The sequence below is a fragment of the Fringilla coelebs genome (genome assembly GCF_963513975.1).
Source record: "Fringilla coelebs genome assembly, chromosome: 3".
NCBI classification, from domain to species: Eukaryota; Metazoa; Chordata; class Aves; order Passeriformes; family Fringillidae; genus Fringilla; species Fringilla coelebs.
In genome coordinates, this window is record NC_140030.1 from 56,323,523 (window position 1) to 56,382,718 (window position 59,196).

The 59,196-nt window shown below is 38.9% G+C and overlaps 3 protein-coding genes across 5 annotated transcripts; all 3 read right to left on the minus strand.

Annotated features, from left to right (window-relative positions):
- Window positions 1–533: 533 nt before the first annotated feature.
- STX7 (syntaxin 7) lies at window positions 534–31,822 on the minus strand. 3 transcript variants are annotated; one of them, XM_084202470.1, is made up of 11 exons: window positions 31,771–31,784; window positions 28,327–28,554; window positions 25,145–25,285; window positions 11,072–11,141; window positions 9,451–9,541; window positions 7,692–7,829; window positions 7,004–7,056; window positions 6,255–6,345; window positions 5,512–5,584; window positions 4,457–4,539; window positions 534–1,942 (listed from the first exon to the last, which is right to left on the minus strand). In XM_084202470.1, the coding sequence occupies exons 3-11, from the start codon at window positions 25,224–25,226 to the stop codon at window positions 1,850–1,852; spliced, it is 774 nt and encodes a 257-aa protein (XP_084058596.1). In that variant the 5' UTR covers window positions 25,227–25,285; window positions 28,327–28,554; window positions 31,771–31,784; the 3' UTR covers window positions 534–1,849. The 3 variants fall into 3 exon arrangements, with proteins under 3 accessions (XP_084058596.1, XP_084058595.1, XP_084058597.1); XM_084202469.1 differs by lacking the exon at window positions 28,327–28,554 and having other exon boundaries at window positions 31,771–31,822; XM_084202471.1 differs by lacking the exons at window positions 28,327–28,554; window positions 31,771–31,784 and adding an exon at window positions 31,162–31,327.
- A 14,739-nt stretch (window positions 31,823–46,561) lies between these two features.
- Window positions 46,562–49,050, minus strand: LOC311151916 (trace amine-associated receptor 2-like; the record flags this gene model as incomplete). Its single annotated transcript, XM_084202629.1, is given in 5 exon segments — window positions 46,562–46,582; window positions 46,586–46,647; window positions 46,650–47,012; window positions 47,015–47,065; window positions 49,047–49,050. Coding segments are annotated over 5 exon segments (501 nt in total).
- Window positions 49,051–53,428: 4,378 nt separating this feature from the next.
- TAAR1 (trace amine associated receptor 1) lies at window positions 53,429–54,430 on the minus strand (the record flags this gene model as incomplete). Its single annotated transcript, XM_084201743.1, has 1 exon — window positions 53,429–54,430. The coding sequence occupies one exon, from the start codon at window positions 54,428–54,430 to the stop codon at window positions 53,429–53,431; it is 1,002 nt and encodes a 333-aa protein (XP_084057869.1).
- Between the last annotated feature and the right edge of the window lie 4,766 nt (window positions 54,431–59,196).

Sequence of the window (59,196 nt, forward strand, 5' to 3'; positions counted from 1 at the left end):
ATCTGTCATGAGTCAGAGGTGAAGTTCTGCTGCCAAAAAACTGTTTTCATTCCTCAGCATGTCAATGGAATCAGTCACTGACAGAGACAGATATGAATTATTGCAACAGGGAAAAGATTCTCCTGGGCAAATATGATTAGGTCATCCTTCTGTGCCTGTTTGCAGTAGCGCAGAGAGTTTGTCAAACAGTAAAGCCAGGAAATTTCCAAAGTCAGTTTTAGACAGTTCATTGGCAAGAAAGCTACCCTGCTAAATGTTGACTGCTGTTCTAGTTTAGACTGGTGTAGTCTGAAACCAAAAATCCCAGGGCATTAGCATCACTAGCTGGGAATGCAAGATCCAGGAGTATTTTCATTAACAATGTTAAGCACAGTACAGGAAGAGAGATTCCCTGGGGCCACCTCACCAGCTGAGCTAAAATTCTCTGGAGTTGTTCAGAGAAGTTTCAATGATTCACATAAAGGCAAAGACAACAGCTGTACTTTTAAAGATGGATTCTGAAAAAACAAGCAACTACTAGAAAAGTGCACTCTTTAAAAGACCTTTATTTTGGTTGCATGGTTACAATTCATTTATGCTTACATTTAGATTCTTCCCAAATAATATTTCATAGCTCACCATATACACAGTGTATTCTCTATCATTCTGGTTTGGAAGAACTTTATAAAATACAGATTAAGTGACTTTTTTATCTGTACACTTTTCAGATTAGTTCATCAAGATTAAGTAAAAAGGCAAATAGATTAATTGGCAAAAAAAGTGGTTTTACATTTTTAATATATTAGTACAAAATGGCACAAAAGGAAAAAAGGTCATTTTAAAGGCTATTAGCATCAAACTTTTTAAATGCCTTCAGTCAGTTCAACTGATTTTAACTTAATTTCAAATACCAGTGTTGAACTAGGAATTGAACTTGGAATCTTCTTTTCTTAAGCTGTGTGAAAGACATCACATACAACTTTGCACCTGCTCATGGAAACTAAATCACAGCAGTTTCAGAACAGTGACATTCAAGTGCAGCTAGGAAGTTGGGAATTTCTATTCTTCCCCAGTAAGTCTATGAAGCCACAGACTAGAGCATATTTTCATCTAACCAAATTCACTCGTGCACACTTCAGATGCAAAGATATCAGATGTGTGCAATAAAAGAGTATTTCTTAATGCAAGGACTGGAACAAAAAATTCACATAACTACATCATTCAACCTCCCTACCTTTCCAGGAGACTTCCAGACATAACCATACTTGATGCCAGATATAGAGATAAATGGAACATTTAAAAGATTTCAAGCAAACTGAAGGCTTAATTCACAGGCTTCAGGTATAAAAGAGAGATCACATCAACTTCAGCAACCTATGTTTTATGCTTGAATCACCCATATCAAATGGGTAGGTGAATGTGATGGAAGGAAAAGAGAGAAGAAATATATTTCTAACTTAAAAATAAATTCTGAGATGTGAATTCGTTGCCTCAAGCAACAATTCAGGAGTTTGTTTTGGCAGCAACATTTAGCAATACCCCAAAATATAATTACCCACCCTGTCAACACAAGTTATCATTACTCTGATTAGCCCCCTAAACCTTAAGATGTTTCATGTTTAAGTTAACGGAACAGTTTATGATCTTGACTGTTATTTTCCTGGTAAGACAGCACCCACATCTGAGAGGCCAGGCAGCTACACTGATGGCAGTACTGAGAACATTATTTCTCAGGTTGAAACAAAATGTTTTATAAAAAAAGTAAGTGTGATGAAGTACAGAACCACTATTTTACTCAGCTTCACAATGAGCAAACCATGACTATGAATTTCCTAATTCAAATACAAATTACAAAGCTTTCTCCAGAGACTTATCTTACACTTAACCATATGATGACTCCAAGAAGCAATGCTCCAACAGTAAGTATAATAATGAGTATGCACATCTTCTTTCGAGATCTTTGCTGGCAAAAGAGAAAAAAAAACCAGTTGATTGAAAACTATACCACATCAGAACATCAGACAACTATTCAGATGCTTTTATGATCCTACTGCTTGTGCATTCTAACTAAATTGTGTTCTTACATATAAAGATAGTCAAGACATCTAAAGATGCTTAAGGAAGAAAAAAATCTATCTACATTACTTTATGGCTATACTATTCAACAGAATGATTTCAGTGGTATTTCCTGGTACACATAATAAATTAATTAAAGAAAGCACAGTAATGTAATGAATGGATGTAATCAGAACTCTGGGGAAAGTAACATGGGCACAGGTGACAGCATAGAGAGGAAAATGGACAATCAGTTGCACAACAGAGAAAGAAGAAACAGTCTGCTAGGAAAAAAAAAAGACAATGTATATACAGAAGGGAACAATGGACTACAATTTTGGGCTGCTGTGTATCTATTTACAGTTATTTTAAAGGTGTTTTTGCCAAGTTTCTTAGGTAGAACTTGCTCTTAAAGAAAACAAACAAAAAAATCTAAAGAGACATGACTAAAGACCCACTTAAATAGATGTCATTACAGTAAAGTCCAAATTACGAGCATGTTGAGAACTTTCACATTTCCCATATAGGTCTATAACTTGAGATAACCAAAGCACTCAAGAGCAGCAGCAGTCTTTCATCCTTTACCTGAAGGGTATAGAATCTGAAGGTTTCCTTCAGAGGATGGAAGAAAATTACCAAATAGGTTTCTAAGGCTTTTGCTAATAGCCAAGGAATAACAACTCAGACCTTGGGATTCTAGGCCATAGTCCCAGAAGTAAAGCCAGTCTGTGCTGTACTGGGAAAAAGTTCTTCTGCCTGGGTGGTTTTGATGTTTTGGGGTTTTTAAATTTTTCTCTCTGAAGAACAACATCTGTGGCAATTCTTCATGGAGGCTGTCAGTTCTCTGACAAGTAATAGCCAGACCACCACATTTCATAACAATTCTCTTCTAGTTTTATTGTCTCATTGCCACTTCTCCCACCATCAGGCTAAGATTTCCTCATTTCATTGTTTTATTTGCTAGAATTCAATCAGCTTGCTGGAGTATCTTCCTCCTCTGTCCATTATCTCTTTACACTCACAATCTCTTCCTTCTGCATCTTGCTGACCCTCCTCTTACCAGAAATGCATTGAAGTCAAACATTTCCCCTGTAATACTACTTAAGCAAGGCATGGCTAACTTATTTCAACATAAAATTGATCATCCTTTCTACAAGTGCTGAAGCAGCCTGGCTTTCCCCATATTGCTCTGCTGTATGAATGCACTCCACAGGGCAGATGAGTGATACAGAGCTCATCAAACCACAAACAGGAGCTGTAGGAGTATCAACAGCCTTGTCCCTCCCAGCACACCTGGGCCTCTAACACTTCCTTGAGAGGGTTAGGCCAGATACAATAATTGCTGAAATTTTTCAGCACCTTGGAACAAGGATAAGTTTTCAAGCAAAGGAAATCAAATCCAAAGAAACCACACAGTCCTTTCATCCAAACACAGAGCAACTCTGCAGTGTTTGGTGCCTCCTGCAAGACCCACTGAACAGAAGCTTGTCAAGTCTTGACAACCTTCCTCTGAGATCAGAAGGCCCTTTCCTCCTCAAAATAAATCATGAAGCTTTTCATTTTCAATTTCAACTAGAAAACTTATACCTTACACTGAAATTTTTGGCTGCTATTATTTTTTTTCCTGAATTTTTAAAGTATCAAAATAGGAATCATCAAACATACTTAATGTGACAATTAGTCCCACTGAGAATACAGTTCAAGGATGCACCCTCTCCTACTTCTGAAATCAACAGGCAGTCTTTCTGTCACCCATTTACTGCCCTAGCTACTACAAACACACGTAAGAGGATTTTTAAAAGAAAGTCTAAGGATTAACTCTAACTTAAAGGGGAAGATTAATTACTAATACGATTATTTCTAATAAGTTCCAAAAATATTATAAAGAAATGGCATTTAAAGGTAATAAAGGTCTTTTCAAAAAAGTCTGACAGTTTGAAAAATGTTTTTAGCATCAAAGTATCAAGTTAAAAAAGCTGGATATATACAGCATCGGGAAGATTTTAGACAGCAAAAATTGGTACTAACTGGCCACATCTTCCTGACTATCTTCCCTACTCCTCCAGTGATCTCCAAAGGCTTGCTCTCCCATATACAGGGACCTTTAACTTTTTGAATTATAAAAGTAGGAGTCTCCGTGTAATGTTTTTTTGTTGGTTTTGGGATTTTTGTTTGTTTTAAGTAAAGGTGTAACTCCAGGTGGTCTCAGAATCTCTGAAGATACTGAAACAGTCTGGCTGGAAACAGCCTCACAGGAAACACAAAGCTTTCAGAAGTCACTCACTTATTTTATATTGACCTAGAAATACCATTGTAGTCTAACATAAACCTTTAAGTCTTCAAGCCTTGACGAACTTGCTAGGCAAAATCTGAAAGTGTAAGTCAGGACTACTGCAGGACAGTTTCACACAACTGGCATTACCTGGTAGTTCGCTGCTCTTGACAGCTGCTGGTTTGCTTGCTGCACATGTACATCTGCATTTTCCACATTGGCTTCTATGCTGTCTTTGTTTTGAAAAGAAAGATGTCAAATTTTGTTAAGTCATAACCCAGACAAAGGCTTGGAATGCTGAAATATACTTGAGAGCATATAAACAGCTGCCCCAAAATGCTGGTGTCTTCATCAGTACTCATCAGCGTACTTTGTATTATGAAAGCTTGATCCATCCTACACTTATGCCTGAGCTCATTCCAGAACTGCCCAGGCAATAATTGGCTGAATTCATGTCAGGTAACAGCTCTCCTGTTCTGCATGCAGGGCTAAAACTTCGATACCAACCAAGGCAGAAGTTTTCAGTACTTCTAGCGTTTTTTTTTTCATTTTTAAATTACCTTTTATTTGCTACTGACTACTCTCTGCTCAGATTAAAAGAAGTCCTAAGGTTTATGAAACAGAGGCAATGAACCAAACAATACCCAAGAGGCATGATTCTAGTTTGCTGTTCTATCATATTGACACAGATCGCATTTTTTTCAGTAGAAAAACATGAACCCATTATGGGTCAAGGTGATTTAAAAAAGCCCTGAAAATATATTCTGGACATAGACAAGAGCATGGCTTAGCAGTTGACACAGAAAATGGATTCTCCAATCACATTTTGTGAAAATAATAAATCTGTTTGCATGAAAGGCAAAGCATGACTCTCTGCTGAATCTGCACACTTAGATCCAGCTTTTTAACAAATACAGTAAAATGTCCCACATAAACTCCAATTTTATGTACAAACAGTTCTAAAAACTACTTTAAAGACATTTTAACACATGAAAAATTACATGTTTTCAACTAGATTTTAAGCACACTTTCTTACTGTGTTCCCAGTCATCTCAGCCAGTCTACCCATTATTAGGTTGCATCTGATTTGCTTGAGCTTTGATAGTGACATTAGAGGAATTTTTTGAGCAAAAGGAAGTTCTACACTGCAGCTTGCCAGAGAAAGTGAATAAAAAAGAATCAGGTAATATTTGAATTGGACTTACCTATCACATCACCTTGTTCATGAATCATCATTCCTAGATCTTTGAAAATTTCATTGATGTCCATAATATCAGCCTGCAAAATGAAATCATTAATGTACATCACACATTTTAGCATCTATGTGCATTATTTAGATAGAAATACTGTTCTTTCTCCTCAAGGATGTGCATCCATGACTCCTTATACTACAGGATGAAAAAAAAAATCCTTAATGTGCTTATTTTGAAAGTTTTTCTCGTACTTTGAGACCAAGTTTATGAAGGCCTTACTTACAAGAGTTTCAATGAAATGGAAAATCCCTGTATTTCAAGAAATGTTCAAAAAAATCCAATCCACTTAAAAATGAGCATTGTGAACAATACATTGGGAAGATGTGTGACATTTATATTCACTACATTTATATTCGGTACATTTATATTCACTGTTTAAAATAGTTCTAGAATATGACCATATTGGGAAAAAATGGTATGCATCTTTTCTTGTGATCACATGACCACTCTTATTCCACAGCAGAACCACTGAAGTTAAACATAGTATATCAAAACATGGCCTTCATACAGTAGATTTCAAATGTTCATTTCACATCTAAAGGTAATGTTTGCAGTTTTGAAGGGAAAAACCATACCCACAGACAAATCCAAACTGCTCAAGGTTCATGCCACCAATTAATGCTCATGCTCCTTTAAAAATGCTATTTCTTTGGAACATCAAAAGCATGTTCTGCTGTAAAACCACTTGTACTTACTTCAAGCTGCCTAATGGAAGATTCCCTCTCCTCGATAAGACGGAGGTCATCTTCTGTAATTTCTTCATCTTGCACTTGTGCTTGTGGTTGACTATCACGAAAAAAACCCAAAATCCATTCAGAATTGAACAAACACAATGAGAAATTATTCAGAAGGATAAAACTACAGTTAAGTACATAGCACATTTTACATTATCAGTCAGTAAAATGCATGGTTTTACCCTTGTCTGTACCTAGCTGACAGAAATGGTATAACCATCACAGCTGTGGTGTAGCAGAGCTGCTGGAGCAGTGCTGCACAGAGCAGGGGACTGACTGGAAATTCTATGAATACAAGGTCAAAGTTCCTTCTGAATTATCAATTGCAGAGTTTACATCTATCTGAGCAACAAAAAAGAATCTGAGACTAAGAAACAGAGAATATTCTTGAAGAATAGGGAAGTAATGGGAGTTCCCAGTAAACACTGGGCCGTTATCATAAAAGCTTTACTTTATTCAAGTTGGAGTCTTCTTCCCTAAGTTTGGGTCCCAGAAAACCCAAATGCAGCTTAGGGGAGCTTAAGGACATGTCTGCAGCTGAAGCATCAGGAAAAAAGGAGGGACATTATGTGAACTGCTTCTTTTTCTCCCCATGTATGCCATCAAAGTATTTTCTTTATGCTAAAGATCAAAAAAATTCATGGTCAGCTTGCTTCCCTGCAGGCCGTTCATTATTCTGAGGATAAGGCATATTAAGTGATTCTACCTACCTGTCCCAAGAGACAAGTGTTCCTTCTTTGTAGTTATCTTCTGGAGCCCCACCCTACATGATCAGTGTTTAAAAATATAAATAAAACATTATAGCCCTGAAAAGAGCACTGGCAGCATTTCTATAAGGAGTCAATACTGGGAAGTTTCTGGTAAGTCAAACTGAAACACGATTCAACATGTTCTCTCTGATTTTGCTTTATGCATGCATAAGACTGAAATACAAGCAAAAACATTCAAGCTCAGTAACTGCCTGCTACAACTTACAAGTATAGAATGTGTATTGGCACAGAGTGAAAAGGCAAAATTCATATACTGACAAGGAAAATCTGAAGCTACTCAGCACTTCTCCACCTTAATACTCCACTGAAATCTGGCAAGTTATTCTTCCCCAAAGGAAAAAATCTGTTGATACGTAAAGGTAGAGCAAAAGCATTTCAAAATCTACTACAAGTTGCTTTTGCAAGATTACAGCATGAACACAGGGGCAGTTCATTCCTTTTTGTGACAAAGGAAAGGAAAAAGTAACAGTTGTCCAGGTAGGTTATTTCAACTTAATGCAGCCTTGACTATAAAACCATATAACACATGTTCTGCAGCATTTAGACTCAGCTATAAGCTAAGTAGCAAATCTGACACAGAACACCAAACACCAATAAAGAATATAGTGGCACATTTTCTGATACTTACAGACACCCTTGAGCTGGCTCTTACTCTGGCTACAAAGTCTTTTTCCTTCTCAGCAGCTTGCCTTTGGAGTCTTTGGAAATTTGTTAGTGCTGTGGTGAACTCTCCCACAAGACGATCTTTCTGTATTTTTCTTTGACGCTGTAGGAGAAAAAGTTTTACCAAGTCAAATGAGCTCAGGCTTTTCAAGGCTTTACTATTTCCAGTCTGCTAAATACCAAGGCACATATATCCTTTCTTCTAAATTGGTGTAAGGGAAGGCTGTCAACAACAAAACCATTTGCAATTCCATGGACAAGCCTTCTTTCATTCTGGGATAATATAACCACACAAATTAAGGCATTTAAAGAAGAAATCAATGTATTTATTTTCATTTAACAACTGGAAATGAGCAGTGATAAGAAAGCTACCTTCCTTATTATCCACTGATTGTAAAATCTTCTGCTTTGTTGTGAAATATTTTGGCACCAGGAATGCTAAAATATGCAGAGGTGACTGAATAGAGGGGAGAAAGGGTGCAGAAAAGAAAGGACAGAGCACTTCATATGTATTTTATATAAATGCTGGAAATACATATTGACCCCAGCAGTGGGTTCACATACTCCCTTAAATGCTTTAGAACAGATCCAGAAATACTTGTTCTAACCTTTCAGGTTTGGTTTTTTTTAAGATGCAGTGAGGGGAAGGGGAATATTGGGCACTCAGGAGAGCCTCCACCATATTTTCCTAAATGAATGCATTCATCAACCCTTACAATTTTCTGAAAGGTTGTCATTTGCCATTCATGAATCTGTTATTTATGCATTTCATTAAGAAATAGCTTTTATCAAAGGGTGAAATTAAACTGTAAAACATTTCACTGTGAACTTTTCAACTCCAAGATAAGCAAACAGAAAAAACATAACAAACCAAAGATACTTTGGCTGAACTAGAGGTTCTATACCAAGATCAAGTTCTAACACTGTTGTTAGAAGTTTACAGCTTGACAGGATGAGCACACATGGATCATGGCCTGCCATTTGAACTCTGTGTTTCAAGACCATTCACTTTTCCAAAGGCTCCTTACTAACTACCCACAGACAGGATAGTTGTTTAAGTGACAATAACCTGAATCCATGTTTTCTAGGATCCTGTTCTTCCCTTATTTAAGTGACAGATTTTGCTAGGATAAGAAACCCCAGGAGGGAAGACAGGAGTGTGCTAACCACAACAGCCACTTCACAGGTTTCTGACGGAAAGATTTTACACACACCTCAGAAAGAAGGCTGATTAAGTAACAGCTCCTGTCTAGTCCTTTTGAGAAAGGAAAAGCCTGTGACACGACATAGTATATGCTGATCTGAGTGATGCAGAACAGACATACTGTGATAATCAAATTATTCAGACAGTGAATGAACAGTGTTTTGGCACACAATTCCTTGACCCTGGAAGCAGTCAGAGTGCTGGCAGGGTCAGATGCAGCATCACTGCAATGGATTACAAAGTGTCCAGCTACCTGAAAAAGCAGAAAGGCACAGCACATTGCCTTGATTCCCACTACTTCAGTCATACTACTTCATTCCTGATACATAAAAACAAGTTTGGGACAAGTCTGGACGGCAACAAAATATTCTTACATTTTAGTGTATTCCTGCATTGTGCAAATGTGTTGACTAACTAACTAAACAGTGCTTTGAAAACAGGAATAAAGAACTGAAGTGGCTCAAATACTTTACGTGAGCCAACATATTAGTCAAACAAGCCATGCTTTTTGGTTTTATACCTGTTCACTTGTTGCAGGCAAAGATCCAAACTCTTTAATGTATTTGTCAGTTTCTTTGGCAAGTTGGTTGGTGTATTGCTGCTTCTGTTGCCTAAAATCAGATGCAAATTTTCATTAGAGACCATCAGATTACTTTGCTGAATTTCACTGATTCGCAAATAAAGATCAGTACTAAAAGCTTCTATGAAGCATACAAAGCCATGTTTATTCTGTTCTTTGCTGTAAAGGCATGAAAACACAGATTCCAGGCAAGACAGGTGTTGAAGAAAGTGTATTATGCAGTGTGACAGTGTAATTAATAATTACTCTTTTTTTTTTTTACCCTTACATTTCCTCTATTTTATTAATGTGCAGTAATACATTTGTAGTCATTATGAATACATAAATATACTTCTGATATTATCACACAATCCTTTATCAATATTCACTTTTATTTTTTTCTGAAGCAACTCACATTCTTTACCTGCTTTGGCATCTTCCCCACCCAGTCTATATAAAAAGGTTTTATCTGGAAAGCTATTATCAAGCCATAAGCATCAATATTTAAAATAATCAAATAATTTACAAAGGCCAAATATTCAGACAAGTGAAAGACCAATAAAAACTCAAGCAAGTTTCCTATATACACATAAATTATCCCAATAAGGGTCTGAAGCATGTCCTTAACAACAGTTTCTGCACTGTTTGGGTGTGAATTTATGCCTAGCTCTTGTTGGGTTATTGCATCAACTGTGTATGTATGTGGCTCTTCACCTATTCTCAGTCTCTGGTAGAATATCCCGTGTGGATTGTACCTGGCTAATGTTATGGGCCCTAAACTCAGACTGTTATGAAGAAATTCGGCTGTTCACCAAAATGAACATCACAACTTTGGTCTAACACACACTTCCTCCTACTAGTCAATGGCCACAGCAAAGCATGAAACACACAAAAAATGCTAGGATGAGCACATGTTGCTTATGGCATTTGTGATGCTGAGATTAATGTGGTAAAGGAATTTAATGAAAAAATCATACTGGTTCATTAGACCATGCAGAAAAGCAGAGAGCAGCTGCAGTTTCTCCTAGAGGCATATTAGAGAAAGTCCACCTTTAGGTGACTAAACTCCAGCAGAGCATCTGCCATGGAGTCTGATTTCACTTCTGTTATGTTACTATTTCTGTTAGGTATTTATTCTATAATGTCACCCCTTACTGCAGCTTTCATCACTAAAAATTATTTTCCCCTTCCTCTCCCAGTATTTCACCTCACAAAAAACCCATCCGAATATATTCATTACTTCTACAAGCAGATTGGAAGCCTTGACTGGAGTGGAGGGGTGTGGGGATATGTTTTTGAGCAGTGATACTGCTTTCTAATAGTGCCACTTTGCTAACAAACAGCACAGGTTTTATAGATGCACTGATACTGCAGGCAACGTGCACAGGCAAATCAGCTGATTCAGATTTACAGTCTACCCTACTTTATAAAGCACATATCAACATCTAAGTTTCAAATCTTTCTCTATGTTCACCTTTCTCAGGGAAATCAAACACTCTGCCTAACAGAAATCCACCTCATCACCTAAGAGGAGATTGTTTACAATGCAATGAAATTAAGTGTTATGATGTGAAGTACTCACAGCTGTTGCCTCAACTCAGGCGTGTCCTGTGGTGTTCCAAGCTGATGGAGTATTCTTTGTATTTCAGCAGCTGTTTGTGAAGAGGAAGAAAAATTTGAATGAGGCAGAGACAATTGCTATTCAGTTTAATGCATTTTGCTTGACAATTGTAAAGCCATATAAATAAATTGATAGAAATGGATATGTAAGATTTTTTCAACCTACTACAAAAATTCCCTTTGTAAGTCCCAAAACAACTATTGAATGATTTTTGTCATGTCGAAAACAAAACCTGAGGTCTTTTATGAAGGGTAGGAATGTATTAAAATCTTTATGTAGAAAGAGTTTTTAAATTTAAAGATTAGTCAATGATTTCATTACAGTAAGTCTAAGTCAGGGTTTTATTATATTTTTTAAATAAACATCACCATTCTTATTCTGCTTTATTTTATATATAACATTTTGCAAAACCATATGGAAGACTTCTACAACATTATCTTACACAAGCATTTCAGAATCCGTGCATCAATGAAGAGATTGCAATAAAGCATTCATGGGTTAACAGTACATTAAAAAGGAAATAAAACTCGTGTCCAGGTTTAAATTGTAATTTTAAGATTCTTATGTTTTTAAGTGTGGAATACAAACTGCCAGTGATTTTAAAGTGTATTTCATTAAACATATTAGTTTTGAACTGCAAGAAGCGTCTGAGCCTTATTTTCAGCCTAATATATTTTACTGACATGTGAGAAAGCAAGGAGAAAAATGGACAGAAACTTAAAGGATAGGTAATTTTTCACACTGCAAAACTTATAGCTTTTTCTGTACTTCTGTGGCTCTTTCCAGGCAGACTGGTGTACCACACAGACAGATATGGTACGATATTATGTGCGATCCTCACTTCCTTAGCTCACTATCTTTTTTTTTTCCCCTAAACACAGTTAAAAATGCAGTAAGTGACAAGTCTACATAAGGAAGAAAAACATGTTTAAAAAAGAGTACTTTTCTATTCACTATAGAAGTGATCTGTAGGAAACAGAACTTTAGGTAAGATAAGAAAATAAGCTATGAATTAATGTTAACCTGTTAGATAAAACTGCAATTCCTTAAAGCATTTTTATTAATAATATTAATTCTGATCTTTGCTTCATAACAAATCTCCAGTGAATGTTGTATAGCTGATACTGGATTATCTACACTACGTGACAAAACATCCCAATGCCGACAACTGCTATAGCCAATATTTTGTGTGCACACCCAGGTAATGAATACATCAAAATGGGAAAGTTAGATTTACATGAGTAAAAAATTCAAATACTTAAGGCAAGTGTTTTTGAGATAACTAAATGGCATAAACTACTAACAGAATTTCTGTGTGGAATAGCACTGTAAGGTGGGTTTCATGCAGCTTGTATTTTAACCAAGCTGAAAAACAGCAAAACACGAGTGAAGATTTTTGATTTTGGCTACAGTCACCACTGGCTGCTAAGGACCAGCCCTTCACTGCCTCCTGCCTGCTGGGCAAGACAGTGCCCGTCTGCCCGCACTTCTGGGCAGTTGCAGCTACTCACAAACACTGATTAACACGAGCTCAGGGTAATTAAGTTTCTTTTTTATGGGCAGCGCAATGCATTGTTTTAAAATAAGCAAAAAGATAACTGGGTAGTGTTATCGTCAAGAATATGGAGCTTTAATATTAATAAAACTGAACACTAATTATCCTGTATTTGTTCCAAGGCGCTCTGCCTTCTGACGCCAGACCGAGGAGCTCGGTTACTCGCATGTACTTTGAAAAGGGAGAGTAAAAAGGAAACCCTAACGGACAGAAATAAGTCTCGGTGTGTCCTACCGCCACCTAGAGGTGCGTTATTTAACTGCAATAAAATGCAGGTTTGTGTTTTAAAAATTCCCCGAAACATGGGCTATACTTAAAATATTTGCATTCCAAGCTAACTGCATATTTATCTGAGTTCTAACTCTGAACACAGTAGATAAGTGAGAGAAAATTAAAAGCCAGTACTGCAAAATTGGTCAGATATACAATTCCAAAGGCAGAGTTCTTGGCAGTTTAGGTCTTGTGATTCAAAAATTTGGCATAAAATTAAAATACATTTTACCATTAAGTCTGTAAGCATGCATAAAAATAGTAAATTTCTACTAGGACGTCAAATCACAAGGGGAAAAATTAGAAAAAAAATCCTAAGGACTGAAATAATAGCATTTTATATGCTTCCTATAACTCAGTATTTCCTACCTTAACCTTTCACAATAATGGGTATTATTAAAAAAAATAAATTATTGTTTATATGAAGTATAGCCAAAAATATTTTCATAGGAAAATGAAAATGCTTATTAGAGTAAATAAATACAAAAAAAAGAGCAGAAAAAGTAAATTTTGGCCAACAGCCTTTAGCAGCACTCCGGAAGATGCTTCATAAAAAAGCCAAAAACAAGTTAGTAGGGCCAGCATAACAAAGGAAGTGGAGAAGCTGACTTTCCTGAAATCTTGATTCACAGTATTTACCTACAGATTGACGAGTTAAAGAAATCCAGTCTTTGTAGTCCTTTGTATTAATATCAATATGCTGGCATGTATACAGACTAAAAAATACATTCTTTATAGTCTTCTAACATTTTTGGTTTGGCTTGTTTTTACTGATTTCTCACTGTAGCTACTTCTCATTCAAATATTTGATCTAATATTATAGATGTAATCACAAAGCCACCTAAAATATAGACATTCAGTTTATAATGATAGCTGAACAAAGTTTTTTAACAGGATTAAAGATATTACCATGGGGATCACAGAGGGAAAGGGTCTTCTTCCCTCACATGCTTACACAGGTCTCACAGAATCTGATTAAAAGCAAGAACTAGCTCTGCAACTCCTTAGATCACAGGACAATATCCCTTCCTTCCCTCAAGGGAAAAGCAGGTAGCCTTAGCTCCTCCTACTAAAGGTTAGACTGCAGAAATACCTCTGCTTGCTCCTTCCACTGCTCCATGTGTGAAACATGCAGGGAGAAGAACCAAGCAGGCAATTGAGAGCAAAACTGCTGAAAAACTGGGATTATTCTTTGGATAACAGAAGGTCCTAAGTTCCTCATTTCACTGCTGATGGTTATATTTATAAGGGTACTGGCTCCTTCCTTCATTTAGCCAGCTTTTCAGCCCTGTGTAGGAAGCTCAGGCTGTCAGATCACAGCACACAGCATCAGCTCTGGTCCCCTCAGTCCATCAGTAACGCTCAAGTGTCCCAGAGACCCAAAGGCTTAGGCCTAGCTCACAAAGCCCTAGCACTGCACTGCAAACATACTGGTAACAATCAGGGACCCAAGATCACAGCACAGCTTTGACAGGTTCCTAGGCTACTTTACTCTTTATGGTTTTTCCTTCCCCAATTTCCCAATTCTTCAAACATCCCGAGGAGTTCCAAAAGACAGGAATAATCTAAGGTCCCTTCTGTCCTGGACATTACCAATCGTGCCACAGAGACTGACTGGATCTTGTGCATGATTTTAATTCATTTCAGTGCAAAGTCAGACACTGGCTCACGTGAGCACTTAGGCTCCTTGGCATACATAGGTGGCTGCTGGACTTTGCTCAGGAGCTGTACAAGGGCACACACCACGTGTGTATGCAGGCATTCTTTACCAAAGTCAGGGGCGTTTGGCAACAGCCTGCAGCCACTTCACACTGCACATCAGGGTAGATGTTTGCATAAAATGGAAATCAACAGCTCTGTCAGGGCTCACACTGCACTGGCAGGAACAACACCTTGCCAGCTGTGGGCTGGCAATATAAGAAAGCAAGCCCACTTTGGAAACTGAGCAGAGCAGGAAGCAGGATACATAAAAGCATGCAAGCAAAATGCATTTTTTCCCAAGAAACTGCTGTCTTGCATGCAAAGGAATCCCATTTTTTTCACCTGAAAATTAGTCTGGTCTTAGAAAGAAGCAATACCATAACATTAAGAAGACTTTTCATTTGTCTTTGCAGCATTCCTGATCTAGATGTCACAATACACAACTACTAGCTGATAAAAGCTACTCAGCTCCTCTAAGGCTGGTCACATGCTCAGAAACAGGTCAGACACGGTTAATGATGAGCCAGAGAAACAATTAAGACCTAACCTGAATTCCTACAGAGGAAATTATTCAAGAGTCAGCTCATGTTTATTTTTACTATGCCAAACAGTGGTTCCATTTCTAGTCAGTGGAAGGCTCTTCCTCTAGTTAAGGAGAACATAAAAAGGAAAGTAGTAGTCTGATATAAAAGACCTCCTTTTCTCTCCAAGAGTCATGGAAGTAGAGATAGTTGGAGTGGAAATATTTACAATGTTTAACAGGTAGGCGTACTTGAGAAATATGTTCCTGACTGATCTGTAATACATACTTTTTTTTCATAAATAAAACCATGTTTCACATAGTGGATCACACAACTACCCTTGCTTTAGGCTGTCAAGCAAAGAAGAAGGCTTCCTCTCCTTCCTCCTCACCTTGCCTTGTTTTTCAGCCAGATTTGCAAAGCTGTTTCATTACTACAAGTAAATCCATGTTGACATAACTGATGGTTCTGGTCCTTGAAATCAGAACATTTAAAAGGTTGCATAGGAAATTTTAAAATTAAAATACAGGCACAAATAAATTCATGCAATGAAGACCAAAATGCAAACAACTTCTTTCTTCTAATATCATGGGTGCAAACAATCTTAATCCCAAACTGTGAATAAGTAATCACTGCACAAGGTGTAACACCACAACATTGCTGCAGTAGAAAAGGCAAAAAAAAATCCCCACCCAAATCCTTCAGTAAAATCCTAATGTTTGAAAGGCAATGCATCAACTAAGAGAATGGAAATGAAGAACAGAGTGGAGGTCACCTACCTTCTCTAGCAGAGCTCAGAAGCGCCCTAACACTGTTACTGATGTTCAACTACAGCAGTAGACAAAGAAAACTGAGGATGGTCTAACTTTGCAAAGTTTACCAGCAACTCCAGCTACAAGAGAGAAGCTTTCTCAAGCTACCCACAATGAGCTGTCTTCCTACCTTAAACTCTGTTCTATTTCACATTTGGAAAACCAAACTTTAAAAGCCCAAGTGGCCATGGCCAAGCTTGTTGCAGCTTTACGAGTTGGACAATGACACTTTATCAACAACGTAATCCTGAGAGTTCTAAAAAATATACCTCAATATAAAAGCATGAAACTGAGGGCAAATATGTTTAATGAGTGCTGCTTATTACCCCACTGCAGTAACTCCACTTCTTACTTGGATGACACAAAACTGCTTTATAGCCATCCAGCAGCTGTTTCCTTCAGCTTCCTTCAGCCAGATCCACCACATTGCCCAGTTTCATAAAGCTATGGTCTAATGCTTCCACAGGAAAATGTGGCACTCACTGGGTGTGCATGGAAGAAACACCAACAGCAATACAAGCAACAAAACCAAGGCACTGCAGAGGACAAGAACCAGACAAGCAGGAAAAGCAAGAACAATGAAACCTGCCTTACAAAACAGCAAGGACTGGGACCTCACAGGAAGAAGGAGCAGAACAGCTCCTCATGAATGTTAATTGTAATTGTCCCACCTACATCACCATCCTGTACTTAAAAAGTGACAGACAGGGTTCTAGTAATTGTGTGAGGTTCACAGGGCTAAAACAGCAACAGGTATTTAAAGACTGCTTTTCAGTCATTTTCCTTATTCCTGAGCCCAAGGAGAATAAAGAGAATCAGCAAAGTGTTCCTTTGTGTACACCTAATGCAACATTTGATTTGCTCCATGTGAGCCTTGTGCTCCAACTAGGGCTTCATAAGGCAAATAAGCAGTGACTACAGCACCAGCACAGTCACCTTGCAGAAATGCTTTGTCAAATACTTCACACGCGCTGCAACCGGCTGGGTAACTATGAAGAAATCTGCTACTTCTTTCCAGCTGAACAAGTGAGTCAACAAACAGCACATCCAGTTACAGATTAATTTGTGTGGAATCCAATAAACTTCAGAGTCCCTTCAGAACAGGTTATTGGAACAAAAGAATTATTTGTTAAAATTACACCAGTTCAAACTCCTTTTGCCTGGGGACAACAAATTTCCTCAATTTATTCAAATCCAATTTGATGTGTTTTCCTTCTGCACTTCAGCTGAGGGTACTTTACTAAAGATGAAGAGATGCTGCAGAAAACATTCCTGGATCAAGGAAAATTAAGAGAGACACATTTTACAAGGGCACCTAGTGACTGCACAAGGAGGAATGGCTTCAATCTGAAAGAGAATAGGTTTAGGAAAAAAATTCTCTACTGTGAGGGTGATGAGGCACTGGAAGAGGTTGCCCAGAGAAGCTATGGATGCACCATCTCTGGAAATCTTCACAACCAGGTTGGATGGGGCTTTGAGCCTTTATATGACTCAATGATTTTGACTTACTTGCAATGTAAGTTTTCTGTGAAAGACCCTCTTTAAAGCTATTAATCTAGTTCACTCCCTCAAATTTTACATAAACCACAATGCCACAGTGCTGTCTTGCTAGCCCTACTTTAAACAAGAGTGACAGTTTCTCAAAGAAATCAAATCCAGGACACGAGTCAAAAGAGACCAGCTTACACTAAAAAGCATCCCCAGGAACTCACATAATTGAAATCAAATATCCAAAAACTTCAGTAATTTGGTTTTAAGTAATTTGCTTTATTCTGTCTTAACTCAGTGTGTAATGCTGATTATTCTAAAACAGGAAAATGCATCAGCACAGAAAAACAGTAACTGATGCATGTGTGGGAAGGATAAAATGAGGATAAGCCCGAAGATTGTCCCCTGAGCTCTAAGGACTAAAGACTCAGTATACTTGGACTAGTGGGAAAACATCCAGTCTTGTAACCTTTTCTTTATATTTTGTTACAACTTCTGGCATTTCTAAATAGAATCATGCCCCAGAGTGACCAGGAACACCAGCAATAATGCCTCAAGTTCAGGGTCTGCCCTCATTTTTTTCAGTGCTGTTGTAATTATTTCATTCTAGTGTACTCCCATCTATAATGGTCTTTCAAGGACAGAGTGAAACAGTGAGATTGAAGTGTTGGCTGTTCTTCTAATGTGGGCGTAGAATACACTAAACACACATTGTTAAAGTGCACAATAACTGATCATGCAATCAATTATTACAGCTCAGCCAAGATGAAGTCATTAAATCACTCCCTTTATATTCTTATCCTAAAGTGTCCCTGGTAACTTCCTGAAACCCAGAAGTTTCAGCATTTCTCTAAAGAATACCAGTAGCTTATTAAGTTATGAAAATGAAGCATAGTTCTGCAGTAAACAGTAACTGCACAATCACCATAACCCAACCCATTTCCATGAAGGAAGTCTGGTTTTTAAGAGGCCAAGTCATTACTACAGCCACCTCAGGAGCTGACATGGAAAGAGACACAACACACCACAGACAGGTCAACACTAGCAAGTAGCTGCTACTGCAGGGTCACTCACAATTGATCACTGACCCAGCTTTATTCTAAGTCCCAACAGGTGTCCAGCCCCCAGCACAGCAGATTTGATAGAGGGCTCTAAGTAGAATCAAGCTGCTATGCAATCTCCTGTCTACAAGGAGGAAAATCCAACAAAACTCAGCTGCAACAGGCATTTTAAATACCTTAAAGAGGATCTGAAATTCAACTCTCTAGAGCCAGGAAGAAGCATGAGGACTAGCCACATCCCTTCTCCTCTGCTGCAAGTGCAGGCTGTTATGCAAAAATTACCTTGTCAAGGTGAGGGCATTTATACTTGGTCCATCAACAAAAGTAACACTTGCAGTAAAATTGTGGATGTCTTCACTGGCCACCTTGGCTACTTATAATTCTAATGCAATACAGTGTCAGTCAAGGAAAAACTCTCCCTTTTTTGCTTATATTGACACAAACTGTGCTGGGGCATACACGGAAGACTCATTTTTTCAGTCTATTCTGCTGCTAGCATAAATAAATCCCTGCCCTTCTCGTGCAATGTCATCCAAATAAGACAAAGACAGAGAAAACACAGAAAAATATTAAAAAACTTCCCAGATTCATAGACAAATCTGTGAGGCATGCTTTCTTAAATGTATATGCTATTTTACATAGAAAAAAACCGTTAAGAATTGCATGGAAATGATTCAGGCTTGAGGTTTTCTATTTCTATTTTGAGAAATAATTTATTTCTACAAGAACTGTGAGCTTCATAACTTCACCTCATTGCAAAGACAAGCATTTAGAAAGACTCAAATTAGCTAACTTTCTACTCAATTCCTCAGCCTTTGAAGAAGTCCACAAAATGAAATGTGAAAGGATATAATGGTTCTTAAAATCTCTAAATAACCAGCCTTTTCCAGGTTTTATAGAAATTTTACTCTATATCCAAGAAACCTTCTGGACAACAGCAACAATTATAATAATATAAAAATTGTTTCAGCTGGTATATTCCCACAAAGGTTAATCTGGTTAACTGCAGCTAACTAGAAATTTCTGACAATACCACTTTTAGAAGCCTCAACAAGCTCTATTAGGAGGCTGTTTTCTTTAGAACCACACCTGTACAAAACCACACTTTTTATATATAGACAAAACAGAATTTTCTTTTCATACAGGGTGTGATTTCAACACCTCAGTGATCTCATTTACTTTTCATGTGCCCATCTGTGTTCTTCTTTAGCCAAGAGTAATCATGCAAACCTGCTGGTGTTTCAAACAGTGACAGATACAGATTTTCGTGAATGTTTCAGCCTTTTTAGCAGAACATTTTACCCACCTACTGGGCTTAAACTACAACATAAAGGCATCCATTGAAAGTGTTAATATTTTTCAGGGTTTAATCTACATTTATTATTTTCTACAGTCAGATAAAGTTACAGGCAAAGTCATATGATTGATCTAATTTAACTCCCATCTTAACAACATTCAGCAGGAATAGTAGCTTATACAAAACTTGAGATGCAAAAGAAATTGAACGAAATTGTTGTCATGGGACAAGTATCACATGACAGAGGGATCTCTGCTGGCTTAAGCTGACCTTCCAGGAATGTGCTCTATATGAATTGATACTTGTGCTGCCTTAACAAACAGCAAAGGACATCAGCAGAAAGCAGAAGTCCCTATGAGAAAGTATCTCTCAAAGTCAGCCAGACCCCCTCCAACCACATGTGGATTGTGGCTACTGAATTTTTTTTTAATTTCATTTTTATTACCTTGCAGCATGCAGAGAATGTGTTTGTTGAGCTGGGCTGGTCTTCAGTGTGAATGAACAAGTCAAATACTTTATCAGTGACCTACCATGCCAATACTAAGCAAGGCTAGATTATGCCATTCTTATTGGCTTCTCAACCACCTCTGTGCAAAATGCTGACACTACCTGGAGGAGTTGGGAAGTTAAGAAAGGGTTTGGCAGTGAAGGAATATGAATCCATTACTACAGTTAATGTAGGTTCTCTATCTTGATTACTGTTTGTAAACAAACAAAAAAAAAAAAGTGCTTTAAAAAAAGTGTTTTAAAACCCAGAGACTGGGTATATTTTACCAATATCAGGCTTTGTTTTGTGTTCCCAAGCAAAAGGCAGCATTCTAAACTGCTTCTAAATGGGCAGCTCCAAAGCCCAGCTCAAGATGCCAGTGGAGACTTGATAGTTAGAAATCTAGCCTGCACCATTCTTGCTTTTCTTCAGGGACTGCTCCAAGTAACATATTTGGTAAAATAAATATTTAGTAAAATAAATAAAATATTAACTAAAAGCAAAACAAAGGCATACTAGCCTGCTTCCTCAGTGCCTCACACATGGCAGAGTTGTGAAGAAAAAGCATGCTGGCTACTTCTTGCACCATTCCTGTCAGAGACATGAGTCAAATCTTTCCAGCTGAACAGAAGAGGCACCTACTCTACTAACTGTATCCTTTCTACATTTATAACTGTGAAGTTGTTTCTGTAGAGGAATGCAACTCCCATTTTTGTCCCTCTTGGGAACATCTTCTTAAATAAAATGCTTTCCCTCTTTTAGCCACACAAAGAGAATCAGTTCCTTAAAATGCAGAAAATGGTCAGATTTCAAAGAACTGCTCCCCCTATTTTAAAGTCTTTAAATCAGGCTTTTTGTTTGTTTCAATTAATCTACTTCCATCTGTCCAGATGGAAGATCAGATTTATACAATTGTATGCCCTTCCAAAAGAGAGGGAGGGGAAAAAAAAGGAAAAAACCAATCACATCTGCTCATGCTCCCAGGCATATCCAAGTAGGGTAAATGAACATGCCCGGTAGAAATACAGTTTTGTAAGCAGGCAGAACTTGTCACAGAGATATATGTTTTGATAGCTCATCTTGTATCTGTGCATCACACTCATTCCTTGTCTATCCAGTTGCTGTAGACAAGAGGAAATATTTCAAGGAAATATTGAAGGGAAGCATTTAGATTTGTCTCAGGTTAATAGCACTTCCATTAAGCTGACAAATAGGTGAGAGTGCTACCTGTGAAATCCAGTTCTAGAACAACTGCTCCTTCAGTAAACTGATTAAATCACCTTGATAACAGGTTCTCTGTCTGCAAAGGCCAGACAGGTTGGAGCTTTGCATCCTACATATATTCTTCCACATATTCTCTCCTCCATATTCTTGTTCCTCATATTCAGAAAGCTAGGGACAAACCTCAACCACCTTTAAATGCACTGGACTTTTAAAGCATGAAATGTAGGTCACCTAGATTTTGTAAACAGATATAATATAGGCCTGAAATGAGAATTACAGTTACTTTAGACTAGGATCTAGACAGACCACCAAAACTTAACTGCCAGTTGTATTCTAGTAAGATAGAAATTTAGCAGCTATCCAAGTCCAGCTTATTATACACTTCTTTGGCTTTATTATTTGAATCTGAAGTTCCCTTAGCTGTTTGCAGATCTGCTTCTCATCACTGTTAATACAGACCCGAAACCAAACCAGCGAGACATGGCTTGCAGGCATTGCTGACCTCACAGAGGTTCAGCACACAACACTGCAGCTCATTTGAGCACATGTGATTCAGACTCCCCAGACTTCAGAGCACTGCTCAGAGTCACATGGATACTCTTAAACTCCAAGAGTGGATGTGAGAGCCTAACGCTTCCTCTCCTGCCTGAGGCCCACCACTTTCTCTGGATGTCAGGAGCAGCCTTAAGTTTTGCAACTCCAGCTTCTCAGTGAATCAGTTGTGACAAAAGTGATAGAGAATGCCCCATGGACTAGTTCCCTAAATCTCAGCTCAGAGATGTCACTGATAAAACGTGAGTTTCAGGCTGAGCAAAGCAGACTGTTCTCTAGATGTTGATAAGTGATGTTAGACACGCTTATTTCTGCAGAAATGCTGGAAAAGTGAAACAAAGCACATCCTTCTCTAAAGAACAGCTGAGGGAAGCTTCTATACACAGAACGCTCTAGGGTTGGGTGTAAGAGAATTCACAGTACAGACAGCAGCATATGCTGCTCAGTTTCAATCTTCAAGGTCCTAAAAAGGACTCACCAACACCCTCTCCTCCAAAGAAACTCAGTCCAGTACAGATAGCATTTATTGCAGTAGTTGAACAAAGATTTGTACAAGGCAGAAGAAATTTATAGTTCTCAACACGCCTTCAACAAAACAATCAACGGCATGATTGCATCAACAAGATGTTATCAAACACAAGTGTAGGTCCTTCCATTAACCCAAACCAAAAAGAATGCTATCTTGCAACTGATACAATTATCAAAGTAGTGTGTTAAACCAGCATAGAGAGGAGCTTTCCTAGCCAATCAATAACAGTGGACTAAATTAACTAGGAAAGAAATTAGAGTATTAATACAACAGCAGCATCATGCCCATGCATTATAAGTGAGGTACTTAATATATGTATTTTATCTTGAAACAGATCAATTTTATTACTTGGAAGGAGAGGATGTAATAATTCAACCTTGAAGAAATGTTAAAGATTGTTGTTCTCACCCATGCTACTTCCTATAAACTCTGGTGTATTACGAAATCTTGGCTGCACAATGTTATCTAATATAGAAAGCTCTGTATTTCTCCAACACGTTAAAGGGCTAGCTTGTAGCTCAAAGAGCCAGCTTCTTTTCAACTAATCTTTATCTCATCTCCATCTCTGTAGTAGTATTCCCATTTTGCTTCCATGTTAGCAGAAGTCTGAACTAGTTTTGAGGTACCTCGTGAAGTAGTCTGGTGATCTGAAATAAAATTCACTTCCTCTATTAATCTCACTCTGAAAATCAGAGTATCAGAGTACTCCAGGTTAAGCAAGAATAATTCAAATGCGTTGACGCCTCTCACAAATGCTTAGCATTTCTGGGCAGAAGAGCAAAACCAAGTCAACTGCTTAGATGGAAACCCATGCATTTAGGGTCAAGATTCCTGTCTCTCCCCCTTCCTTCCTAACCAAGATGATAAACTGCAGTCTAAGAGACATGTTCAGCATCTCACTAGCACAATAGGCGCTAAGCTTGCCAGTTTCTTCCCATCTGACCTGGAAGTTCCTGCAACTCACACACTCCAATAGAAAGCTGCACAGGTATTACACATAGGGAAAAAAAAAAAAGCTAGAAAAGTCCACAAGTCCTTAGATAACTCAGTTCAAGAAACACATAGGATCCAGACCCTCGTAAAATCTATGGACTGCAAGAGTAACTGGGTGGTTACAGTTCAGTCAGATCTACACAAGAGCAAGGGATGGAATCCAGCTACGTCCCTACCAGGACTAGAAAAGTCCTTGGCTGGAGCTTTTCAGACCAAAGCTCCTGTTTCTGAAGCCATGCAGCAGTGGGGCTAAGAGACATTTGGACTTGGGTTTTGGCATGGCAGTAGCACCTATCTATTGCTCCAACTTAAGCCATCTAAATTTCAAGAAACAAAAGACAGCAGGACTGAAGATAACTCTTCTGGCACATCTCCTATCTATGCATGGGCAGCTTGCTGTTTGCATGCCTTGGGGAGGAGACACAGAAGAAGAAAGAGAAGAGATGGAAGGGGAAAGATGAGATGAAGGAATCACTGAGTCCAGCACAGGACAGTTAATTATGTTTAGCAACTTTCACAATACTCCATTTTCAATCACTGACTTGACTTTATGTTTTCATCTGACAGAAAACCCTTCTTTTACATCTTGGAGCCTCAGTAGGCAGAGTTAGAAGCCATCAGACTGAATGAATTCACTGAGAAGATTTTAGAAAATAAAGCATGAGGACTTTTACAGAGTTGGTTTGTTAACTTTACATTGTGGAAATACCACCCTGAAGTACAGAAACTTTTCAATAAGGCAAAATTGCAATTTTTGTTCCTGTCTGTTGAGATCTTAAGAAATTCTTTCTGGAAGAAAATAGAAAATGTGATGGAAAAAATAGGAAAAAACCCAATCTGTGCCACTAACCTGTGCTACAAATACCAATTTCTAGAATTTGTCATCAAAACAAAGACCAAATTTTTAATAAAAACTGGCATACTTTACTGTCTAGAATTCATTTGAAGTTTTAACATTAAAATACTCATTTCTGCATGCACTCTGCATCCTGCACAACATAAAACACATGTACCAAAACTAGCCACATGTTGCTCATGTCTACCTCCTTTCTGATGAACCATATACTCAGCCTAATTAACTTCTAGCTTGAATACCCCACTTAGGTGGCTAAAAAATACAAAGTAGCATGAAATTAAGCACTGGTATTTTAAAACTTGCAGAATCTCATTGACATATCTAAGACGTACAAGGGACAAGGGGAAGCTGCAAGGCCACTGCTTCTGTCCCTGCTAAAGAATTCAAACTGAATGAATACTTGATGCAATCCTTGCTCAGCAAACACGTCAACCTACCATCCTAAAGTGCCCTTTAACTGCCAGGACAAAACTGGTGAATACAGAGTGATACTATCTTGCCATGGCAGATCACTGCTAACAATACACATGAAGGAAGGAATGGTGACGCTGTGTGGGGTGCCACAAATCTACCAAATGTGTAGGCAGAGTTGGAGTTAATTCTCATGAATGAATCTGAGACACTCACCTCGAGTGGGGCCACCACCATTACTAAAATTTTACACAAAACATGCACAAATGCAACTTACAGCATTGTGTGATCTTCTGGATGTTAGAAGTTATGCGTTGGGCTAGTTGATTAGGATCCCCAAAACCTGGTCCATACGACATGGCTGAGTAGATCTGCTGTCACGGTCATCCACAACAGGAAAATGACAGACAGTCTCTACCTACAGAAAACAATAGTTATGTTTTGGTCATTGGTTTATAAAGGTCTTCATCTTCTTAAAGAATACATGGGAGAAGATTAAAGAAAACTCCATATACTAATATCTACCCTCTCTGAAAGCACTGTACTTCAAAGTTTATCCTTTGTCAAACTTCTTATATATTTTCCCTACTGTAATCAAAGAGTGTAATTTTCATTCCATTTACCATTCCAGTAAAAAAAGCTGTATGTTTAATCTGAAACTGCCAAACCCTCTAAAATATTACATCCCAAACCAATTATATTGTCATTTACATACCATGTATCACCCATCCCCCCAGTAAAATCCAGCATAAGTAACCACTGGAAAAAAAACTTCAGAAAAAAGGTAGCAACCAGTTTCCTCGTAATACCAATCATTTGTATCAACTTCAGTTTTAGTTTAACTCAGTGTGCCCTAAATTCTATGAATTAGCACTTTATCCTGGTTCAGCTGCTGTGTTTGTCAATATGAATTCATTTTTCAACAACTTGGGTATTCAAACACATTTTTAGGGGTATTTCTCCATCCATACAGATCAAATTTCAGCACAAGCTCATGGGCTCATATCCTAAACCAAAATTAACAAAACATAGATTACAATACCTGTGTAAATCAAAACTGGTGGCTTATCTGTTCTGCAGTGAGAATGCAGAATAATCAAGCACAACACATCCAACACAATAACACAATTTCATCCAGGCTGTGCTCTCCTGCACATCACCTTCACCTTCACAGGCTGAACATTTTAACTTCACAGAACATTTTATTAACACTAACTGAAGCAGGACCTCACTGTACATTGAGGTTTAAAAAATTCAAAGGACTGAATATATTTATCATAATTTCTGCATTAACTAGTTCCCACTTTCCCGCATTTCCACTGTTCAACACAAACCATGTGCCTTCCAAACAATGTCCTCTCCTCCTGGCCCATCAGCTTCTGGTTAAAAGACACCGTTAAAACTCAGTTTCAGGTCCAGAGAAAAAGAAAGCAAATTTACTGTGTGAAAAGAAGGAAATGAAAAGACCAACTGACTTGTCAAGTATGACAGCAGCTGTGCTACAATTTGCAAACTCAAGTCCTTAAAAACTTTTTTTAAATACAAACAGTTAACAACACTTGTTGCCAAATATTTCCTTTCACCTTTGGAAATGCCTGTATTAATACAGGCAGCAATACCCTGGCTGTTTTAAAACATGACTGGTTTCATATCTGTCATATGAAATGATCTCTAGTGCAGCCAGGACATGTACTGGTCCTGACATTGTACATCCCACAAAAACTTCATCAGGGATGTAAATACAGAGTTGGCCCATCCCTGCCACCCTGCAGGTGACATCACCTATGCCCCATGAAAAAGCTGTTGCTACCATGAAGACAAACTCTGCTTAATTTTGAAATGGCTGCTTCACTATGATCCCAAGCCCTGCTTGGAGTCTTCAGGCCCTAGTAATGAACAACCTGACTGCAGATGAGGCCACAGGGAGTGTATTTGCACTCTTCTACTTGCTGCACCATAGCCAGAGTCATGACAACTGTCTGCAGTGCTGTTTCCTTTGTCTGTACCACATGCAGATTCAAGTTATTTTGACTAAAGTCTGGAGTCAGTCAGCCAGCCAGCCTAAATCCCACTTATCTGGGCCAAGGCTGGAATTACAACCCTTGATTTTTTTTGGAAATTCCAGGCAACATCACACTGAATTTGTACTGCAAGACTAAACCCATGCAACCTTTACAGCAAATAAATGGCTCTATACCTTGGTGTATTGACTAAGTAACGAAATCTACCAATTCAGTGAAAAATACAATAATAGGCATGAAATCCAAAGAAACCACCTAAAAACTAAGTTTGAAAAAGATTTCTCAGAACTGCTGACAGGTTTTCTTAAAAATTATTACTATTTCTACATAGCTTAGTAGCATGCTAACTATAATGCTACTGACTAAAAAACTTTTTAGTTAAATATTATAGTCAATGTTAAAAGTTGGTTAACTTTTATGTTTAATAGTAATGTTAAAATGCCATTGCTAAGGAGAAGAGATGGCAAAAGACCAAGCCACCTTGTGTACTGAAACAATATTTCATGATTTGTTTTTCTTCTTTCATATTTGTATTCACCAATCAGCTGCCTGTAACACTGTTCTCAGGAATACCTTTACAATCAAGAGATATACACTGAATATTTCATCCAAGTCTTGACAAAAGCAGCTACTGCTTATTTTTTTGTCTTGCAAATTTCTATAGCTAACTGTATCTTTAAAGAAGTTACACTCCAGTACACTGACAAGAGTACAGATTGTTCATACATAAGACTTAAGAATTTTTCAACTTTCTACACCAGCCATACACAATAGATAGCAAGACATTCAGATGACAGAGTACAAAGTCCACAAGATAAAGTTCAGCTTTTCATCTGCACGTGTAGATCTCTCTAATTGTTGACACAATTATTTTTATCAACTCACATACTCAGAATTGAGACTTATAGCAAATTTGTAGGATAGCCTTGTAAATTTGCAGCTGGTTTACTCCATGCACCTTCTTCTGCTAACAGAGCTATTCCTGAGTACTTCAGTAATACAGGTAGGTGACAGTAAGAAACTGTCTAGGGAACAGACAGAAAGAGAGGTAAGAGGACAGCCATCCTCTGTCATCACCTCCCAATCTTCACCACATTTTCTCCCTCCAGTTCTCATAGTAACATGGGCATCTGAACCTGATGAACACCCTACTTCCACTCACAACCCCTTCACTTGTGAGTGCTGAGTTACTCAAACTCCTCTGAAAACACAGATAAGCTGAGCCCATGGAAAGTCAACTGCTAATGACCTAGACAAGGTCAGGGTTTCAACCACCAGGGAAAAAAAACAGGCATGCAACCAAGCACTTCTTTCCATCCAGGGTGATAGGAGCATTCATCAAGACACTGCATTTCCATAGAAATTACCACTTTTCACTTTCACAGCATTTAACTACTCTGTCTCAACATATTTTGGTATGACTGGCTGCACAACTTACAAAACAGGGAAGTTAAAGGCCTGCTGCAGTTGCAGGAAGTACACTTTGCCTTCAGACTGGAACCGAGCTGCACTTGTGGTAGTCTTCAGTTCCTCTAAAAGTTTCAGTCAGGTGTGAGTTTCTGATGGTACATTTTATCTTCTGCTCAACATCACTGCCTCTGAATGGGAGTATACCTAGTGCCAATTCAGCTTGTCAAGCTACTGTAGAAAGTCCAAGGAACTGAGTCTACAGGCACAAATGAAATGAAAAATCAGAACATTTTATTAACACTAACTGAAGCAGGACCTCACTGTACATTGAGGTTTAAAAAATTCAAAGGACTGAATATATTTATCATAATTTCTGCATTAACTAGTTCCTACATCACATCGTCACTCCATACCAAAACAAAAAATTAACCTTAATACCAACATCTCTTCTAGAAAGGTGTTTATCAGGCATAAGAAAAAATCCACTTTTCCATTGGCTATGAATGTAGAGACAAGTAAGTCTCCACATCTAAGCAGCTGCCCACTGTCATTCCTGAAAGCTCCATCAGGACAAAAGGAAGTGATGTGACAAGCACTGCATATGTCAGATTTCACAGCAGTCACACAAATATTTTGCAGACTCCAGTAAGCTACAGTTAATAAGTACCTGATCTATTTTGTATTTTCTCATTTAGATATTCAAAGAATTCTCCTTCTCCCAGAAATCTAGCCCAAATACATTAGGATAAGAACCCTTAAGCAATAGTTTTACTGTTTGAGCAATATTATAGCATGAGGACCTAGAATGCTTACATGGACCCTTAACTTTCAGAAAGCAAAAAGTAAATACTGCACTCCATAGAATACTTGAAAATTTAATCTGATCTGATTTTACACCTTTAAGTATCCAGAAACAAGTCATTTGGCTTTCCTAACAGGATATTTTTTTCCTAAATAAAGGTCACAATAACAAAGCTTCTCCTAAACAATATGTGGCTTCCTTTATGAACTACCCCTCCCAAAAAAGACATTCAAAATTCTTCAAGCAGGGTCAAAACACAGCCAAAAGTGATGAACTGCTGAAAAACTTGGGCAAAAATTTCAGAAAGTCACAATGTTTGCTACAGAAAAGATAAGGACCTCCTGCTACAGCACCTGAGGGATTCTCAAAACAGACTCTTAGCAACTGACTTAATAAGATACAGGTAAGCATTAAATCTGTCATTATTTTGCTAAGGGATGAGGGAGGTTTAATTTTTTCCTGGACTTACATCTCTTTTTCCTTTATACTTTAGCTAAAATACTTAGAGACTGATATTACATTTCCCACTTGCTGATTTTACAGTTCCTAATGTGCTGAAATCCTGGTCCACAGGCAGGCTGTGGGCCCCCATAATACAAAACCTACCGTGGAGCATAACAAATAAGCAAACAAAGTAGCAGTAAAATTAAATTCTTCTTGCCTTCTTAAAAGAAAAGTTTCCAGATTATTTTTTTATCCCCTACTTTCAGGTAGAAGTCAAACTTAAATCCATATATGGTAGAAAAAAGCAAAGTTTATTTAAAACTGCATCAAGACTAACAGAAGAGATGTCAGAAGGCAACTGCCTACCTACTCTGCACAATTCCCTCAGCCTTGCCACGTTACTGATGGTGAAACCTACCAAAATCAAGCTCGCATCATCTAACAGCTCTATGTCTGGGGTTTTTTAAAATAATTATTAGATTGTGCCACTGGTCAGTGTTTTAGCCATTTTTCCTAAAAAATTATTCTGTTGAACAGAGATGCAATTTAAAGCAGTGACATTTAAATTGCTCAGCATGAAAAACTAAATTACAGAAGTCTGAAATTCTATGAGGCCTAATGCATCACCAACGCTTAGCACATACAGATAAAAATTACCACCCTTACAATTGTCTGATTCATCCACCCTGATATTTAGGATGAACTAGGTGAAGGAAGTGCATAGCTTTCACAAGCCTAAGAGAACATATTAGTGCTTGGCAAAATGCCTTAAGTAAGGGAATTATGTTTCCTAGGAGCACACAAGGCATTTAAAAGCCATACGATGAAGCAAGGAAAGGGAACACTGGCGACTGGGAACTATGGGGAAAGAGAGGGAATGAGAACTCTGAAAATGGAACTGATGACCATTTCAAAGTGCCCAGTTTCTTGTGCAGCTGGTTGGCAAACAATATCTCATGGGAAAAAGAAGATGGATGAGAAGCTGGATATATCTGGTGTGCTGTTTGTTCTCACCCAATTCTCCGTCATGGTAGCTTGTTCACTACCAAGTGAACAGATCAAGCACACCAAAGGATAAGCTACCTTTGCACAAAATCTGATTGCAATGTATGCCAAGTCTCTCTGAGGCCTACCCGGGTGCTAATCACTACATATAGCTCATGGTCTCTTTTCTTCTCCTCTCTCAAGAGTTTCACTTCAGTGTAAGCCACCAAGAGTGCTACCTCATATTCTTCCAAAGCCTACAAAATGTGCCATCATGAAGCAAACACAGACACAGGTCATAACATTGCCACCATTGAGCCTAATTTTGACATATTTAAACTCTTTTTTTTCAGTCCTCTTTTCCTTCTTTTCCATTAAGAGCAATTGCACAGTCCCCAGGCTCCAAGAAGGGCTGCACTGCCGGCAAAGCACAAGCCTGTATAGTGACCCCTCAGGAGGGCTCCACTAGCCCTGCTGGCACAGCCCTCTGCCTTTGAACGGCTCGTGGAGGGGATCACAGCACAGGAGCACATTGATTCTGACCAAGTATCCAGAGATTTTAACACCGGGCGTCTTCAATTAAGATGCAGTGCCCTGCACTACATGCAAAACGGAGTGAAACCTTCCACTGACTTGCTGAGTTTGAAGAAGCCCGAGTTTCTGATGCAGCGCCGAGTTATTCACCAGGAAAACAGCGATAACGTCGTGCCGGGGGCCGGCGCACCAGGCCCGGGATCACTATTTACATCGGGCACTTTTATAATGTCCTCTCCTCCCCTGACATGCTCACCTCGGACCTGCAACAGCAAGGGGAGCATTTCCACAAGGCGGGGGGGCCGTCCCACCCTACAGTTCCACACCACCTGCTATAAAACACCCGCTGTAGGCCCCGACTCTCCCCCGAGAGCATCGCCAAGCCCAAAGCCCTGGTACCGTGGGTGTCAGAGGGAAGGGTGCGGGGAAAGGAGCTGCTGCTGACACGACCGACCGCGCTCCAACAGCGCGCCCCCCGCACGGCCCGGACCCAGCCCCGCCACCCCCGCCTCGCCCACAGCCGCCCCGCTCGCCCCACGGTCGGGCAAGGGGGCGCGGCCCCGGCTCCAGCGAGGCCCTTCCCGCCGCCCTCCGACAGCTCCCCGCGCCTGACAGCCCCTTCCCGGCTGGCCGGACGCCGCCCGGATCCCCCCCTGCGTGCGGCGGGCGGCACCCCCGGCGCCCCGGCGGAGCTCCTGCGGCTCTTACCCGGCCCCGGCGAACCCGCTCCCAGGGGTGCGGCTGGGGGCGGTGGCGCTGCAGGGCGTGGAGGGGCGGGCAGGCCCCGGCCCGGCCCGCCCCGCCGTGACGGGGAAGGCGGGGGGAGGCGCGGCCCCGCCCGGGCGGCTGCGAGAGCGGGGCCGGACGGTCCCTGAGGGGCGGCTCCGCCCGGACCTGCGAGGGAACCCTGCTGGTGACGGGCTCTGGGGGCTGCCGAGGGGAAAGGGGCCACCCCGGCAGCCGCAGCCCTATGCGATTGGAAGAAGTGAGGGTGAAGGGAGGAGGGAGTGTCATTCAGGGAAAAGATCTGTTGCGTCAGGAAGCAAGGCGAAACAGTGAAAAATACGACGTTACTTTGTTAATAGCCTACTTTGCCCGCCCTGCCTTCCGCTGGGTTATTTCTTCTCTAAAGGGGAATGGACAATTCAAAGAGTGTGCATGGTAAATTGTAGCTCTCTTTAAAGGTGCCTTTGAATGCAGAGATACACAATATACAGCTGGGAGGGGGCCAAGCGATGCCAGGAGCACGAAAAATGAAGGATTCACACGGCTGCCGGTGCCGGGCTCGGGAGGACAAGGAGGATGCGACAGGCACAGCACCAGGGCTCCTCCCGGCCCAGCTACCAGAGAAGTGACAGGTGAGCCTCAGGCTGCCTGCACAGCATTTGAGGCACTTCTGCCTCCTCCCACTTCTTCAAAGGGACAATGACAGGGCCAAACGCTCCCCGGAGCCCCGGGACTGAGCTGCTTCGCCTGCAGGAAACCCCCGTGCGCGTTAAATAGCACAGAGCAAACAGCCCACAAACCCGATTGCTGGTAATGCTGCCTCCTCCACACAGCCCAGCCTCACATGAGGAAGAGCTGCAGAAACTGGGAAGTGCAAGCTTAATTCTGCTTCATTGTAGATCTTGGTCGTTGCTAAGATTTAGAAATAGCTGAAGCAGTGAAAAACATACTAGGCATCCTAATCCAATTATAACAGAGAAGTCTAATAAACTGCAAACACAATAGAGTGTTAAGTTAAAGGCATGAAATGGGCAAGACTACCCTTTACCTTACATGGGTGGCTCTTGCTGGGTCTCAAAGCATGCTAAAAGGAGAGACAACATAGTCTCCGAGACTTGCATTCCTACATGGAGTTCTGACGTTAATTGATGGTTGGAAATGTCATTTTATCCCTTCCATGAATTGTAGTTACTAAGGAAAAAGCCATTCTGTCTTTTTGCTGCAGGAATGCAGTATACGTAGCCAATCTATTTTTACCAGGCTATTTTATTAGTGATGTTTTTAGCTTTGCCACATGTGCGGGTGTTTCCCCCAGGATCCCACTAGATGGTGCACTAATGAGAGTATAATGCACATTCTTTCCAAAATAAGGGCCTGCCTCGATTATTATTTCTGTTTGATTGACCTAGTCACTCCTGCTTTATAAAACTTCAGCAGAGATCACTCTCAGTTTTCCCCCAGAAAACAGTACATCTTTTACTTTATGATTTCAGAAATGCATTCCCCCTTAAAAAAGTGACCCTTCATCAGTGAGAATACTTTTCCTGCAGGTCACCACTTGGGTACTTTTTTTTTTAGGCTTAGAGGCAAAACCTAGTCATTGCTGATCAATGTTCCTTCTTATCCTACAGAAACAAGGTATCCAAATGCTTTCCTAGTGAAGCTAGGAAGAAGCTTTTTTTTAATGAAGAAAATCCTGTTCATCATGTGCTGTTAGCTCACATCATAAGCATCCACATTTTACTGCTAAATATCTCAAAGGCATGATTATTTAAAGTGACCAGTTGAAGAATAATATAAAAGCCTGAGAAGGACATGGATTATAAATATCTGTACTATAAAACCACCTAAATAGCCTTTGTAATAGAATCATAAAATAATTGTGAATGTACAATTACTAGACTATTGATCATATTTATTGATCAGAACTGCTAAGAGCATGGTATGCCCTCAGAATATTTTTGTTAACTCCTACAGAAAAGCTATTGGCTGGGAGAACATGTCCTGTTTCACCCTTTTAAAAAAAATCAGAAGATTCCCTCAGTTTCCTATTCTAGCAATCACGCACAGACAGGGGTTGTAAAGAAGGGGTTGTAAAATGTTATCAGAGATGCTGATGCATTTGTGCCTCTAAATGCATTTCACTGGCTCATCTCTAGAGCTCTCACATCAGCATTACTGGGGATTGAATTAAGAATCATCATTCACCTACCTTTCCTGTTTCTTGTGGAACATAATCAGATTTCAAATGACTGAATTAAATGGGGAAAGCTCTGGGCAAAGTAAAGGGGAAATGTTGGGCCCCTGCTATGCACAGTCACTGAATACCATGGAGGATGCTTTGGATACTTATTGACTGAAGGTCAGAGTGCTTGACATTTATATTCTTGTCATGTGTGTAAAATGAAAATGAAAGGATGTCCTCTTTGGGGATCCATGCCCAGTATTGTATATAATGTCTGAAAGAGATGAAAGTTAAGCCACACCAGCATGGCGTGATTTGGAAAAAGCACACAATCTTTCTAGCCCAGTATCCAAATCAGAACCCACCTTCCTGGCTGTATTTCTGCCTCCCACCTCCTGCTCCTGCCCTGGCCCCTAATGAGCAGACACACAGGCCCAGCAGCATGGGTGGCACAAGCTCCAGGGCCACCAGTGACACAGAAATGAGGCACTCATTTCCACGCAGCTCCCGGGGCCGGCACAATGCATGACGAAATGAAGGGGAGCAGCCCAGCCCTGGCCTCATGTTCCTGATGAGTGTCCTCTTTCCAAGGCATGAGCACTGCCTGAGCAGTGCGTAATTTACTGTACAGGCCAGTTTCATTCTCTGCTATCACATCTCACTTGCGCATCTCTAGCTTTGCATAGGAAGAGTAATGTTTTCAGTATTTGGCAAAGAGTTTGGCAGAGCTTCCCAGACAGTTATTACTGATGCATTCCACCATCAGCAAGAATTCCTGTTATTATCGTTGTCATCTCTGTTTGCTAATTTAATCAAAATATCCACTCCAGAACCTGAAATGAGATTAAGTTCCTATTATACCCAGGCCTGTACATAATTATGATGGATGATCATTTCCAGCTTGAGCATATTTAGGGTTAATTTCATTGCAGAATGACCTGTAAAACCTCTTTATTAAAAAAAAAAAAAAAAAAAGAAAAGAAAAAAGAAAAGAAAAGCATTGAACATTTGCATGTTATTTAGGCTGGCACTTGCTCTCCAGCAACAGTAATTAACAGAGTAGCATACGTTTTAAATAAACAGAGAATTCTATTCCAAATATTTATAATGTTTCCTTATAAAAAAGAGAAAAAAAATCACTACCAACTTATTTTCAAATATTTCTTTGCCTAACAGTTTAATTTTCAAAGACATGTTATACTTTCATCTGCAGTAGTGAAATGAGTTGCATTAATATTTCAAAGCCCAATGTTTAATTTAGTACCTGAAAATACATAATTTCTCTAACTTCAGACAGACTATTTTGAAACAATTAACATTTATAAAAGGCGTAAAATGAAACAGCATTGCTTTGTTCAGATATAGAAATACAGCCCTACAGAAGAAAAAAATATTAAAAATGAAAGAATCTAGGACTGCAAGTTCAGCAAGTACTTCTGATAGCATCTGATAGGTCTTCATTTGGAAAATGAGGTCATCATTAAGCAACCAATATTCATTATTTTACAGTTCATCATCATCTTTGTCCTCCTCTTTATTTTCAATTCATAATTACCTTAATTGCTTTCAGGAACCATGAAAAATAAAAGAAACTTACACAAAGGAATCCTGACAAAATTTGTCTATGTAAACCAAACAGATATCAAAGGTAAGGGTGCACAGGGCAGAGCTGTAAAGGTAAGGAAAATGTTGTTTAATGATATTTTCAAAATGTAATGTCAGAAAACTAAGAAATCTAGGCTACACCCAGAATTTTAGCAGTATTTCCTCCTCACTTACCTGCTCTGCCATTGCTACTGTATGCATCAGTACTCTGAGTTCTGCTTTTCCCTTTCTCCATCATTCCAGCCTGCAGTTTAGCCAAAAAGGAGATCTAGCAACAATCACAAGATATTATGGCACAATTCTCACATAGCAGCATAGATGATGGTAACCCACCAAGGGACCAAATCTCGTCCACTTCCACAGAAGAAAACTATAAAAGCAAATTATGCAAAGGGACTAAAAAAAAAAAAAAAAAAAAAAAAAAAAAAAAAGAGTGACTAATTGACTGCATTCATGGCATATACACTCTGTAATCTGTTGAGGACTAGTAGAAAATATCTCAAAAAATTATTAGCAACTTTGTTAACATTCCCTTAACATTCTTAACATTCCCTTTCTCTATAGCCTTGGCTGCAGTGAGTTCAGAGCAAAAGATGTCCTTGTAAGTTATTAAATTGTCAATGTTGTTAAGTTGCTCACAGGATATGACTCAGTTTGAGGCCTGCAGATTTCTGCACAGCTGAATGTCAAAACTTCTGTTGCGTGCCTTGCTTAAGCCTAATACCCCACAGAGAAGCATCTTGTGCCATTTCAGATGCCCAGATGTGTCTCACCTAGCTCTCAGGTACTGTGTAGGCATCTCAGGTTCCCTGTTATACCTTATGTGATATTTGGCAAATTATTCATATTTTCTGAATAGCCACTGACTACTAGAACTGGAACTTAAACAGTCATTCCAACTGTAGCTATAATCAGGACTTTAGACACCAGAATTATAAACACCTACTTACAAATTTAAGAGTCGTAGTCCCAAAACTCATCCCACAGTCTAGGTCTTCCAGTGTGTACCACATCTTTCCTGTGTATTTCTGTGGCAATTCAGCACCAGAACTTTTATAAGAATTCTATTGTGCCCTTCACTCTTCAGCCTGATCCTGTGGGTTTGGTAACCTTACTATAGAAAATCTGCAACTACAGACAGTATGGGAGAGGTTTTTACCTTCTGCTACAGCATGAATAGACAGAGGAACAGTAGAAGCAGCTTTGGCTTCTGTTCTAAGAAACAATGAATATTAATCTGGCAAAATGGGGGGACATCAGACACTGGGAGAATGAAGTAAGATTGAATTATACCCCACCTCCAAGCACAGTCACAGTTTAAAACCACCAAAATTTTATGATTACTCTCTATTCAGGAAATCCCAAAAATATCACATAGGCCCTCTTTCTAATCTCCTTCCTCCAGATGTTTGCTCTCATTTCAGATGTTTTGAATAGCAATATTTTTTATCTGACCAGAGTCTTAATCTTATGGACAAAACCAAAAAAGTATTTGAAATAAACAGATGTCAGAACAGATTACATCATCTGAAAGTTGTAACTAACTTGTACTAAGAAAGGAAACTGTTCTTGACATTAAAAAAATAATAATGATTAGATAAAAAAGAGGGAAAATAGTTTTACCATTTATTTTATTGCACATATTAAAAAATGTAGCAGCTACAACAGTCACTGTATTGCACTGATGTCCTATGGAATATCTACTGTGCCATTCCTTTTTCTAGTTCTTACATATGTAGAGCCTGATTCAATTGCCTGCTGCATGTTGTGAAAAACTTACTGTTTTGAAACTCACTTTTCAACAGGGCGTCACACATCTGCTGGTCTCTTGCTCTTAGCTGCATGCTTCCTACAGCTGTTTTTTTTCTTCTAGTGTTTGTACTTTCCCCCCTCTCTTCTCATCTGATCATGGAAAAAGAGACCAGTTCACAATTTAGAGAAGGGTCAAATAATGAAAATTCACATCTTTCTAATTTGGAATGAGTAGAGATTTTTTAATCACATATTAACTTACGATGTTAAGAATGCTATCACAAAGTTTAAAAATGCCCATCATACTCTTCCTTCTCTTCCTTCTTCAGATAAAATTGCTGGGTACAGCCTCAAACTGAACTTTTGTTGAATGTGTTATGCAGCCCAGCAATCCACAGGAAAACCCAAAAAAATAGGATGAGTGAGCTATCTGATATGGTTCAATCTGCAGTGAAGTCATGAATAGCCAATGTCTTTTTTTATTGAAATTGCTGCACATAACCCCTTAGATCTAAATACCTCCAAATAACATCTGAATCTCAGTTCCTTAAAATAGAAGAAGACAATTCCAGAGCATTATTGATTTTCTAAAAGGGCCATCATTGGTGCCCCTTTACTGTGAATTTTTTTCCTCACAGCTACCAAAAGAGCCAATCTGGGATCTTTAAATAGAATGTAACAGTTTGAGAAAGCCATGGGTTTACTAAAATGACCTACACAGAGCTAGAACACTCATATCTCAAATCTTCCATCACGTGTATAATAGGCCATAGTGCTGGCTTTTGCTCTCCCTTAGTAGTAGGTAGTGACCACCTCTGAAGAAGTTGGTTGAGTGTTTTATCATTAATGCAGAGTGGTGGGAATGTGTGTAGAGTGAATACTCCCTCAATTCCTGTTAAAGATCCTGCTAGGTGTAGCACACCCCATCTCCCAGACAGAGGGGTCTCCATAGGATATGGTGTGTAATTTCATATTTGTACATGTACAAATGTAAAGGTTTGACCTTAAGCTTTGTAGCTGAAAAATTCTAGTCTAAAGCACTTGCAATAAATTCCTCCACCTGCTGCATCCTATTTCTATGTAACTTTTGCTTTTATGTTTTCCTGCTTTTAGTTATATTGATCTGTTTTCTATCTATTCAACTGCTCATGTAGGACACACTTATATGATCAGCTTTAGAAGCAGTGCCTCTGTAAGCAACTTAAACCATGTTAAAAATGAATATGGAGAGAAAAGAAATCAATGTCTTCTCCAACAGTAGCATCTGAGTCCAAATCAGCCAGTTGTAGAGAAGGATTTTTTAAAAGGATAATTTAGTTCAGAAAGTCAATAAAAAGAAGATATTTTGTCTCTTATCTTTGAAATTAACAACTCGTATATTTACTTCACTCTAGGATTGTCTTAATACAAAAGAAAATGTTCTTTCAATTTATTGATCTTCTTATCCTTTGTCTCTTTTTTTTCATTTATGACAAATTTGCAGATATTGATCTCACAATAAAGTGAGAAATACCAATAGTTCATCATATTCAAAACATTATATTTCATAAGTTTTTTTCTGTCCAAACTTTTTTTTCTGATTTTGATCCCAAATTACAGTTTTTAGTGATTATTGATGAAGTAGAGGAATTGCAAAATATTGACAGTAAATGTCAAAATACACATAGAAAAGAGCTGAATACTTGAATGTGACAGTCTTTGGGTCAGTGCAGAAGATCTTCTGCAGCTCCCTGCAGAAGATTTAATTAATAACAAGTGTCAAAAGTAATCCCTAAACTGCACAAGAGTTCTGCAGGTACAACCAATACAGCCCTTCTCCAGAGTTTCCAATTCCCTTTGCTGTTGTTTGCAGTGAGAAAAAGACAAGTCATCTAGGAATAATCTAACCAAAGCAAGCAAAGTGTTACCAGGACTTGTAAATTGACATTTCAGAAGAAAAATTAGAAACTTAGGCTATTTTAAGCTGATAGAAAAGGAAGGGAGAGGGGAAGGTAAGGTGGTGTGCTTCACAGCACAGGCAGAACAAAATAAATGAAGAATTAATATACTGAAATACAAGCCACCAATTAGTCCAGCCTGTGGACAGCACCAAATGGCCTTCAACCACCTGGATATGGCCCATCCAAAGCTGCCTTTTCACACTGAGCAATATTTAGTGGTAGAAAAATGGCTGAGGTGGCTGAACTGGCCTGGACAAGGGGTAGGAGAGAGCAAAGCAGGTCTCTACCACCCCCATATTCTGCTGGTTCCAGGCACAGCGCAGCCCTGACCTGCAGCCAGACCGCCAGTCCCAGGCTGTGCAGACACCACTCACCACCTGCAATTTCCACCAAAGGAAGCAGAAATGGCCAATATATTTGCCTGCAATTCCTTCCTTGCTTTTCCAGTGGTGAATCTGCAGGATTAGAGGATGTTCTGATCCAGGACTGCTCCATAGACTTTAAACATAATTTTCAAACTCTTTAGAAACACATTTTCTTCCTTTCTGAGTGGACCATATTGCACTGTTGCAACTCATGTTGCTTGAATGAGATACTGATTTCTGCTAAATTGTCACAGCAAGAAATAAAAATCACTGTCACTATTATTACGGGCTGATAAAAAAAATTATCATCCCAAAACACTAGAAAAGCCAGGTGCACCAGAGTGTTTTGCATCACCAAATAGTGTCATCTTCCATCTGTACTCACACACTAAAATAGCTGCATAGCAGCACCCAGCCATCATTGTGGTGTCCTGTCTGTGGAAAAGGAGTGAAGTGCAGTAACCACTGGGGAGACATAGCTGAAGCTTTGCCCATGCAATCTTTGATAAATATTACAGGGTTTTTATTTATAGTTCATTTATTCCCTTTTTGAAAAATCTAACCTTTAATTTCCCTGAGGGAATGTACCCACCTTCCTAAATGATAACTTATTTTCATAAGGAATGTAGTGTAGCACATGGAATGGCAGGCAGTTTTTCCAAAACTGCCATCATACTGTAAATCAACCCACATTTAAAATATTTTTCAGCTATAGAATGAAAAATTACTTTTATAAAATCAGGCTGAGGTTGGTTTACCATGCCTGCAGTCCTGTGAGTAGGTAAAAACGATGGGAATGTTTTCAGTTGGAAAAAATTTTAGCTCTGTTCTAATGTCCTAGCTCATTTGGAAAGATTGGTATAACTAGGATGCTAATTTTCAGACAATGATATCTAAATAACTACCTCCTGTGACTTAAGCATCAGTGTTTCCACTGACTCATGGATACAATGGTTCTCCAGTGTCTTGGCCATGTAACTTGTGACAGTGTACACACAGCAGAGAATCTGGATACTGTATCCTGTACATGTTTCAGTGTGCTGGGTCATTTCCCAGAATCTGGCGCAACATTTCTTAGGTTATTGTATTGTCTTGCTGGATCTAAGTCCACTCATAGGTTACCTGTTACTGTATGTGACAGTAAATGCAAATACCAAAAAGATAAAGGAACCTAGATAAATATTTGCAAAGTTTTCTGAAAGGAATTCCAGGAGTTGCTAATTAATTTATAAAGAATAGGACAGGAAGGCAGTAGAGTACACTGAAAATAGAAGTCTGAGTATTGCAACTGCAGTGACTATTTTCAAAGTGCTTTTTAATCGAATGATAAACCATAAATTATAGACCTGTAGGCAGAGCTGAAATAATCCATCCAGAAGGTGTCATTGCACAAGTCCTTAGGTGCTGAGAAGCTACCAAAAATATCAACTATTGGAACAACAACAAAAAAACCAACCAATGAACCAACAACAACAGCAAAAAAGCTAAACCAAAACTGCACAAGCCAGCTAGTATTTAACCCTGAGAATACCAAGCTAAAGGTGTGTGACTGTGATCACAAGGGTCCCAGGATGAGGGAAGAGATGAGAAAGTTGACTCCATGTTCAGAATAGAAAAGGAATGAATAACAAAGGTTTGTCTCTGACCGAGACAGTCTGGACAGCTGGACTGTGATTGGCCATTAATTAGAAACAGCCACATGAGACCAATCACAGATCCACCTGTTGCGTTCCACAGCAGCAAACAATCATTGTTTACATTTTGTTCCTGAAGCCTCTCAGCTTCTCAGGAGGAAAAATCCTAAGGAAAGGATTTTTCATAAAATATCATGGCTACAAAGGTGAACAAGATTAAAATTGAAAAGCTATCTAAGAAAATTTCTTCTTTCACAGGGATGGTGGTTCTGGTGATCTAAGGAAAAGGGTGGAAGGTCGTATAATTAGGGTCAAGAGAGAGAAATCCAAGAGGAAGGTGAGGTGCTACACACAACTGCATCACAAGACGTGCAGGGTTTGTAGAAGGGAGCCCCAAGGTACTGGCATGATTTCATGGAGCTGGCTGTGCTGTGGGCCACAGCATGACACTGGGGAAATGTCAGTTTTGACCATGGAGCAGACCAGAATTCACTCTCTTGCTGGGAGAGTGAATTTCTAGAGATGATGGATGGAAGCACTCACAGATATATTTCCCACCATTTTGGACAGGATGGTTCCACACCTGTACATGCATGTAGCACCTGTACATGCATGCAATGCCCACACTTTGCATTTCTAGGCCTGAAATCTTAATAAACTCAGACCAATACTACACCAGCTGTGAGCTCCAGAGCCTGGATGAAGTCATGATTTGGCAACTTGAGGTATTCAACAAAGTATTGCAACACAGTTAGTCCTGAGGAAGAAAAACAGATAAAAAAAATACTTACACATTGAAGAAAAAGATTTGTTGGGGAAAGTGTTCTAGGGAAAAAGATGTCCTTTAGTACACAATTCTTTCTTTGAGTCTTTTTTTCTCCATCCTGCATTTTGGTAGAAATGAGTATTTAAATATAAAATGGGTAATTAAAAATAAAAGTGAAAACATTGCTCTTTTCTTACAAGAAAAACTGGGAAGTTTTTGGTTTATATACACCTAAAAAGATGCATGGCTGTCTTTTGAGAAACTGCACATCCTTTCTAATGTCAGAGTTGGTTGTAATGCTTCAGCTCTGTTGCTGCTGCAGCCATTGAAGCTGACACACAAATGATCCGGAAGGAAGAAAATTTGATTAGGTTCTGTAAACAGAACAACAAATAAATTACTGTAATATATTACTGTTATAGCTGTATATGGCCTTTTTTGTCAGGAATTTCTTGGAACAGTTACTTTCACTTACCTAATTTTCACTCAAGCTGATTAAAATGTTGAAAGGTTTTTTTGTTAAAAAACATTGTAGCTGAAAAATGGATGCTATTAAGCACTAATTTACCTGAACTTATCTGACTTCTTTGGCATATTTTAGTTTTGAGTAGAAAAATTAATGCCTGTAAACCAAAATTTTTAATATAAATCCTGAAGAATTAATTTTGAAACTTAATGCTAAAATATCAAGACAGAGCTTGCAAAAATGAAACCAATCTATATCTCGAAGTTTTTAGATGGTCTTTTTACAACTCAAGGATTTAGCTTTTTTTTGTTGTTGTTTTTTTTTTTTTTTTACCCCTGTGTTCATATATTGTGTTGCTGATGCTTTTTGTTAAAGCTGTTTTTGCCTGCAGACTCCACAAGAGGGTAGGAAATCCTTCCTCAATGTGTAGGCTATGACAGAAAAGATTAAAAGAATAAAATAGAGTTTAACTATTCTAACCACAAGCAGGCACTGCAGAAATACATGCAAGTTCCTGATCTGCAAATCATTTGAGGGTAAAAATATAGCAGTTTTCTGAATAAAAATCACTGTCTTTGAAGAGAACTCTGAATGTTGCTGTTTGTGGCATTGCAACAGGGAGGCTGAGTGCAGATTTCCTGGGTGGGATACTTTTAACCACATCTAGCTGTCCTGCATGATCAAACTTGGATGTACCAAAAAGAAAAAGACCATGGAAGTACTCCTAGACTGAGGCCCTCGCCTGGATGTGGAAGCTTGAACTTCCTCCTGAAACCAGAATCGTCCTTCCTCTGAGGGCAACGTCAACTCCTGATGGAATCAAGATATCCTAACCATTCTGGCTGATCCCCTGAGGAATAAGAACACTGTCTGTATTTGATATGGACCAGAATTCATGCTAAAACAGTCCACTGTGGTGTAGTATGGAAAAATAGATTAATGCATGATAATGTTTCTCAGGGAAAAAAAAAAATCCCCCAAAAAAACCCACCAAAACAAAACAAAAAAAATTGACACAGACACTTTTGTTCCCCTGTGTACCAGCAGGTGTGGTCTGCAGGAAAAAAACAAACAAACAAACAAACAAAGCAAACTTTTATTCTGATGTGCTAGGTTTTGTGGCAAGCAGTGGGGTATTTTTTAGCAGCTAGTTTAACACCAGCTAAACATTAGGCTTGACAGCAGGGACAATAACATGGCATGCTACAAAAGTCACTCAGGAGCCAAATTACACCATCTGATGGATCTGTAAGAGCCCTTGGCCAGAAGAAGTACTAAAGACCTACTGACAGCTTGCAAGTTGTTTAGCAAAACTAGCTAAATAGATACTTATTTAACATCCAAGGGCATACATTGAACACACAGAAGGACATGACACACTGAAACCTCACAGATAGGTCAATATTATTCCCTGAAGATGTACTGTTTGGAACAAAAGTTGTCACTGTAGGAAATGTAATGTACAGGGTTGACCCTAAATTATTTATGCCATATGTTAATGAAGTAATTTTATCATTACTTAAATGTCTCCGATTGCATTGTGTGTCACCAGCTAGACATTTAATACTTACAAGAGCTTTCAGAAATGCCTAAATGTTTCTTTAGAGACTTAGACACCTAACATTTATGTAGCATATTCAACTAACAGAACATTTATGTAGCACATGCAACTAACAGAAGGGATTTAAACTCTGCAAAATAGTTGAGTACTGTGAAAAATACTGCTGGCAGCAAACATTGTGAAGACACTTTAAAAGGATCTGTAGTTGTCTCTGAGACAAGGGTTATAATTTTTTTGTGCTCCATCATTTGACTCATGGTCTCACTGCTGGGAGGATATCAGAGACCATGTATAACTTGTTAGCTTGCAATAAAAACCCATCACAGATTAGTTTTAACACAAAGACAGATCTGGTATGCAAATTTCTCTGAAGAAGCCAGCCTGAGCTGCATGCAGACAATATCTGGCACAGCTGGCTGCAACACCATCTCTGTTGCAGAGAGTTCACCTCTCCCTGCCATTGCTGACACACTACAGGCCCTATGTATCACTCCCAAACACTGTGTATCTCACATGGCTCAGCCCCAAAAGGAGAACTAGAAAGCTCCTGGTGACATCTCAGATGTCACCCTGGCCTCTAAGGTGTTGTGTTAAAGGTGTTGTATGCAAAGGTTGCCCTCTGCTTCCCCAGAGACCTGGCCCCCAGGAATGCACTGCAGGAGCAAAACCATGTTAAAATGAGTTTAGAAACACCTGAGGCAACAGCACAGGCTCTGAAAGTCAGGGCTAGGCTGTGTTGGAGATCCAGCTTTCCAGAACTGACTCCCTGGCTGCAATCAACCTGCCGCTCAGTCTTCTTGCTCTCCCCAAGCACTGGTCTGGCTTGCCCTTGGGTTTAATCCAGGGGTCTCCCTAGGCATGCACGGAGCAAAGGTATGGGACAACACATTATCCACCTCACAGATGCCTAAAGACTTTATTGCATCCAGCTCTGCTCTGTCCCTGGTCTGGTTGTTCAGCTAGTGACAACTGTGCACAAAGAAAGAACTTGTGTCAAATTAAAGACCTTGGGATTTATGTTTCTATTGGGAAAGGTGAGAGCCTTAAACAACACTTCAGACAACTCTGTGATCCTTGCTGTCTTAAGTGTTTTAGGGTTGACATGAAACTTGCATTCTCCAGATCCAAAATATCATGTGTTCATGTTATCACAGATCCATTAAAAAGTTTTCAGCAAACAAAACAAGCAGCCATCACTGGCATGGCATGCTAGTGCAGATGTGATAAGCCAGCAAGTGGATAAACGTGAATGGCTTTTTGGTAGTCACTCTTTAATAAGGGTAGAGCGTACACTGTAGGCATAGTGCAAAAGGTAAGTCAGGGGTAAAATTCACAGTAAAAACACTGCAGTGCCTGCATTCAGTAAAGGCAACTTAATTAAGCTTGTTTTAAACATTTAACTGATGTGAATGCTGACAGTGCCTCTTTCTGATTTCAGAGGGAGGTCAGCATGGCAAGGACTTCAGTTAGAGATTCCAGTTCAGTGTGAAGGTGTGGTGAGCTGTCAGCAAGCATATTTTATAACATCTGGAGCCTGACATCTAAACAATGACCAGACAAGCACAGAGCTGAGTGGGAACCATGCTCTGGTTCCTGAGTACTCCTTCCCAAGTACAAAGTCCACAGAAGATAAAGGGAGAAATCCTGATTCTATTCTTTTCAGGGGTGAAGATTGACTTCAAGCCAAAATTACACTCCCATTCTATTTACTTGGGAATAGCAGGAGACTATACATCTGCTAATGTCCCCTTCACAAATTGAGCCTGGGATATGTTCAGTTTAGGGTTACTAAGAGTGAACCCTAAGAAAGACTAGCTGCATAAATACAATACTAGGTGAAATACTGAGTTTATGGGCTGTATGGAAATAATTTCTGAAATTAAAAAGAATTCTACAGGACTGATTCATAAAATACATATTGCACTCATACTGAAACATGAATATTCAGCAATCCACTGTTTCTCCTTCACTTCTAGAGATAGTCACTTGTAGAATCTATTACTCTGACTGATCTTCAGACAAAATTTTTATTGTATGAAAATGTGGATTAAATATTTTGCATTTTAAGATATATATAAATGTTATCTGAAATCATGGATACAAAAATCCATATATTAATGGATTGCAGAAAGAATTTAGATATCCAAGCCATTTTAGAGAATCAAACAGAGGCAAAGGAATTGAAAAATTTAAAAATGGATCAATTAAGATTGCAAAAAACCAAATAAACCAACATGTTAAGAAACCCAGCATAACAATGCTCAACGTCTTAGCAGCTTTCCCATCTTTATTCTTAGAAAGCTCATATTTCTTATTATTTTTTGAGAGCCTGTGGGCCTGGCTCAACTCCAATGTGTCCCTTAGGGAGACGGTAAAAAATTTAACATAAATGCCTATCCTAATGCAAGCAGTAGCAAATAAACTGACTGTAAATAAAAAAGCCCCCCACAGTTTGTTGAACACAATCAGACACCAGCCCGAGCATTTAATCAGCATTTCCTAGCCCTCAATTCCAGGAGCTTAAGCTTCTGAGAAAGCCACACCAAAGGCAAAAGCAGCTGGCACTGATCGGCACACAGACACGATTTTATGGCTGTGACAGTCATGGTGCTGGAGTAATGGAGAGGGTGGCAGATTGCATAAAACCAATCCACAGCAACAGAACAAAGATGGAATATGGAAACTAAACTGAGCAACAAGTCAAAACGGTAATGAACCTTGCAGAATATAACCCCAAAAACCCAGCAGATCTCTACAGCCCTCACCATGCTGAAGGGCATAAGAGAAAAGCCCAGCAGAAAATCTGTTACAGCCATGGATAAGATGAGGAAATTGGTTGGAGAATGGAGCTGCTTGAAATAGGAGATGGAAATGATTATGGCCAGATTCCAAAAGATGGTGAGAATGAAGACTGCTATTATGAATAAATACATTACCCCTCTCCCGCTGACCTAAAGTTCTCAGGACAGGATCTGTTTCCAAACTCAGAGCAATCAGTCAAATCTTTTGAAATATTTGGAGAAAGCCTTTCCAAGACTTTTCTTTCAGAAGTGCAGTCCCACCAGCAGATTTAATTTTCACAAGTTTCCAAAATATTGCAAGTCCTGATGTAAGAATACAAGGTAAAGAAGTCAAGAGCATGAACTCCATAACTAAATGAAATGCAATAATTCAGAGGCAGATTTTCTCTTGTTTTAAATAGGGACCAACTACAAAAAATTATTCTTCTGAAATAGTACATGCAATTTTGTAACTGGAAGCTATTTTAAAATTATTTAATGATTTATTAATTTAATTAAAATTAAATAATATTTAAAACAAAACAGTTAAAAGTTGAAAGATGTAAATTGAAAACTTAATTACTTCTTAAATTAACTAAATTATTTGATAATAGACATTTTATTTTGTATCTGGAGCATTTTGTAAAATATGGTTCTTGTATTTCTTTATATATCATAATAATAGTAAATTTAAAGTGATAGAAGAAAAAAACATGCATAGACAAAGAAACCTCTCAAGTCACTTCAGTCCATAAATATTGTATAGGATTTAAATGTCTCTTAGAATATCGATATTTTTTCTATGGGAGAAAAATTATGTGAGCTGGTATACCTCAGCTTTCTTAATGAGCTACTCACTCAGATGCTCATTTTAAGAGCCACAAATTAGTTGCCAAACACCCATTTACCAAATTATTTATGCTGCTAAACTCACCTGCTGTGCATCACAAAGTACCAGCAATGAACACATCTGACAGAAGTCGGTTGTAAAATTGGTATGATAAGCAATATTCTTTCCTTTCCCTACATATGCACCTGTTTTCTATCATTATAATCCCACTGACTAAAAGGGTGTGGAGACAGGTTGAGGTTTATCTCCTGTAATAGACTGTGGTCCAGCTGCAGTAGTTATAAATGAATACAGTAGTGAATAGTTTCAAGGGGCAAAAAATTCCTTTGAATTTTCTGGGGAGAACCAAACCAATTTCTTCTACCTCTTTTCCTGATAATTTGTTTTGGACAAAGAGCAAATTTAGAAAGAGAAACAGACACTCTTTTCCACAGCAGTTTGTCTCACTTAAAATGAACATGGAAAGCAGCTCAGACCACTGATCTTTTTTCCAATAGGTATCATCCAGGAATGAAGAAAATACAGAGATTTTGTATAAAAATATTAAAAACAGGTATGGGCAGCCAGTTTTATAGGCTAATCCTCTGTGCATCTCTTAATAATACCATAAATAAATTCTCTTACTAGGCATTTTTCTGTTTTGCTGTTGTCCTGCAAAACTGCAATGTGGGTAACAGACAGATCCCTTCTGTAACCTGGCTCAGATTAGTGAAAGATAGGGATTTATTTTTCTTTTATGACACTCATTCCCAATAGACTTTGTGCAAAACAGATGTATTCAGTTTAGGGGTTTACACCAACAGGAGATAAAGAAAGCCAAGCGTCTGTATTCCCAACACCATTATTTTTGTTTGCTGTATTAATTCCTTTACCCTCATGTTTAGGGGAGCTCTTTTGGTGACTTAAGGTAGACACAAGTCCTGTTGTGCCTCATTATTTCCATGTTGGGCTTAAATACTGATTGAAGAGAACTATTCAACTATTTGTTTCTAACTGCTTTTATTCCTCTGTGCTAACTCCACTAAAGCAGCAACAGCAAAAGACAAGCTCAAGTTTTCTCAAAGAATTGTTTTCTCCTGTTGGTAACTGAGGAAGTCCAAAGGATATGGGATGCACTCTCTTTTTGGTGCTCCCTCTCTAACTGACAGATAGCTTTTAGTCTGTATGCCAGGACACCCAGCGTTTAAGGAAATTGACTTTTCCTATACCTATGGGAAGTAAGAAGTCAAGACATCTAGGAGCAGACTGTGGAATTTCCCACTGTCTAAGTCGCCTGTAGATTCAGTCTCTTGAGAAATTAATTTGTTTTACAAAGGTTGTTGTGTAATCATTTCACAGAAACATTTTCAATTACCCATGCAGCTAGTTGGATTTGAAGTGGCAGCATGAAGGTGAAAAGATCTTATTAAAAACCCTACAAAGTAGGAAATTAAATGTATTTGCACAATGTTACATGGTTTTGCATGGCTATGCAAAACCATGTAACGTTGTGCAAGACTCAGTAAATATTATGGGAATTGAATTTCATAGAATCGCAGAATTGTTGACGTTGAAAGGATACATTCTGCCCCATCATCCAGATCATTAATGAAGGTGTTGAACAGGATTGGACCTAGCCTAACCCTTAGGATAGATCACTAGTTGCTGGCCTTCAACTAAACTTCATGCCAAGGATCAGCACCCTCTGGGCCTCTGCTTCACTGTCTTCTCATCCAGCCCATACTTCATTATTTTCTTTGCGAAAATCTTATGAGAGAAAGTGTTGAAAGCCCTCCTGAAGATTAGGTAGATAATAACAACAGCTCTTCCTCTGACCAGGCCAGTCACTTCATCATGGAAGTTAATAAACTTTAGTCACTGTCTAATGAAAACAGATTAGTCAAAAAGTGCTTACAGGTAGACATAGTCTTTTTCTGAATTTAGTCTTCAAGTGCAATGTGTGGAAGTAGCATAATAGATAATGAAGATCATCAGAAAATCTGCAGAAATAGAATTTCATAGAATATTGTGTCTAATGTTTGACTGCATTCAGTATTTTCTCCCTTGTTGAATGGATATTAATGCATTGTAGAGGACAGAGAGTGCACAGTGTGCACTGCCTGGATGAGTTAATGATTTAAGAAAAGCCATACACTTTGCAATATTTACACATTTTAACAGCTCGTTTTTGCTGTTTGAAGACTGCACCAACATATTTTTTATCTAGGAGTTTAAAATACTCCATTTTGGAGTGACTCTTTCCCTTCTGAGGTTTCCAGAAGGGTCCTGCTTGGACAATTGGTACTTCTCTTTTTTCATCCTCCTTTCCCATCCTCCTGCCTCTGGTATCTGAGGGACCATGAGATTTTGACACAGGAGGCACCGCCATGCATGTGGTGCTACATCAAAACATGAGGCACTGAGGCAGGATACAGGCAGCAGTTCAGGACTCTGAAAGTTGCTCAGTTTTGTACAAAGCGTGGGAAGAAGGTGACATTGCAAATGGTGCTCACTGGTGACAAAAGGAACAGATGTAAGTTTACTGGTGAAACAGAGCCTTTCTGGAATAATTGCTTTGCACACGCTTTTACGGAAGTTAAAATATTTGCAATCACCCACAGGGGAATAATTTGTTTTGCAAAAGGTAGCCATCTGGAAAGTGTTTAACAAGGTCACTAATTAAATGTGTTGATAGGAATTTGACAATACCCTTTGCACTACATTTGCACTATGATTCTTTGAGACTGCAGTAAGGTATATTCTACTCCACAAGACCTAATTCATAGTCTGATTTGGACAACAGCATCAGGTATTTTTCTTGTGCTTTCCTATTTTATTCATGTCTTGGGTTCAAATAGAGTCCCTGTGGCCTCATTAACACATCTAATTTGCACATCACCCTCACACTGGGAAATAGCCTCATGCAGTCTGTGATTAGAGCTAATAAGAGAAAGTAACCTGGGACTTCATTACAGTCACTGTGCCAGACAAGGCTCTCTGTAAATAGAAGGCAAGGAGGCTCTTCGGGAAAGTGCCACCATTAGGTAATAGGACACCAGAGGAAAAAGGTATTTCTGAAACTTTCTGAGTTGGGCCATGCACAAAGCTGGCTTATATTTTAGTTTATTAAGAACAAAGAAGACAGCCTTCTAGGGGTAGGTGAAGCACACCAGCAATCTGAATGTGGAAACACCTTCTTCTGCAGAGAATAAATATTGATGGCTCCTTGGCTAGACTGGATTGCCCTGAGAGTTTTTCATCTGTAGACTGAAAATTTCTTTTACTATTTCCCCTTACACTCAGTAGATTATGGTGGTCTTATGCAGCCACAATATTTGGATGCCCTCTCTACTGGTTTTGGCTGGGAAAGGGTTAATTTTCTTCTTAGTAGTTTGTGTGGTGCTGTGTTTTGGATTTGTGATGAAAGCAGTGTTGATAACACACACATAATCCCCATTTAAGCTAAGACTGAGCAGTGCTTGCACAATATTAAGGCCTTCTCTTTGAGTAGCCTGGGGGTGCACAACAGTTTGGGAGGGGACATCTGAACCCAGCTGATCAGAGAGATACTCCACACCATATGATGTGCTCAGCAATAAAAACCTTGGGGCAAGAAGAAGGAACTGGAGTGTTGGGAGTTCCAGCGTTTTTTTTCCATATAATCATTATGTGAGGTGGAGCCCTGCTTTCCTTGAAATGGCTGAAGATCTGCTTTGTGGGTGGGAAGTAGTGATAAATTCCTTAATTTGCTTTACTTGCATGCATGGCTTTTGCTCTTCCTATTAGACTGTGTTTATTAGTAATTTTTCTCACTTCAGGAATGTGGCTCTGGTTTCTATGGGTTAATAAGAATTAGTTTTGCAGTAGGGTCCAGGCACTGTCTGCAGGGACATGCTCTATTTGAACTACAGTCTGTCCTGCAAGCAAGCTGGGATCCTGCTCATTCATAAACTCCTCCTGCAACCAGAAAACAATGTCTGAGAGATACACAAAAAGCTATGAAAAGAAAATTGCCAACTGTAAGCTCTGGTACAGCTGGAATTGTCTGGAAACACAGTAATATTTCCAGATTTTCAGGGAGTCAGGGTTATAAGGAAGACTGGGAAAGAAACAGCTTCATTAACTTCCTGAAGGGACTTCACTAACTTGTGCTGATCTTACTAAATATACTTTAAAATTACTTAGATTGCATTTGTCATAGAGGATCTATCTTTCCTTCAATCTAAATTATGACCAGACAAAAGGAGGTATCACCTGGCAGCACTTCTGAAATTGTTACTTCAAGAAAGATCAAAGTGTCCAAGTGATCACATGTTTTATTTCAGAAAGTAACATTGTGAGGGTGAGAATGTTGACTACAGCAGAGCCAGACTCACTGGAGATGAAGGAAGAAAATAATTACCCATTATTTATCAAAAGGAGATTTTCAAAAATTTTATCTTGCTTTATTTTTGTGAGATTAAGTATTCAACTAGTCATATTGTCATTAACAAGGATCCATAGTAGAAATGCTGGTGTGGTGTATGTTTCATTGTTCCTTTTTATGTCATTTTAGGAGGGCAAACTTTACAAGATGGCAATGAAACAGTAATATAAACAATTTCAGCTCCTTATACTTTGCCCTGCTGAAATGTATCATCATTCAACCTTTAATCTTTTCATCATAGAGTGCTTCAGTACTCCATAAAGTACACAAAACAAGACAAGGTACAGATATGATGCACTTTGACAAGGAACACAAATGGAGGACATACTGCTGAGTGTAACTCTTAACTTTAGTACAGAGTCATCAATTTCTCTCCATGGTCTTTTCTTAGCTACTGATCATTTCCTGCCCACTCCCAGTGCTGTTCCTTCATGATTCAGCTGAGTTCAAGCACAGGATTTCTTCACAATTCTCTATATGCTTTCCTCAAAAGCTCTTACAGCATTGCCATGAGACAAAATAACAACATGTCCAAGCTAAAAAAAAATTCTCTAAGATGCAACTTAGCGAAAAATGTTTTATATCCAAACATTCATTAGATAGACATCCTTTTCTGTCATTCTTGGGTTCAAAAAAAACCCAGTTTTTTTGCAATTGCTTTTCACTTCAAACTTCATATTTTTTCTTGTCTTTGATCATGTTAAACATGCTTTCATCTCATTAAGCAGCAAAGCCTTTAAGTGGCAAACTCATAAGTGATAAGTACTAGTTGAAATGGAAACAGAAAGGGCAGCACAACCTTTCTCTGTCTCACCTTCCCTCCATGGAGTGTGCAAGTATGGCTGGTTATTGGTCTGTTTTGAGCTTTGCACACCTACGGAAGGGAAAGGACAAAAATTAGGTAGCTTTGGGTTATTAGCCAAAGATGCCAAGAAATCCAGAGGAAAAGGTTTCTCTGCTGTTTCTAGAGGAGAACACAAATGAACACAAATGTTGTAATATAAATACACCTTATTCAAGAAATTAATCTGTTGTGTAGGAATTTTTTTAATTATGAAGATCGGGGATATAAACTGCTATAAGTTTTTTAAATGGACCTCTTGGTCTTCTGTGCATTGCAATTAAATAGATATAATCAAAACACCACATAAAAACCCCAAGCTGTAATGAAAGAATATGCAAAAGCACAATGGTTGCTTATCTGCTTGAACTACATTTGGTAAATAGGCAAACAAATTTTGGAAGGAATTTCCTTCCTTCACAGCTCTTCATCTGGGAGTTCAGCCTCCAGGTAAAAGTTCAAAGCCATGAATCCAACAATTTAAAGCATGTTAGTCTGAGAACAAATGAGTCCTGGAAGATTCCTGTTGAAAAACTTTTCCTAACAGAATAATCTTCAATGCCCTGCGAAACCACATGTAAAAAAATGCATAAATAATTGGGTTAAGTGTAGAATTTAAATAGCCAAACCAAACCAAAGCATCAATAAGAATGGGAGGTATCACATAATTCATAAATGGATTGGTAGTTGTAAAGAAGAAGAATGGAAACCAGCAGATGAGAAATGCTCCCATTATGATGCCTAAAGTCTTAGCAGCTTTCCTTTCTCTGCAGAATGAAATGTGGTGCTTCATTTCAAATTGCATTTTTTTTCTGCTAATTGCATTGATGGATCTTGCCTGCTTCTTGGCTACAGAGTATATTTTCCCATAGATGCACAGCATAACAAATCCAGGGATGTAAAAAGACACTATGGAGGCCACAATACCTGAAGTTTCACTAAAAATGACAAAGCATCCTCCTGCACAGTGGACAGGATCATTAATCTTTTCTGCACCTCTCAAGTTTAGGTCTAGAAAGATCATCCCAAAAGCAAAAGCAGCAGGGACCATCCAGCTTATACACACCATGACCACGATGACAAAAGTATTTATCTTTGATTTGTATCTTAAAGGGTCGCACACAGCATAGTATCGGTCGATGGATATGAAGGAAAGATGGAAGATAGAAGCTGTGCTCAGCATAATGTCCATGCTCGAGTGGATCTTGCAGAAGAAGTCCCCAAAATACCAGCAGTGCTCAACAGAGCGCACCATGCTGTAAGGCATGATGAAGAATCCCAGCAGGAAGTCTACCGTAGCCATTGAAAGTATCAGGAAATTTGTAGGTGTGTGGAGCTGCTTGAAATGTGATATTGAGATGATAACTGTCAGATTTCCTACCACTGTGGCCAGAATAATGCAAACCATGAAGATGTACATGGAAATACGGATGCTGTTTGACCAGCTGCTCCTTATGCAAGAGCCATTTATGGATTCACAGCACAACTGCATCCTTACTGGGTTCTCAAATCCACGTAGCTATGTAGCAAAAGTACTGGTTTTCCCAATTCTAAGGTACGTTTACAACTGAGTTTCCACTTTCTAGATGGGAAGAGCTGCAGAGAGGGAAAAAAAAGGGCATTGTAAGCACCTTCATTTGACTGTATAGGTAGGAAATTCACATTTCATTAGTTACGAAGGATAAAAATATTTTGTAATTACATTTAGCAGAAAAACACTCTTATCATCTGACTTCCCTGGAAATGGGAATCTCCTTTGATAAAATAAACTGCATAATGATGATTTGTCCTCACACCAGGACAGCAGTGACTCTGAGAGGCTTGTACTGGGCAATGCCTTGTCCAGTGGGCAGATGAGAAGCCCTTTTCAATAGTTCCTGTTTCTGTTTTCAGTCCTAGTCTTCTTCATCAATATTAGCTAGAGTACTGTGTCTCCACTTTGCTCTTGAAAATCAGTAATTTTAAATTCTGGGGCTCCCTCAACTTATTTTTGGATACAGAAGTCTAAAACCTACAAGTCTAAATCAGAAGGCTAAAGCTGAGGAAACCATGCATGACCTCTCCTCCAGCCGTGCCCTGATAGTGATGACTAGACAGATCAAGTTTTACTGGAAAATCCTTGCAGGCTCTAGCAGTAAATAGAGATGCAAGGAAAAGATCTAAGAGAAGAAAAAAACTTTTCTGCCCTTTTGCTGACAAAATAAAATGGAAGAATCTGACTAATCTAAAACATTATCTGCTGTATAAGCAAATGTTTTTTTTCTGTTGAGCTCTAGTTTTTTTCAGTGCTAGAAGTTTAGCATTACTATGAGTATTGATTTTATTAATCTATTTTTTAGCTAAGGCACAAACATGCAGAGAAGCATTTTCAGAACACAGGTATAGTTTGCATCTAAGGACACAAATATCGCTGTCCTCTTCTGTAGGTAGCAGCATGTCCCTATTGCAAATTGCTCTTTGTATGAAAACTTTTAATGAAAGTACATCAGCACCTGGCAAGCAATATTTATTTTTGAAAAATCTGTCTTTCTTTTAAATTACAGAAAGATATTGTTATTGTGAAAAAAATAGATATCATTAGCATGTGTTTTCAGTAGAACTATCATTATGGTATAAAATGGTTGTCAGTAAAATACTGACATGGCAATTCAGCCAGTACTGATTTAACCCACGTGCTTTGGGATTTAGTTGCCTATGGTTATTCTGGATAGAACACAATTTTAAAAATAATTTCTTTCCCATACTAAACCAAATGATATTACAAGCACACCATGGCACTGGAAACTGAATGAACACAGCCAAAAAACTATAGCTAGCAAAACCTTAGCAGCTACAGCTAACAAACAGCCTGTGTTATACGGAGGGATTTTGCAAGTAGGGCCAGGCAATGGCACCCAAGTGCCAGGGACAAGGTTCACCCAAAGTCACTCTCAGGAGTGGGGAACATACGGAGTGTGAGTATATTTATGTACTGTTTGGGGTGCCTTTCACTTCCCCTTTTTTCTGCTTACTAATATTTAACACCATCTCTGCTCTTTTTCACCTCATTTTAATTATCACTTCATATACCTTCTCCTTCCATTTTTTTTCAGTCTCATCACGTTTCTTTTCCTGCCTGTTTTCCTTCTTTCAGCACATTTACACCCGAGACCAGATGAATATTTATTTACACAAATTTTTAATTTTCACAGTAGAAAGAATTAAACACCAATTGAACTGTATCTACTGAGCATCATTATAAAGATTTTAAGCCAAATAAGATTGTAAATGTGTCACATAGATTTTGAACTTTGTCTGTTCTGTATAAAAGAATAAATAAATTAAATAAAATTATTGCAGTAAAACACTCTATGAAGCCAATCAAAAATAGACATACTTTCTCTAGTTTTCCTTTAAGATTTACAAGATTGATAACTTCTCTATGTTTTCTGATAGATAAACTTTTTAGCCTAAAGAAATACGATCTGCCCTGAAAACAAGTTTTCTTAAGCAAAACAACAACAAAAAAAAAACCCACGGATTTTTTTTTTATTTCTTTTTTTAATAAAAGAAAGTAGAAACTCCAGCCAAAGGGTGGAGAAAACTGAAATCAAGTGCATGGCTTTGCATTACACGGAAACTAAATAAATCAAAACACATGTGGCAAACTGTTCAAGTGACCTGAACTCTGAAGAAGTTTTCAGGAAGAAAGCAGAATGCTTTCCTTCCATATATAGTCACAAAGGTTAAATTGTAATAAAGTGGAAATATGAAGAAGCATGCTCTTAAAAATCTCGTCTCTTACCTTTGTCACTTCATGCTGGGTGAAGTCTGCTCTTGACACTCATTTGTTTTTTTCTGGTTGAGTGGCACTTCTTCCTTTTAAAGACCATCTCAGAAGGCAGCTGATCCTCTTCAGCACCATTACAGTTCTGGGTAAGACAAATTTTGAGAGAACAGGCTTTTAATCCACAGCTGGAGGAGCCTCCAGAAAGCCCCGTGTGTTACTGGGGCATGCTGGTGCAATGAGCAGCGTTCTGGGCCGTTTGACTCAGTAGCAGCTGTTGATGTGAATAGTAGCTCAAACTGTTTATTTTGTCACCCACATAAAGAACAAAATCGTGGCTGTAACACTCATACTTATTTAATGGGTCTTATTTATAGGTAAATTGAATTGAAGTACATTTACTTGGTTGATTAAATGTTACAGTCATAATGTGAGTGGCCCAGTATTATCTAAGCAAAGAACAAAAGACACCATGCAGTACACCTCCTGTAAGCTTTTAAAATATATCAAAATACATAAGTATAGGTTGGTTACAGCAGTATGTAAGATTTCCTTGAAAAGGTATAATGTAGACAGTGACACATTGTGTATCTACCAGCCTAGTTATGATTACTGAGCAAACAGGTTTAATCTATCAGCTCACCAGCTAAGAGCTATTTGCAAGATACAACTACTGAAAATGTGTTTTAAGTAAACACCTTCTATTGGCTCTACCAAAGTCACAGATGAGGAGCATAAATTTTTTGCTCCACAAAGGACCATGCAGTCATTTAAAACAGTGATACTGCTGAATGTGAAAAAATAAAATGTAAAATGTAAAAATGTAAAAAAGTGTTATGGTGATGACTATCAGCTAAAGTCCAGCTAAGCTGGCTGCCTCAAGGGCATAAGCAACAAGGTGGGTTAAGATACTACTTCTTGCAAATTCTTTTAATGACCTGGCTTGGCTACTTTATTATTTATGTTATGTGCACAAAAATCAAAATGGGTGCATACAACTCAGGTTTTTTTTGTTTTGGTTTTTTTTTGAGGCTGCTCTCATATACAGACTAAAGTTTTCCACTACAAGGTTCTCTTTGTTATAAGGTTCTCTTTGCTATAAAAAGAGAGTTTGACAACTAAAAAAGGGCAGAAACAATGATCAGGCTGAGAGAGAAATCACTGGAGAGTGTTGAGAGGATATGTTGAGGAGAAGAGTCAGGTCCAATTCTTCAGAGCTGGGGAAAAGTGAAAAAGACATATTAGGTCCCAAATACTGGTCTGTGAGAGAGGCTTTCACCCTTCTGAGATGCTGTGTGCTGTTGTGGGTGGAGCCAGGCACTTCTCTTTGAGGAGTGAAGGTTTAGGCCTCGACACATATGGATTTTATAGGAAGGTGAAATGTAGGGGAACAAAGCCACGTTACATGACCCTGTACGAGCTGTTGTTATAAAGAAGTCTGGCAGCCAGCTTGTTACGGGCACTCAGTCCAAGGCCATCCATGCGTGCACACAGGGCTCTCCCACCACGTCCCACCCTCTGTCCCTTGAGTAACACAGGGCCAAACTCAAGGGCATTCTCTGGAATGGCAGCTCTGCTTCAAGTGCTTGTTCTAGAGGGACTTTTGGGGGGACCCCTGGGGCTGGGGAGCCTTCCCCTGCCCTGAGCAGGCGTGCCCTGCTGCAGAGGGGCAGGCAGCAGCCAGCCATGGAGGGTGGGCTTTGCTTTGCCTCCTCCTGTGCCCAGGCTGTGTGTCTGGCCAGGGAGCCCGTCCCTCCATCTCCTGGCTTGCAATAAAATTGCACTGCAAGACTCACACGCATCGGAAAGGAGTGAGCCACAGATCTGGGGGGAGCTGCGAGCATATTTAAGAGTGTGTTGGCTGAAATGAACGTAAAGCAGGAGGTTTTGATATATCAAGATAATTAAGTAATTAAGCAGGCCAAATTGTCAACTAATTTAAAGTGAGGAGGAACACTGTGGTAACAAGCTTTCACTCTGTTGGTGTAGACGCTTCAAACAGGCATTTTCTTGTGCCTTAATGCTGATGTGGAAAAAATATTCCAAATATTTATGTCACGAAACTATTCTCAGACTTGCTCCTTAAAATATCAAAGAGAAACATGGCAAACGCTGTTTTTGTGAGTACTCAAAGCACTTACAAATTGCCAGTGTTTAGCAGTCATTCGAATCCCTAGTATAGTAAAGTAGTTACACATCAAAATTCAAAGTAAAACCTTTCCTACAAAATTGTTGCTGTGGCTTTTTGTTTTTTAAGAAAAGTTATATTTCTGCAATAAGTAGCTTTCAGAATTCTGGAAAACCGAGAAAGAGAGATGTCTTAATACATAGAATAGTGTGAGTCATCTACTCTCCTTGCTTGTTTGTCTTTACAACATAGAGTAATTAAAATAGAAAACTGCACAGAAGGGAATGGAAATAGCACTTTTTTCAGTCACTAAAACTATTTGAAAAATGTGTTGAAAAGTTATCTTGTCCTTCTTACACAAAAC

Coding starts and splice junctions, on each gene's coding strand:
- STX7 (XM_084202469.1), bottom strand. CDS start 25,226: ATGTCGTATGGACCAGGTTTTGGGGATCCTAATCAACTAGCCCAACGC. Junction 5,585..6,254: donor CTTCCATTAGGCAGCTTGAA/GTAAGTACAAGT, acceptor TTCATTTTGCAG/GCTGATATTATGGACATCAA. Junction 4,540..5,511: donor TGAACAAGGTGATGTGATAG/GTAAGTCCAATT, acceptor TTCAAAACAAAG/ACAGCATAGAAGCCAATGTG.